General features: G+C 38.2%; 1 protein-coding gene and 1 long non-coding RNA gene across 2 annotated transcripts; one reads left to right on the top strand and one right to left on the bottom strand.

Moving 5' to 3' along the window:
* The first annotated feature begins 8213 nt into the window (after window positions 1–8213).
* On the top strand, window positions 8214–9115 carry LOC149217363 (uncharacterized). The gene is made up of 3 exons (XR_016250663.1): window positions 8214–8557; window positions 8702–8801; window positions 8936–9115. It is a non-coding gene; the product is annotated as an uncharacterized LOC149217363 (long non-coding RNA).
* A 35938-nt stretch (window positions 9116–45053) lies between these two features.
* On the bottom strand, window positions 45054–46860 carry LOC149217362 (myb-related protein 308-like). The gene is made up of 3 exons (XM_089391350.1): window positions 46637–46860; window positions 46142–46271; window positions 45054–45991 (listed from the first exon to the last, which is right to left on the bottom strand). The coding sequence occupies exons 1-3, from the start codon at window positions 46767–46769 to the stop codon at window positions 45517–45519; spliced, it is 738 nt and encodes a 245-aa protein (XP_089247476.1). The 5' UTR covers window positions 46770–46860; the 3' UTR covers window positions 45054–45516.
* Between the last annotated feature and the right edge of the window lie 25229 nt (window positions 46861–72089).

Below are 72089 nucleotides of genomic sequence, written 5' to 3'. Positions count from 1 at the left end.
GTTTTCTTTTGGGTCAGCATTTGTAGATGAGGTTGAGTTAGACATAATTCCTCTAGATATATGTGGAATTGTTTTAGGAAGTCCTTACTTGTATGATAGAAAAGCTATTTTCTATAGAGCTGAGAACAAGTATCTACTTGTTAAAGATGGAATCGAATATTTTGTAAGAGCTCATAAGCTCAAGAATAATTATACTCTCATAAACTCAGGGTGGATGAAAAGAATGATAAATTCATGCCAAAAATTCTTACTGATGGTTGTAAAGGAAAAGAAACCTGATAAAACCAATGTATTTGAGGGCTGTAATGCTAAATAGCAAGCTGATATAAAAAAGGTTGTTTTAGAGTATGATGTCTTGTTTCAAGAACCTAAAAGTTTGCCACCCAAAAAGGAAATAGTACATGATATTATTTTGTAGCAAGATGCTCCATTGCCTAACATTGGAATGTACAGGTTGTCTGCTTTAGAGAATGCTGAAATCAAGAAGCAAGTGCAGGAGTTGCTTGAGAAGGGGTTCATCAGGCCTAGCACATTACCATGTGGGTCACCAATCATTTTGGTGAGAAAGAAAGATGGCTTGTGGAGAATGTGCATTGACTACTGAGCACTAAATAAGATAACAATAAAAAATTGTTATCCCCTTCCTCGCATAGATGATCTTTTAGATCAATTGAAGGAAGTTGTTTATTTCACCAAGCTAGACTTTCACAGTGGATACCATCAGGTCAGAGTTGTAGAACAAGATGCATGGAAGACTTCTTTCAAAACAAAGCAGGGATTGTATGAGTGGTTGGTTATGCCTTTTGGCTTAACTAATGCTCCTGCTACTTTCATGAGATTAATGAATGATGTACTCAGACCTTTTCTTGATGATTTTGTTATTGTGTATCTGGATGACATTCTGATTTTTAGTAAAACATGGGAAGAGAACTTAAAGCATGTTAAGCAGACATTAGATGTTTTGAAAAGAGAAAAACTTCATGTTAAACTCTCAAAATGTGAATTTGGCAAAACCTCTCTGAATTATTTGGGTCATGTAGTAGGGGGTGGTGAATTGAAAATAGATCCCTCTAAAGTGGTAGTCATTGTAAACTGGCCTAAACCCAAGTCAGCTACAGCGGTGAGAAGCTTCTTAGGAGTAGCACAATATTGGAGGAAGTTCATTTCTAACTTTTCCTCAATTGTAGCTCCTTTACATGGTTTAACAGGATTGAACAAGGTGTTTCAGTGGGGAGGCAAACATCAGAAAGACTTCAACACCTTGAAAGAAAAGATTAGTACAGCACCTGTATTAGCACTGCCTGATCTGCAAAGACCATTTGAGATCCAAATAGATGCCAGTGACTATGCCATGGGAGCAATGTTGACCCATCACGGTAAACCCATATGTTATCATTCTGAGACTTTTAATCTTGCAGTAGTTAACTATCCTACATACGATAAAGAATTGTATGCATTAGTTCAGAGTGTGAAAAAGTGGAAGCATTACTTAATCAGCAAAGAGACAGTAATACATACTGACCATCAACCACGTCAATATCTACACTCCCAAACTAAGTTGCAGCAATCAAGACATTACATATGGATGGGTTTTCTACAATATTTTCATTTAGTCATCAGATATAAAAAGGGCATACATAACAAAGTTGCAGACATGTTATCTAGACCCATTATAAATGCATCTACTATACTTAAGCATAATTCTGTGCTACATGAAAGCTACATTGAACAATATGCTTAAGATATAGACTTTAAAGATGTATATGCAACTTTGAGTCAAGGAAAAAGAGTAGAAGAATTGGATTATCATGTGAGAGACCGACTCTTATACCATTGTGGGAAACTCTGCATTCCACAAACTAAGAGAGTAAAGATAATTAGAGAAGCACACACTTCTCTGATATCAGGTCACTTTGGGGTAAGTAAAATAGTTGCATAGCTGCAAAGATTTTGTTATTGGCCAAAAATGAATGAGACAGATTCTAAATATGTAAGAGGGTGTACTATGTGTGCTAGAAGCAAGCCCAACAATAGAAAACTAGGCTTGTACACTCCACTGCCAGTTCCTTCTCACCCTTGGGAAAGTGTTTCCATGGATTTCATTGGGGGACTACCTAAATCTAGAAAAGGCCATGATTATCTATATGTTGTTGTGGATAGGTTTAGAAAAATGTGTATTTTGATACCTTGTAATAAACAGACTACAATTGAACAAACTGTAAAACTGTTCTTTGAACATGTATGGGTTCATTTTGGATTACCCACTTCTATTGTATCTTATCGAGACACTCGATTTGTGGGGAAGTTTTGGTCAAGTCTGTGGGAACTTATGGACACCAAACTAAAGAAAAGCATAACTTTTCATCCACAAATAGATGGCCAGACAGAAGTAGTTAACAGGACAGTGATCCAGTTACTAAGAGGATATTGCAACAAACATCCTAAGCTTTGGGATGAACATTTGTGTTATGTGCAGCATGCTTACAATAGAGAAAAACATTCTTCTACATAGAGATCTCCTTTTGAGACCTGTTTTGGTTTCACACCAAGGTCTCCTTTGGATTTTGTCTTTGGTAAAGATACCACAGTTGAGGGACACAGCGATGTGGACAGGGCAACTAGGTTCATTGAACAAATCCAGGAGATCCACCAGGAAATACAGGAACTGCTAGAAAAGAGCCAAGCCAAATACAAGGCTAGGCATGACAAGCATCGGATGGAGCATAGTTTCCAAGTTGGTGACCAGGTCTGGCTATACATCAGCAAGGACAGGATGCAAGGTGAAGGTAAAAAGCTAAAGACCATCAGGTATGGACCCTTCAAGATACTTGAGAAGATTGGTGAGAATGCCTTTCGCCTTGATCTACCTGCTTACATGCACATCTACTCAGTCGTAAATGTAGATTGCTTGAGATTGTTTGAACCTTCAATGATTGAGGATCCTGAAGAGCAGAGTCAATTTCCTTCTATTGATGACCTGCTACCTGAATATCTTAATGAATTTTAGGAAGACACAGTCTTGATAGGAAGGTGAGGACGATGCACAGGGGAGATGTTGAGTACCTCAGGATTGGGCTCAAGGGTTCAAATTCGAGCAATGAAAAGTGGATTGAGATTGGGCAAGTGAGACAATAGTACCCTCACTTAGTCAATGCTTGAAAACCAACTTTTGGTGGTCCAAAATCTTTTTCAGTGGGAAGGCCGTGATCCGAATTGGATCCAAGAAGAGTTATCAGAGAATCATGATTGTACCAGGTCGAGACAGACTTCAAAGAATTAAGAGTAGCGATCATAAACACCTCTAAATAGTGGCAGTTAGCAACTAGCATGGAACGACGAGGACCTCGATCAAAGCACTGAACAAGGCCCATGGAGACTACGCAGGAGACGAAACTAGCCCCTGGGAAGCCCGGATTGGGAAAAGGAGGCAGTTTTTGATGCAATCGCGCATCGCTGGGCAAAACCCCTCGAGAAGGAGAGGCTCCGAGCACTCGATCACATGGGAGCCAGAAAACCATGTGGAAAAGGCTAAAGGCTAAGGCAAGACCCACGCTCCAAAAACTGGCGGTATTTGTCGGGGGCACCCTTGGGCAGTAAGCAGATTTTGCAAAAACAGAGCGATTCCACTCAGCACCCAACGCGTGGCAAGCGGAAGAGAGAGAAAACTGCCACTCATCGTGTGCTAACGGTCGAGCAAGTCAACTGCATGAAATGAGCAAATGGCGTCAGATCTGGGGGATCCAGATCTAATAGCTGAGATCGCGCCCGATGGGAAAGCCGGAATCGACAGGGGATTAAGCCGTGATCTATAAGAATTTTACGTCCGATTTGACCACCAAGGTGGTAGATGACTCATTCCATGACGTAACTAAAAAACCGAACCGATGAAGCAAGATGGCGTAGTCGTAGGAGGACAAGTGGCCACTCCCTGTGAGCCTGATGATGACGTCGAGATAGGGAACTCCAAGCGAAGCTGTAGCAGGCGATCCGATGGAGGTGGAAGGGGAATCGAACAGCCATGAGAACGAATGGCTTTAAAGCCATGCACAGACAAAGTGAAAGACACCAAACCCCGAGAGGAAGATGGAGAAGAAAAGGAAGAAGACAGAGAAAATGAAGAAAAGACAGTGAAGCAAAAAGCAGGAAGAAGACAAAGGGCCGAGCTAACCAAAGGTAGCATCGAGCGCCAGAGAGCTTGAGAGATTCAAGCCATCCCTGAGAGGATCTGTCAGGACTGAGCACCACATTGGGCTCCTTCCATTAAAGACCAGAGAGGTCAAAGAGCTGGTAAGGAAAAGAGTCTGTGCACTCTAGTGGCTTGGGCATCCAAGAACCACCCTGCCAAGCAATTCTGTTTCAGGAGACTCATATTGAGCTCCTTCATTGTAATTCTCTGCTTCAAGACACAATAAAAGAAGGCCACCATTGAGAGTTGGACCAGAGATGTAGCCCGGGAGGATAGGGTGAACTCCTTATTAATTTCTTGTGTTCTTGTATTTGCTTACTGTGTTTCTCTGCTGTTTTCCATTTCAAGTTTCTATGTATTTGCAATTTGATCAATCCGTTGCCTAAATAACATAGACACACACCAGCATATGAGTATGTAATACCTTCAATTAATAATTCTTAACTGAGATCACTCATAGGGTGATTTTCAGATCACTTAGTAGGAGATGACAATCATGTCCTTGATATTGTATATTATCTATACATGAGGATGGATGGGAGAGGATTCCTAAACATCTTATTTACTCAAGACAAGCCACTAGATGATCAAAGTAATATCATTGTTATGTTATGATAAATCTAGTTGCACATGTTTTCTCTTATTTAATGGAGATAAATTTATTGTAACATTTTGTTTCAATCATCTAATTATATTGTCTAATATTTTTCATATATTGGCACATATGTTGGTGGCAATCCTTCCCAACAAGATCATGTGATGGAATAACCTCTAATACATAGACCTAGCATACCATGTAGGCTAGATCATGTATTCTAAAACAAGGTGGTGGATTGCATATACAATGTAATTGCTAGGTAGGGAGTGATACTTGAACGTGCGTGATAGATATTATAGGACCAAGGGTTGTTTGATATATGGGAAAACCCTCATCGTGACATGACATCATTTATGTGTCATATTATTAATTCCCTCAACCTCATCCAAAGTTTGATCTATGGCACTCATTTCATTTCATCAGACTCATCTTCTTGGGATGATGCTCCTAATCCTTGACCGCATGAGTCTCCACCACCTAGTCCTCCACAAAAATGACCAACATCCCCTCATCATCCTCCCCATGTGTCACTAGTTGGACAATCCATCAATCCACTTGCTCCTAATCCTTCACTTCCTCCTCTGTATGTGTCAACAATTGGACCATCCACCAATTCACCTCCTCCTCCACATGCATCACTAGTTGTACCATCCAACAATGTACATCCTCCTCCTCCTCCACATACATCACCAGTTGTACCATTCAATGATGCACCTCCTCCTCCATAGATGCCAACAATTGCATCATATTCCATCAATCCAACCACTACCCCCCCTTCCTCCTCTATATCTACTACACCTCCAACACTAAATATTCATGAAGGTTTACACAATATGGTAATATTGGATGATATACTTCTAGACAGAGAGATATATCATACTCTATGTTTTTCATTTTTATCTAACATGAGTACTAATAAATCCTCTACGTCTAGTAGTGAAGCCATTGATACCCTTGGCTCTCAGTGGTGGACCCAGCGAGAAATGGTACTTGACATGCATATTGATCCTTGCATATTTGACTTTATATGTATATGTGAAATGTTTATCAATTTTGATGAGACGTATATTTAACATGTATGTTGATATGTATATTGATCATTCTGATTATGTTTTTCATATCATGTTTATGTTGTTTTGTTAGAGTTATAAAATATACTATGAGGACATTGATAATTATTTTAATTAATAATTTAAAATATTTTATATCAAATTTGAGGTGCATCATTTATTAAAATTTTGAAGTGTCATGTAGTGTTTAACTTTAGTTTTTTGAAATCATATAACTTTAGTTAGTGTCATGTAATGTTTAACTCTTCTTGAAGGTGAATTGGTTGTTGTCCCTCAAGATACAATATGCTGATTAAACATGTTTACCAACTTAATTAGATATTTAAGTCGACAATTGCCCAATTGGATTAGTTTTTTAAATCAAATTATTTTATTAAATGATATTTCATAAAAAGTTCTTAGGTATTTTTACTATTGTTTTCTTAATATCAATAAAATTGAATCGTTTGATAGTTAAATCTAAGAATAAAATTATTCTTCCAAATTCATATAAACATAACATCTAGCGTATTAAATCATAAACGTCGTCCTAAAATATTATGAATGCATAAAGAGAACCAATATGTCATGGAGAATAATGGACACAATTGACATTAGGAAAAGAGCCTAGTAAAAGATAAATTCCTCTAGTTGTAGCATTAAAACATGAAAATAATATGATGACGAGATAAAGACAAACTTAACCATAATAAAATTTTTGAATGGAGAACTGGTTTAGTAAACTATTTTCCAAACCAAGTGCAAATCCAAAGGTAAATATTGTAATTTTTCATAGTATTAGTAGCATAAAGAACATGATAGTTTTAGAAGTAGTGGAGGAACTATAGTTAATACAAAAAAAAAAAAGCATCGAAGCAATTGAAATTAGATAGTTATATATGTGAAATTGTTTACATATTTGGAAATGCAATCGCTAAATGATTTAACAATGCAAATCTAGAATAGTTAACCCATGAACAAAATAGATCAACCTTTAATAGGATATGGGTAATGCTCAAACACTTTATCATTCTTCATCCACACAACTTTGGCAAATATTTTGTATGGAAGAGTGAAACAACTTTAATGTTTGATAATATAACATGCTACTTGCTTTCTTATGGATTTATTTTTTTAACATCGCCATCAGTTATAATGTGGTAAGTTGCATCATTACACCTACGACTTATCTCAATCATTTCATCTTGAAGCCTAAAATGCTTCTTGCAAATTAGTTTTCCTAAAGTGTCTATTAATTATAGTTTTCATTCTATTATTCATTAGAGGAAATTTCAGCCTAAAAGTGGCCTCCTAAAGAAAAATAATAAAATAAGAGATAAGTTTTAGAGGGAAAATAAGAAAACTATTTTTTTAATTGTATTTTTTGCTTATCTTCTTATAGATTTACTGAAATTTCAAGCATAGATACTCATTGGATGTGGAATCAAATTCCACATCCAATGAGTACCCATTATACATACTTCTGAGAAGACCCACACTATTAAAAATTGAAGATACATTAAAAAGAAAAAAAAGAAAAAAAACATGTTCAACACACTTTTTTAATATATCTTCAATTTTTAACAATGTGGGCCTTCTCAGAAGTATACATAATGTGTACTCGTTAGATGTGGAATTCAATTCTGCATCCAATGAGTTTCTACACTTGAAATTTGAGTAAACTTATAAGGAGATAAGCCAAAAATACAATTAAAAAAAAGTAACTTTTCCTCTTTTCCTTCCAAAATATTTGCATGTACCTCTTTTTAAATTTAAAGGATTTTGATTGGTTTACATATTATGACATGGAAATTACATGAAATTTTAATGGGCACTTTTAGGCTAAAATTTCCTCTAATATATCTTTCTTGATTCCATATATCTCTAGTGTTGTAAACCAATGGTTATGGTACAAATGTAATGTACCTCTTGCACTTATCATACAAGGTCTCATGGTCTAATATGGATTGAAAGGCAACAACATTTCTAGGCTTTTATAATTGACTGGTAAAGAAAAAAAAATTCTCATATCATAATTATTTTAAATTCAAGTCAACACAAATTTCATGAATCTATTATATGTTGCAATGTCATCTTATATCATAGGTAAGATTAAAGTCAAAAATTGAGATGTAAACTACACATCATTTCTTTGCAAGGTAATTTTTTCACGATATTTGCAATAACAACAAACAACCCAAAGTTGTTCACTAATTTACATATGCTTGCGCATGAAATAACTAAGACAACATTTTATTGTGATTTTCGAAACCAACTCAAACATAAGCTTAAGGAAAACTTATTTTTATTATTAACTATATTCTTGTAGCCTTGATTTTATCCCTTGCAAAATGGAATGAATTATCAAATTTAATTACGCCGTAAGGCGTTTCCCACTGAAATGAACTCCCCAAACTGCTTTCGTGTCAAAATATATGCCATTGGATTTTGTTGTTAGACGATTGGGTAATCAATATCTGTTGATTTGAATTGAGCAAGGCCAGCCGCGACGGTTCGTTGGATCCTGCAATAACTGTCCACTATCTTCCTTACGAACCGTCAACCGACTTAATTTATTATATCGATAATATTTTGCTCCATGAACAAGGGTTTTCTTCATATTTTCAGGTTATGCAGCTGGTATTTCGAAGCCAGAGGCGCATCTATTGCAGATCATTAATCCCATGCAGCGGATCAGTGGTTTTCCGGGCTCAAATTTGTAAGGTAGATATCGTATTATTGTACTCTTACCCCCTTGCATGTGCATTACTTGCTAATGCCTGAGAGAGGATTTCGATGGAATTCATTCAATTTAAAGCGATTTAAACGTTCAGAAGGCTAACTATATATTTATGGCACTATTTTCAGCCGGTTCGTTGTAGCAGAAGTGCCGGAGAAACTATCCACATCTCAATTCACTATTTTCTATAACGGAGTGGTGAATGTTTACGATATTCCTGCTGAGAAGGTCTTATTTTGATCCGAGCAACTCATATAATACATCAAGAAAATTTGTGTAAATTTTCATAAAACGATATGATTCTCTCATCTTTCTGCCTTTTACTTTATTTCCGACTGAGTACATTGCCATTCTCTGGGCAGGTTGAAGACATTATGAAGCTTGCCAGCTCCAATAGCTCGAGCAACAAAAGAACCTCTAAGATTACCAGCCGCAAAATTGAAGAGATATAGGGACAGCAGCCTTCCAAATCTGCATTGAACGCTGTCAATGAAAATCAACCTCAAAAAGTGGCAGCAGGTAAGACATGTATGACACATATGTCAAAGGGGTTGGATACATAGAATGTCAAAGGGTAAATGAAGGTTTTTTTTTGGTATAAATTGTTTTAACATGGTTTCTTGTTCCGCGTGCAGGTTTGGAAATAGTGAAGAAATTATCTCTGCAACGCTTCCTCCAAAAGCGAAAGGAGAGGTAATCAAACTCTAGCTCGTCTACAATTTCCCCTCTGTGTATTTAGATGATTCAATAGGAAATGAAACGAATAGATCGTTTATCGATTATTGTTAGTTTAAATTGAGAGGATTGAATACGCAAATTTGTATTGAAGCGGTGGTTTTTTTTTTTGGGAGCTCAGATTGAACAACGTGGCTCCTTACAGCACGGTGGAGACGGCGACATTGCCTTCGAAAGCAGCGAAGGATTCCGATGAGAAGATCATACTGTCGTTGGGTTGTCGGTGACAGCAAATTTAAAATGTGGGTGGATGCTATTGACCTTTAATTGCATCCAGTGGGAAATATTTTACCTTAAACGATCTGTTATTTTTGCCCTTTTAATCGATGGAAGGAACGTGCATTTGTACGGCCGATGACGGCAATGCGTTTTCCGTATTGGGGACCGTGAGTAGAGTGTGACAGGTGAAGCTCACCGGGCATGGGCGTAACTTGCAACGAACGTCAAGGTAGCTTCGTTGCAAGTGGCATGAAATTGCAGAGCACTAGACAACAGGCATGCGTATATTAATTTTGTACAAATCCTATCCTCCACCACCACTAGAGATGTATTATATTCTATATTGGAATATGTTTAAATCTTTCTAAAGTTAAAATATTTACTAAGGTTATTTCCGCGACTATTTCTATCATCACAGGATTCCACTTCACGCTACATCACAAAAGAGATATTATTTCACAATTTTGTTGATTTTATTTTTATTATTAAACCCACATATTCTTGGAATTATGGGGTGCACACATTGATGATGTAATATAATTTGATAATCCTTCGAATGGCTTGTGTTACTGGCAAACAAGAAACAATCTAGGGAAGAACATGTAATAATTAATTTTAAACTTAATAACATAAAATTCATAACAAGAAATACTTCGCGGTCGATGTTTATTAATGGGCTTTGTTACCAGGTTGTTATAAAGAAATATAAAGGAATATCTCATATTATTATCCTCACTATTATATCCAATGGGAGGCCATTTAATTGATTGCTGAATAAATTATAAAACAGACATATTGGGTGTTCATTTTTCCTAGTGGGCGATTCACCGTAAAATAAGTTCACACATCTTTTTTTGGAAATGAAATCTTAGAAAATGTTTCACTAGAATATAGATGAGATGAATAGATTTAACGAAACCTGTTAATTATAAAACAGATATATTGGGTTTTGTTTTTATTTATTTATTAAATATTGAAAATGTTTTATTAGAATAGAGATGATAGGATTGGTGAATTTTATTATAATTGGTATAATTATATTTATAAATATGGTTGATATATTTTTATAAGTATATATTATTAATATTTTATATTACAGCCGATTGAATTTTTAATATTATAATATTAAGGTTATTTAATTATTTTTTAGTCAACTTTATTTTAAATTTTATATAAATTTTTTAAAATCATAATTATGAAATTTGGAAAATTTTATTACTTTTAAATTTTCTAAAATACTTTTAAATCACCATCCATATCTAATGAAATAAAAAAAAATATACTATCAACTAAATAAAATATATTAAGTGAATTTCCAAATTTAATAAGCTTGCAATGTTTCATTCTCTAATAGGCGCGTGCCTTCATTCCCTTTTCATTTTTTTTTTGGGTTATTTATTGTGTCTAAATATTTAAAATAGCCTTCATTCCCTTTTCATTTTTTTTTGGGTTATTTATTGTGTCTAAATATTTAAAATTGCCTTGCTAGGATTCATATAATTGTGGTTAGTGCCTCCATTCCATTTTCATTTTATTTTTGGGTTATTTATTGTGTGTAAATATTTAAAATTGCCTTGCTAGGGTTCATATAATTGTGGTCAGTGCCTCCATTCCATTTTCATTTTATTTTTGGGTTATTTATTGTGTGTAAATATTTAAAATTGCCTTGCTAGGGTTCATAATTCCAATAAGCTTACAGAAGTTATTTATTTTTTGGTTATTTATTGTGTGTTCTGACAATACTTTATTATGGTTTACCATGTACCAATAGCCTTCTTTCTTTTTGAATTAAAAAATATTAGCGATATAAAAAAACAAATAAGATAAGCATACAAGTAATTTAATTGTATACATATTTATTCACTAAGCAAGAAACAGAGAAATAGGGTATTACAAAAATGGAATATGGTGGCATCTTCTTCTGTTCTTCTCACAACTATCATCGAGATTCTTGCCATAGGGTTTACCAAAATGTCATGGCACAACATGGCCTCTATGAGAATACGGGAAAAATACTCTACATTATTCTGTCCAACAACCATTTTGTCATCCAAGAGGTGGCCATCAAGAAATTCTTTATGATGGGTTCTTGAAGCTACCTATTTCGTTGCATATCATGGTATCACTTGTCGAGCTCAAAATAAGAAGAATGGCGAGGATTGTGGGATTCCCTTCTCTTCTCTGCACCACCATTCTTTGCTCTATACAAATACATATTCATATTCAAGGCCATAGGGCCTTCACTCTCTGCTCCCACGTTCTGATGGAATGATAAAATAAAAGAGAATAAATGTGATTATGCAACCCACTCCCCGAAATAGAAATGGAACATCATAAAATAAAAGAGAATAAATGCGATCATGCAACCCACTCCCCGAAATAGAAATGGAACTGGTGACCTCAATGTTGAAGGTACAATCACATTGAAAGTCATTGCAATATTTCCCATATCTATGTATTCTCCCACAAACCTAATTTATTTTGGTTCAATTTCGTGTCAAGTCGATACTTGCATGTCATTGTTCGGCAAGAAAAATGAAACTTGCATGTCATTGTTCGGCAAGAAAAATGAAATTCCTCTATCGATATAATAGGAAATGCCTATACTAATGAATTCAAAACACAAAACATTATTCAAATTTCTAACATGGCTAGGATGGGTGATGGAGGACGTGAGTTGATGGAGATGGAAAACACACAATTGTTATGAATTTTGTAACTGAGAAACCTTTTAGAAATCCCTAATTACATCTGTCCAATTATATACAAGACAGAAGAATATTCTCAAGAGAGGAAATCTTAGCGATTCATTTAATAGAAAAAATAAAATTCTTCAACCTTAATTCCAATATAGACTACATCTATCAGCTTAATAAGTCCACATGATTTTTCATTAAAATATTGAAAATGCTCCTTTGAAATAGAGATGATCGTACAATTTGTGACTTCAATTGTAAATCACATCATCGTCTTCAACATCAAAACAAGACTATTTATCCACTGAACATTTACTTTCTTTTCTATCTATGCATTAGTACAATATTTATGTGTATGGCATTATTTAATTAGGTGTTTTGATTTGGAAATTTATATCGAGCTCTTGTAAAAAAATGAAATGGTTTATCATGAGCATCAGTTGGCTTCAACATCTCTGGCTTAAAGTCTTACCACTGCTGAGATCTCTCCTACAATAGAATTAGAAGAAAAGGGTTTGAGGGTCCTTCAATTTTCTTTTCTTTTTTTGTAGAGCCAACAAGGAAGACATGGAGCACCTCCTTAACTCTTGCAACTTTTTAGAGAACATATGGGATTGATTTTTGCTGCTATTTAGGCATTTTGATAGAAAATATGCAGGCCTCATAACTATTTTTTATCAATATTATCATGGAATCTTCAATAATTTTATCTTTCACAGAGCTTGGGTTATGATGCCAGAATTCCTCCTATGACTCATAAGGGAAGATCATAACCTCAAGCTCACTCTATAAATTTTGTGGTTTGGCAAATCATCCTCGTTCGGGAAACAATTTTATCCTCTCACTAGAATCAACAAGATTGGGAAGCAAGCCTAAATGAGTAGCTCTTTTACCTAGACTTGAGCTCTCCCCTACTATCTCTCCCCATTTGGACCCTGTTTCCTTACATCTTGGAGTTGGTTCACCTGAAATATTTATCCCCTAAGTAGGGATTATCAAATTAAATTTTGATGGTGCTTCAAAAGGAAATCATGGCATCAAAGGTATCTATAGCAACTATGCTGGTAAAAACTTTTTGTTTACTAGTAGTTGTGAAGTAAAAAACAATAATGTAATGGAATTCTTTTCTTTGGAATCATGCATTTGCTTAGCTATTATCAATGGCTTTATAAAGCTTCAAGTCGAAGGAGACTTACAAATGGCTACTAATACTTAGAATACTCTTATTAATAGATCTTCTCCGTCAAATATCTAGCAAATCCAAATGCTTGAAAACTTCATCTCTCACATTAATTCTTTGATTCCCTGATTTCATGTCCTCCTTCCCTCACACTCTTGTCAATATGGAAATAAAGTGGTTGACTATCTTGCAAACCTGGGATGTAAGAACCAAAGTATTAATCTTGACTCCCCTCAAAGCAATGAAGTATGCAAAGAGAGGTGTGACCATTTAAACATCCTCATCACCTCTGATCAATAATCCTCGATGTATATGTTGAATTTCATGCTAAGGGATGGGAGAAGTTGGCAAGCCCATCACCACCTCGTACATTAAATAGGGGGTGTCGTAGCCAAAAAACCCCATGCATTCAAATAATACTAAGAGTAATGACACCCCAAAGCAATAAACTTAGAGACTTATCTTCCACTTCATCTTCTTGCTTTAGCTAGTGGCTCTTTGTAGTTATATCGAGTCTTTGTTATGTATTCAAACCACTTGTAGGATGTTTCCTCCCCTTGCACTCAAAATTGTTGCAAGTCGATTGAGGAAGGTCTAGGCCCTTTCGGCATGGCCTTCCATTTTCATTCTCTCTTGTTGATTTTACGTTATAACTCTCAATTCTCATTTATGGAGAAAGTGGATTTTTTTTCCTTTGAAGGCATAATGGCATGCCCCAAGTTTCTTCTGGGTTTCGTTAGAATTTGTCTCTTCGAATCTTGTTGGTAAATTTTCTTCCCTACTACCTTTGTAATTAGTGTTTTAGTTTCATTGTTGTGCCTCTTATTATTAGGTTCAGGTGGTCGGTTTTGTTCCTATGGTCGGTTTTATCATGTGTGGAGGCTTCACGACCTCTCCGCCTCTCAAGGAGGGTTCTCTATTTTATGGTTTTGGTTCCTATTCCTCTCTATGCTTCACTTGGCTCTATTCTCCAACCCTATTTCTAAATTCCATAACCGTGCTCACTCTGTATTGATTTTCCTTTGTCCTCTAGTCTCCTTCCCTTCTCCTACCTCTCATGTCTACTCCTATTGCAACCCTTCTTCTCCCCATCACCATGTCATGAAAATGTATCCACTCATGATGGGGATTTGATGGTTGTGGCCCCCATAGCAAATCTCAAAACCAGTCTTAGGCTTAGTCTGCAGTGTCTATCATTCATTCATCCATCCCTTGAGAAGTTCAATATGAAATCCATATACTTCAGGCTTAGGCAGTTCACGACAAGAGTGCTCACTCTGATTCATGAATTCATGTTATTTTAGGCTACATTCTAGACCCTATACACATCATGGGTTATAGTAATCAATACTTGCAGTCCATAACCTTGTATCAATAGATGAAGGCCATTGTGTGTCATTGCATTTGGGAGAAGCAAGAAGAAAAAAATGAAATTGTTTCTCACCTCAACAACATCTAATTGATCCAAAAGCATATGTGTTCTTGTTTAGTTTTCCTACATGCTTCGCTAGCCCAAATATATATGCATTTATGTTGTGAGAGGTAGTCCACACTAAGTCCAAGAAAGCGGGATCCACCCCCTTCAACTTCTTCTAAGGAAGGATGCTAGCCCATGTAACGCCCTCCTCCCATATCTACCCAAGCAACCGGCCAGCTGGGGATAAACATGCGATTAGGGGCCTCTATGGATAAGATTCAACCTCCTTGGTGACTTTAAGGAAATGGAATCAGAAAAGAAATAAATTGAACAAGATCATAACCAAAGCCCCATTAGCCATGACAAACGTTTCGTCAAACATATCATCGATATGTAATCTAGAGGTGTAAATAACAGAATTAAGTGTAGGGATCTCATACTTATCTGAGAATTGCTATGAACCATTGTTCCCTCATGTCATTTTCTGCATTATCCTCCATTAAGTCATAGACACATTATACATTCACATACAAGTAAAAACATGCTGGGAGCCATACATAGTTGCTATCATAAAATGTGCATATAACCAGCATAATAGGAACATGAATACAATGAACATATCAGCCATCAAATCCATAAATACATCAATACCTTTACACATGAAAATAAAGGGAATGGATTTATCATTAATGAAAGCAATTAACGAACCGGAGATGGGACTACCACGTTCCACATGACCGTAGAATGGCTAGGCCAAATCTCTCTTCATCCATTCACCCTCGCTCCATATTCCAAGCATGAATGTGGGATATCATAGAACACATAAATCAAAACTCATCCAGGGCTTCCAGAGGCCGTCCACCTAAAGCCATCAAATAATGGTTCCACCTCACGATCGGACATCACCAAAAAAACCATCATCAGATTGGTTTCCATCCAAGCCTTCCATGGCTTCCATAGCATTTGTCCAACCAAGGCTTCCAGAACTAGTAACTCAACCCACAACTTATACATGGCTTCCAGGGCATTTTTCCAACCAAGGCTTCTAGGACTAGTAACTCAACCCACCAAGGGCTTCCAGAGTGTTTTTCCAACCAGGGTTTCTAGGACTAGTAACTCAACCCACACCTTAGGAAACATGGGAACCAGCCAAAACAAAAAAATGAAAGTAGATCCACAATCACCATGGCTATCCCAGAAATGGCAAGGCTAGGCAATCCATTGTCGATCCAGGCAATCCTCCATGCCAATGACAGATCACAACCAAGAAACCACATGCATATGCCATGCATGCCCAAAACTAGTGAAGAAATAATACATGCAACTCAGTACCTGCAAGCGAATCTGATGTAGCTGTTGATGTCGATGCCTTCTTGCACTTTCCTGCTCTCCCTTTTTCTTCTTGCTCCACGAATCCAAGTATGCCACACCCACCAAGAGTGCTCCAAGAAAACTCGAACTCTCCAAGAGTATGAGAGAGAGAGAGAGAATAAAGAGAGAGCTCCAAAACTGAACTGACAACAGGTTCACTCTGAAATGAAGAAGCTTTCCAACTCATCCTTAGAAGCCTTTTTATTAATGAGGCCTCTATTTTCTTCATTTTCCATTATTTTCCTTCATTTTCCTCCTCACATGCAACCTATGACCTTTCAAATCCTTTTTCTCCTAATTTCCATTATTTTCCTTAATTTTCCTCCTCACATGCACCTTGTGACCTTTCAATTCCTTTTTCTCCTAATTTCCATTATTTTCATAAATACATGTGCCAAAATACCTTTTTGCCTCTTTAATGCCTTAGCCATTTCCTTAACCATAAACAACCAAATGAACACCCACTAGGATGTCCTGCCCACCATTAATCTTGGAATACGTGTCCCATCATCCGTGGTATTTAGATATTTTTACATGGAATTTTCACCAGGGCTATTACAGAACCCTCCCCCTTGGGGGAACAGAGTCCTCGGTGTTCAATGACACCTATAACCAACATGACTACTGAAAACAAAACATACAACCGATGGAGCTTTATAACACAGTTCATTGCAATATTTACAGTGAATGACCTGCTCAAAAGCAAAACATCATGACAACATGACTAGATAAAAACCATACCGCATATTGGATCTTTATAACACAGCTCATTACGTATTTACAATGATATACACATATGCACATTTTATTAACCAACAAATAAAGGATACGAGGCCCATATCAATCAACAAGGGAATCCATAGGCTCACACCTCCACCATCAATGTAATATTAAGGTTCGCCTCCTTCCGAAGAAGTCTAGAATCGACTACAAAGTCAAATCTGCATTTGATATCCAGCTCTGAAATCCTGCACCACTTTTCCTCTCAATGAACAGTTACTAGCTCATTGTTCCAAGGTGCACTCCTAATGTGCATATGATTCCATATGGAAATGATAATGACCAAAGAAAATCCATCCGTGACCTTCCCTTCTCTACTACACAGTCCCTCGGGAATCCAGCCACCCCTTCCGTGCAGTCACTCACCTTCCAAGTTTCGCAGGCACCCCCATCCTAGAAAGTCCATCCCTTAGCAAGGCTTCCTCGCATCAGAAGATACAACAACCAAGGCATATCCCTACCTTAAAACCATCATACCAATCATAGCATGCTCATGGCAATCAATGGATGCTATTGGGTAGCACTGTCCCACAATGGACCTGCTCCTGAATACTTTACCAGCATGCTGCTGCATGTTCCAATTTCTTTGTTGTTGCTGCCAATTCTTGTAGTTGATTTTAACCACCCAACCAGGGATTTCCGTGCTTCCCGTACTAAGCACATAACTTCCACTAGATTCAAAATAAATTGAAATAACTTCAAATCATATGTCATTGGTTGCTCATCAATAAGGTACATTTGCAATCAAGTTTACTTCATGTCACAACAAGTCAAACTAACTATTTGATCAAAACATCATGTATAAACATATCACATATGGTTAGCTCAAAACACAACCATCATAGATCAACATCATAAATCACATGTAACCATCATAAACTAGAATCAGGCGTTTCCCTCTGAAATGAACTCCCCAAACTGCTTTCGTGTCAAAATATGTGCCATTCGATTTTGTTGTTAGACAATTGGGTAATCATTACTTGTTGATTTGAATTGAGCAATTCCAGCCGCGACGGTTGTTACTGGGTCATTGGATCCTGCAATAACTGTCAACTATCTTCCTTACGAATCGTCAACCGACTTAACTTATTATATCGATAATATTTTGCTCCATGAACAAGGTTTTTCTTCAGATTTTCAGGTTAGGCAGCTGGTATTTCGAAGGCAGAGGTGCATCTATTGCAGATCATTAATTCCCTTGCAGTGGATCAGTAGTTTTCCGGGCTCAAATTTGTAAGGTAGGTATCGCATTATTGTACTCTTACCCCCTTGCATGTGCATTACTTGCTAATGCCTGAGAGAGGATTTCGATGGTGATTTTCACGCCGGTAATGAGAGTTTTGTTTTCTTGAGCGTTTTCCGTTTGCTCGAAAGTGCCTCTCTGAGATGGCTGAGGTTTTGTTTTGGGTTTGGTAGATATCACTGGATTTTTTTGTTTCTGGGTGTCGCAGTAGTCCAGCTTTTGTTTGGGGTATGACAACTCTTTTTATCATAAATCAACTAGGGTTTATATTCTTGTAGTTGCTTTTATTAATAGTAAATACTACAATAGTTATAGAATGTAATCTCCTTGGGTATTTTTTTGAGAGGGATCTGGCATCGCATGGTAACTATGTTATTACATGACAGCATTTCTTTGGAGAAGGAAAAATGCCAAGCAGTGGGTTTCGTGTGCTGCATCTTGTGAAACCATTTCTTTCAATCTTACTAGAAGTCCAGACAGCTGAAGGAAAAGTACCCTTTAGGGAGAAGGTTCTTTAAATTGTAATCTCCCTTTTAATCTTTCTCGTATGCAGTTAGTTGCCTCTATATGGAATACATTCAGCAACCAGTGCGGATCCATTCTATTGGATGCGTGTAATTCTGGCATAAATGTGTGCATCAATCAGTTTGATAAAAACGGAAAGAAGAAAAGAGGAGTTGGAGGTTATATTTAAGAGTGGATCAACACTAATAAATTCGTTAGCGATTTTGGGATAGTGGCAGACGTAAGGAATAATTTAATGACTTTCGAGATACACGTAGTCTTGTATTACATCACGATTGATGTGGGGAGAGGTCATGTTGTCGGAGAGCAATGGCATTCATGGGAGCAGTTTATTTCAATACCAGAACTGTGTATGCGATAATCTTATCTTGGCGTCTTGTTTGTCAAGTTTCACAATTACGTGTGTGGACAGTATGTTAAAAATTAACGTAATAAAAGCGAGCACTGGTTAAATATTGTCCAAGCGTGACAAGATGCCCTGCATTACATTCCGTATATTCTGTATCTTTGAAGTCTGGACAACTATCACAATTTGCATGTTGCAACTAAGGTGCATTGAATATGCTTCGATGTACTTTTATGGTCATTATCATTAATAAAACAAAACAATTACATGAGATATCATTGACATCCATGTGGGATAATTTAAAATATAATTGAAAGTGCAAAATGGTGTTTTTAGAAGTTGTTTATTTCGATTTCTATTTAATTAATAATATTTCATCTATATTAAATGTATTATAATTATTAATAATTAAAAAATAAAATAACAATTATTATAATTTCCAAAGTTATGAGAAACGCCATTCAATTACTTTTTATTACACTTAATATCTCATAGTACCCACTCATACATAACTTACTCTATATAATTTGGCACATTATTGCATACGTTTTTTTGTTAGTTTACTACATTTTTTAAAAATAATTATTTTAAATATTAAAATACAACTTATTATAAATTGAAATTTAAGAAAAATGATCTTAGCATGCATTATTTGAACAAAATATTGCAGCTTGAAGACTCTTGTATGTGATATGTCTCAGCCCTATTCAAAGTTGTAAAGTGTGTTTTCTGATGATCTCCTTGTTACTAGTGGTAATGCTTCGAAGGACAAGGGCAGTCCTTTGATAGACAAGAAGATGGGGCAAATGAATGGAGCAAACATGATGGGAATTGAATAAAATCAAGTGGTCAACTGAAGAAGAATGGGGTTCATCTGAGGATGGGAATGCTCTTTTTGATGGCAGGTCACATCCATTGCAACAATTTGGATATAACGAACACCCACTCTAGGATTTCGTGTTTCTTGGCTCCGTGATGAAAATAATGAAGACAAAATACATGTTAATCTGTTACTTGTGTTATTTGATGGAAGTTTTGTAATGAATGACTGAAAAATACATGGTGAGAGAAAAATGCATATTATGCTAATTAAGGAATGTTTTTCACTTGTTGAACTTGTAGTATTGAATTTAACACACTAACACTTTACAACAATGAACTAACAATCTTCATGATGAAAATAGTAATATGGAAGATTTATTTACATAATGAAAAAGGCAATATGGGATATTCCAATCACGTTCCAAGGCATTTTTTAAAATGTGGATTTGAGAAAAGGTTGTTGTGGAAGGTGTTGTTTGTATATGGGAAAGATTTATCTACATAATGAAAAAGGCAATATGGGATATTCCAATCACGTTCCAAGGCATTTTTTAAAATGTGGATGTGAGAAAAGGTTGTTGTGGAAGGTGTTGTTTGTATATGGGAAATTTCCTGATCATGGTATGTAATCCTAATGTTGATAGATATGTCTACTTTAAAATGTGGATGTGAGAAAAGGTTGTTGTGGAAGGTGTTGTTTGTATATGAGAAATTTCCTGATCATTGTGTGTAATTCTAATGTTCATAGATATGTCTACTAAGTGGTTCCAGGTAATGGGACATTGATGTGAGAATTAAATATATTTTTATTCTTTATCAAAGTATTTTTTTTTGTTATTTGCATAATTCAATTTATGCCTTACGGCGTTCCCTTTGCAACATTTGGTGCAAATGCTAGTTATGATTTCAATTGGAAGACACAAAGAAGTTTAGTCTTACACCCAAGAAAGAAGAAGTTGAATAGCATGATACAAACCCTTGAGTTGATTCAATTTCTCATTGTAAAGTTCAAGAACAAGGGACAAACTGATATGACCCAAAGGGAGACATATATGTGGTTAAATGTATATGTAATAGTGGTCAACCTAAACATGGGGTCACATGTGCAATTTGTGAATATGAATATATAGAGATCATGTAGTCGTTATTAATGAAACATGTGAATTGTATGTATAAAAGTATTACGATATTTGGAGGATGTTCTCCTATTCTTTAAGGAGTTGTTATGTAACTAATCTCTCTTGAGTCTTATCTAGAGGTCGTGTAGTCATTATTGAGGAAACATGTGAATTGGGTGTATGTTATAGCACCATTTACCACTCTTGGTATATGTGATGCTTTGTTTATGGCCTAGGGCAACCCCTCCTTCCAAACTTGGTCCAAATATATAAAAAACAGTGTTTTATTCCCTGTACGCTACTTTGCCCTGAGCTAAAAGCGTGTACATGTGGGTCAGTCAATACCCAACCCACATATATGTATTAAAACACTTAAAAAAATAAATTTCCTTAATTTTGGGTGGAGTTCATGGGTTTTACCTGTTGATTACCTCCTATTGCCCATGGCCCAACTGTTTCCCAACTAAAAAACTAATTGGGAGAGGTATAAATAGACCTCTATGGGAAGGCCTTAAGGAGGAGAAGAGATAGAGTTATTATACTGAGATTATCCCTGACTGAGTCTAATGAATCCCTGTGCCTCATGCACTTCCCCAAGCTTCAGAAAAACCTTGTTTCCTTGATTATAGATATCCTTCCTTTTTCTTGAGATATCATGGTGTTGGTGATGGAAGAAGATTGTTGAAGGCTGGGATAGGACAAATCCGGAGGACGGTTCTGCTTGGAGCCAGAGAAAGACTCGGGTGAATTCTCTCCATGTTATTTATAACTTACTGCAATAAAAGAAATGATGTCTTGTTTCCGAAATTAACTATGTCTATGCATCAAATTATGTTTTAATTCATATATGAATGTCGTTTTGATGTATGATCAATCATTTGTTTATATGATATAAAGTCAATTTCATGAGTATGCTTTACTTTTATACTGCTATGTATGTTCTAATTGAATGATTTTCAAGTTTGAAGAACATCGGGAGTTGTAGAGGGTCTGAACCCTGCGGGACCTCCTCGAATGAAGGAAACTTGGGTACAGTCACTCTTATGTAGTTTGATCATATAAGCATCTTCCCTAAGATGTTTGAGTATTTCTTGTTGTAGTCTGATTTTTCTCTGTTGGAGTTCTAACCCAAAGCCCTAGGGTGCTTTCACCCGAAACAGAATTGGCGACTCCACTGGGGATAACAATCTTGTTATTCCTGGTTTGGGTTGTTCATTCTCAATCAGGGCTCAGTCTTTGGTTTTCTTGTAGTTACAGTCTTATTTGGTCTACTAGAGTCCCAGGCCTCAAGTCTGATCTTTTGGATCAGACTTTGTTTTTATTTTTTCTTGCAAAGCTTTGTATACGCTCTTTACTTTGTTTACAGTAGCGTATACACACTTGTTTTTGTAAAGTGAACTTGTGTATACACGAGTTTCCTGTGTCAAGAGCGCGTGTGCATGCCTCTGTGTTTGAACACAGATGTGTATGCAAATTTTTTCATTGTTTTTTCAAATCTTTCAGCCTAGATAGATTTGTTTCCTAGTATTTTCAATCTCTTTGTGGTCTGTTAGCGCTCGAATTTGCCTCAGGCTGAGGAAGGCAAAACTCAAGGCAACATCAAACCACGCTCAGCCTCGTAGCTAGCCCTACGAGGACAGGAGAGGGCTCTCTCCGGTCAATCTCGGCAAAAGGTAATCAAAGAGGCTCGAGATGACTGAATTGCTGACTAATTTTAGGCTAGGTATGAAGTACAAGCACTATGGAATTGATTTTTTGAAGTTTTTTTGAATTCAAGGGAAAGGCAATTTTGGGTGCGGGGATGAGGCACAGCTTTTGCAGAGGTCTACTTGGGGCAAGATAGGCGATTGTTTTGATGCCTTTAAAGTGATTGAATGAATAGACCTGACAGGTGAGGAGCTAAGGAGAGCAAGGAAGTCTCAAGGATTCTCCTTAAACTGAAGAAAACATGGAAAATTAAACAGACTTAAAGGCAGAGCATAGCAAATTTATGGATTCTACCTTAACACTTCATTTGTTTAATTGCAGAAGATTAAATAAGGAAAGTGGTACACATAAACAACTTACAAGTACTGAGAGAAACACACCATCAACACATAAGGCCACATGAATCCCAAATAGTGCTGCAAAACCCTGGTCTATCCTTTGCCAAAAATGCAGATAAAATATGTACAATAGTGTATCAAGCTATTCCCAAGAGTCCAACCCTGAAAATGACTAAGAAAATACATAATATATGCAAGCCAACCCATTCCCTTGCCTCTAGGGGTCGAGCTCATCATCCTAGGAGCTGTTTCAACCAATTCTAAACAAAGCACTACAATCTAGGCAGTCAAAACAACTTGCCTCTATAAGGTAGGAAACTGATTCATTCATTTAATTTTCACTTTTTAGTGAATGAATCTTCTAGAACAAGTAATAAAGTGTCAAAATTACATCATGTTTCATTAATTACATCAAGAGGAGTGAAAAAAATCACATCACAAGTCAAAACTGGTCAAACTGGCTACGTTTCCTAAGCTGAAGATGAAAATTGTGCCAAAAAACCCTGATGCGCCGCGTGCCTGAGCCCTATGCACCGCGCGCCTTTCCAACTGATTTTGGGGCACTTCCCGGCATCCAAATTGAGCTCAGATTGGCTTGTTGGAAAGCCCTGGATGTCTACTTTCCAACCCAAGTGGAATTTTCCAATTTGGTGTCCATTTGCCCCTCCAAAAGTTCATTCTCCCAAGACTGCTTCCTGTGTGTCCAAAAAGGGGCAGTGAGGTCATTTTTTGCATGTTTTTTGACCTTTTGGGGACCCAAACCTTGATGAAATGTCTTGGCCATAGCTGAGCATGTATATTTCATCAAGAAAAATCCAAAAATGCAAACCATTTGTGATTTGGACCTCCCAATCGTATGGGTCGCGCGCGGCGCGCTACGCGTTGAGCCCAAAAACCTGTTTTTTAACCAAAAATTTCAAAATTGACAAAATTTTCTCCAAATTTCTTGAAATTTGGGCTGGGAGTCCCCAATCAAGTACCATGCTCAGCCAAAGAGGCTTCGGCCAAGATTTGGAGTCGATCATGCACTTTTTTCCCTTTTTGATTTTTGATTGCCTTCTTCAATTTTGCCTTTAGATTCCTTATCCGTGCCTCGCAGACCTTGTTCCGCGCCATGTAGTGGAAAGCCATGTGTCTCAGCAATGCTTTGTCCCTATCGACCCTGTTTAGTAGTCTCTTTGACCTCATATTACTCATCTCACTTTGTAGAGTGCCTAGCAAACTTTTCTGCCCCCTTCGATTCAAGGAGCTTGACTGAGATATCACTTTGATTTGAAGGCTGATAATTAATCTGTTTTGGAATACCTGGCCTAAAGGCTGTCCTTGAAAGATGAGTGTGCATGTTGTGTGAATTGAGTAAGAAATTGGTTATTACTTTGTGACTGCCCCTGATTAGCTAACTCTACATGTGAACTAGATGGAGATTGCATTTGATTGCCTGATTGTGTTTGCATCAAGCTTTGATTTTGTGCCTCAAACTGATTTCTTAGCTGTACATGCAACTGATTCGTAGCTGAAGGTGCCTTTGTCAACAATGGATCATTGCTTTGAAGAACAGAGGATGGTGTTTGATTAAAATTGATTTCCTTGCTTCATTGGCAAAGACAGCCTTGATGTCATTTTTGGATATGGGGAATAAGGGGTTTAAAGAATAGGATTTAGATTTTGGGATAATGATTAGGGTCTAGGAATGTGTAGCTAGGGTTTGGGAATTCAAGAGAAAAATGGAATAAGGGAGTGGTGAGGGAATAAAGGATGGACTTGGTAACAAAACAACAATTTGAAACCCTAGGCAGCAATTTGCTTTGAGAAATTTCAAAGGTAGGGTTTGCTTTCGTTTGAACACTCACCATACACAAACACCATCAAACCACCATCAAATTTGAATGAAAAGCAATAATCAGAGGGTTAACCTACTTGAACAAGTGATGATCCACAGGTTTCGGACGATTTGGAGCAAGTTTTTGAAGTTGTTGATGGTTCAGCGCATTGAACTAGGCGCGCAGCGCATCAGGGGCGCACGGCGCATCAGACAGCAAAACACAGTGCAAAAATACACTGGCGCGGCGCATCAGGAAGGCGCGGCGCATATAGCCCTATGCGTAGCGCCTTTTTACAGGAGACCTTTGGAGGCCTTCCGGTGTCAAAATCAGGCGCAGGATAGCTCGTTGGAAAGGTATTTGAGTCTGTTTTCCAACCAAACTAGAATTTTTTAATTTGGAGTTCATTTACCCTATCAAAAATCAAATCTCCCAAGACTGGTCAAAATGTGCCAAATGAGGTTGCCTCAAGGCAGAGTGCTGTTGCAGTCAACTTTTGAATGCCTTCCTCAACTCCAAACTGAGCTCATGATAGCTCATTGGAAAGATCTTTGTGTCTAGTTATCATTTGACTCATCAAGAAAGTCATCTGGCCAACCAAGCTAGGAGGAACACTTGATTTTACCAAGGTCACTTCAGAGGTGCATTCGATTCTCCTGAGGCAACGGTATTTTTGACATTTCTCTAAAACCATGACACCTGTGTAAAAAGTGAAGGAGGTTTTTCTTTCTTGGCCTGTTTTGAACAAAAACCTCTATCAGTTTTTCCAAATTCATCTTTCCTTGCTCAGAAACATCTTTGGAGTGAAACTTATCCCGATGTGTGAAACAAGGAATTTTGTGGAAATGAAGCGAAATGAAGGGGATGAGGGGCTTGTAAATTCTTGGGGAAATTTTGGGGAGTAGGGAGGGATGTTAGGAAGCAGGGGAAAGTGGAATCTCAGATATTGAGTGAGGGGAAGGGGTCCAAAAGGGCAAAACACAGGCCCAACCTAGAAAATTGCCAGGTTGTAGCAAGAAACTAGGGTTTGTGGAAAAATGAGGAATTTGGGGAATCTCAGTGATGGGAAGTGTTTAATAAGGTACATTAAGGATAGGGGAAGGTGTATGAACATCAGGATACAAATTTTTTCGATGATTTGACCATCCAAGAGAAATTACCTCCAAAACCCTAGGAGAGGGAAATGAACCTTGCCTAGGCGCAACTGAAGCATGAACAAGGTGTAAAATGACCCAATGGAACCTGACATGATGAGGACAACCCTATGAATGATGATAGACTCAGCTGAATGATGACATGGACCGACATTTGGACAACTTTAGAAGGAGTGAAAGCAAACCCTAGATCTAATGCCTAGTGACCAAATTTTGCTTGAAGACTCTTTGAAATGACAAAATTTGACCTTAACACTCAGGGACCACTTTGTAAGAGCATATTTGATCACTGGAGGAAGGCTGGAAAGACTGAAACTAACATGGTCTATTGTTGTCTAAAGAATTTAATTATTCTGCAAGCTTACTGTTTCGAAGTCTCTTCCTCATTGAAAAGATTTGGCCTAGGTTTGCTTCTTTAGTGATTTGGCCTAGGTTTGCTTCTTTAGCACACAAGACTTCGTTCTGAAGTTCTTGATTATTCTGGTCCTCCAGAACACGAGATCATTTTCAGTTTTAGTGTCAAGCACGGATTTTAAATCTACTTGCTTTGCTCTCCTTTGTTTTGTGGCCTCATAGCTTTTCTTGCTTTTTAAAAGTCTTTTTGACGAAATTGGAAGTATTTCTTTCCTGGTTTCTTGGTGAGTTTGTCAAACTCTTTGCTGCTATTTGGATCATTTTGTACAAGTTGAAGTCTTTTTTCTCAAGCTTTCGTTCATTTTCGAGTTTGTAACTTGCAAAGGCTCCTTGTGCTCTTTTTTCGATCTTTTGAGTTTTAGTAGCATTTTGGTGATTTCAAAAAGTTGTTTTGGTTGCTTCTTTAAAAAGGAAAAGATCTCAAAAAAATTTGTTTTTGTTTTTCTTTTGCCAAGTTTGGTTTATGGTTTCTTTTTGTTGTTGAAAGTGAATTGCAATCTTTTACAATTTGTCCTTCTTGTTTGAAGAGAATTTTGTGTTCAAAATTTGTATCCTCTTCAGTACTTAAGTTGGCTCATTATTAGTTATAAACAATTGCTTTTTCTTTTTGAGTGTTATTTAGGATCTTGCATCTCCATTATATCTTGCATTAGGGTAGTTTGCATTGTTAAAGCATTCATAGTCTTTTAGTTTTTGGGTGTGTGAAATGTGTTTCAAGAAAAGAAGAGAAAAAGTACTTTGCTTTGTAGAAGTTTCATAGAACCCCTATAGAGCTCTCTTTTCATTGACGAAAAAATGACTGCATTCATGTAGTTAGTTTTTCATTGATTTATGTTGCATCATACAAACGTCATTGGTTTCATTCCCATCTTTACCCTTGACTTAAAGAATAGCCATTAAAATCAAGCGATTAATTAAAATAAACTATAACTTTTATGTTGTCATTAGAATACACCAACAAGTTTAGGTTTATTAGGGCCTTGGATTAGGCGAGAGGAGAGTTAACTCTCCAAGGCCACTCAAAATTACAAAACATAGAAGTTTGATTAATGAGCCAAATCCAATAGTGTTAGGGGGAGCGGGAAAGCTCTGTAACTGGGATTAAATCACGAGGGAGAGTGAAGATAAGGATGAGAGATACCCCCTCTCTTACTTGTCGAATCCCGCCTCACGACTGTTCTGCCCAGCTTCTGATACGAGTTGGTGACCATAGTTGCCTATCCTAGGGATCACACAGGTGGCTGTGGAGCGAAATCTTGTGGCACCTGAAGCTGAAGTTGTCACGTTCAACAATACTTCTGGAGGGTACCCTTGTGAAGCTTGGGTGCTTGCACTAACAAAGGCCGTTGTCTGGAGGTCAGCGTAACTGCCTTTGATACCTTCGCTAGTAGTCCTGGGGCATAATTACCCCAGTCTATTTTCAAAAGGTGCTTGTTATTAACTTTCTTGTATTTTGGTTTCTGGTCCTTATCACCCAGAGCGAAAATACTCAAGGGTTTTTTGATTGCTGATGTCTTTAGGGAATTTTTAGTGAGTGTTATTTGCTCCTACTCAGCCTAGAATTATAATTTTTTGAGTCTTTAAGTAGATATTTTAAATAATTCAAAGTGGTTGATTGACCATCTCGACGGTCTAAGATAATTTATGGGCTATCACCTATGATTTCTGAGCCTTCTCCTAGAAGGTGTAGGAGTGATTCTACTAGTGGTTTTCAACCAGTGGCAGCAGGTGCATCGGAGATTGATCCTCTGCTTGGGGTCATTAATTCACAAGATAGACCTAGCACCAATAGAGAGTTAGAGAGAAACACACCAGTTCTTTCTCGAGTACTCTTTCAGTCAGATGATAATATCAAAGTTTAAGAGCTTTTAGAGTTAGATGCAGCTCTGAATTCTCCTCTTCCTCCTAATCATCGAGATTGTACGTCGGAACCCCGACTCATAGGCCTTCGAGCCTAGGTTTACACCCATCTATTCCTTCGATGACCACTGTTGGAAGCATGGCATCTATGATGAGTGTTGAGAGTGTGCAGACTCTCATATCTATACAAGGAGGAAGAACTATTTCCATCCCTTCTATTACTTCCAGCACGGCTATATTTGGGTTTTCTTCCATTCTGCCAATGAGTGGAATTTCTCAGCCTACTACATCCGATTTTTTATTTATCCCTTATGGAATGTCATCTCACAGGATTCCTTCAGTTCCTTTGAACATACCATCGATCGCCTCCACATCCATGATGAGTGGATCGGCTTATTTTCAAGGTTTCCCATTTGTAAGTGGTCATATACCACACTCCAATCCAACAATAGGATCGATGCCTTTTTCGTTTACAGGTCAAGGTAATAACCCATTCCAAAGTTGGACAAACCCTGCGGTTAGTGGGATAGGAGCTGGGAATCAATTTTATTCCAGCCAACTAGGTAATATGCCGTATTCTTCAGTTAATTTGTTTTAGAATTTTCCACCCTTTGCTAACACATGGAATCCTTTTCAGGGGCTATCAGCTCCTTTTAACACTTCATTAGGGGGTAACTTCACTAGTTACAGAGGATTTTTGGCAGGAGTTGGTCAAACTTCAAATTTTGCTGGACCACAAGGAGCACCTTTTGGTTTGGTAGGCTCTATGAGTTGCTTCAGGCAACCTAGTGTTTTTCAAAATCTAGGTCATTCTTTTCAGACCTTTGGGAACCCCGCCTGCACTCGATGGAATTCCCAAGGTCCGCTACGACTCCCTTTTTGGCCACGCTGAACTTGCCATACTTAACTAAATTGACAAATGATCTGATTCGGTACAATCTGGATTGGCCTCCGATCTCAACTAAACTTCCCTCGGATATCCCAAAACTCGAAGGAAAGAGTGGTGAAGATCTGGGAGACCACGTAACCACATTTGACGTATGGTTCTCATCCAACTCCCTGATAGATGATTCGATTAGGTTGATATTATTTTAGCACACCCTAACTGGGAATGCAGCCAAATGGTATATAGAGTTGTCAGGGGGCACCTATACTTCTTTTTGTGATTTGGCTACTGTCTTTTTGAACCATTTTCAATTGTTTGTTCTATATGAAGCCGAAACTGAACTTCTGGCTGACTTTTAGCAAGACACCGCAACTCACATTTCGGACCACATCCAGGAATTGAGGAGGAGGAAAAGGATTATCAATGCTGAAATCCCGCTAGAGTTCCTTCTCGAATGGCTTCTCAAATCATTACAACCTGAGATCTCAAAGGATGTATCTCTTTCCGGTGTTTATATGGAAGAGCAGGCCATTTTTAGAGCCCAACATTTGGAACTAATATATTCTTAGTCTGGGGTTCTGCAGAAAATTCTACCTGATGCTCCTAGATCTAAGGTCGATTTAGCCAAAACTGAAACCAGGTCCCCATGCCGATGGTAAAGTCGAATCGATTGATGTTAATGTGGTGAATCTATTGAATCAATTACAATAGTTGTCTCTACAAACTGCTTCTTCTACCCAGGCACCACTGTTTGTGCCTACACCTTCCCAACCTACCTCTATAAATGTAATCCATACCACTAACCCCAAAGGAAATCAAAAATCTAATGGGAAGAAGAAGGGACAAGGTAAGAAGAAGAACCAGAAAGGAAAAGGCAATGCAAACAAACCCGACAATAATACCGGAGAGGGTAGGAAAGAGTCCAAGAAAAAGGTAATTTTTCCATGCAAGTTATGAAATGGAGATCATCTGACTCACCTCTGCCCAAAAATGCAAGATGCTCAATGCTTATTAGTATAGCAAGGGTCCTCTAGCTCCCAAGATGTTCTGACTAACCCTTTTCCCTAAGGGCAGCAATTACTTGGCATGAATTCTAATGTTGGTACCTCCGCTGGGGGCAACCAGGAAGGGGAAAATTCGTCAAATGTTTATATGATGAGCTCTCATATCGACATCGCTACGCGAGCATGTGATTATGGTGAATCGAAAACATCTAAGGCTAAATATGTTCCCGAAGCCACAAAACCACTTCATATTGAGAAACCCTATGTTGAGTTTATACCTCAGATACCAAAAGGTTCCGCAAAGCACTCAACTATTAACCCTAATGCTAAGGCAGCCCAGAACTACTCAATTGTAGAATATTTGGCTCAAATTCATTGTGTTATGTCAACATTGGAGGTACTCCAGCCATGCCCTGCTCAGAGAAGTGCTTTGCTTTCGGTAATCAGTGCAGTGGACCCAAAGAATTCTTTAGTGCTCACTTTTGATATGTTGAATGTCAAAAAGAGACATTCTCACCATATGGCTTTCCAAATAAAGTCCACATACCAAAAGACCAATATTTTTCAGAATATTATAGATGATGGAGCTTCCACATGCGTGATGTCTATGTCATGTTGGAAGGCCATTGGATCACCTTCAATTGTTCCTTCACCGACTCTTTTGATGGCATTTGATGGACATTCTCATAGGCCGCATGGGATTATCCCGGCCTTTCCTATCTATGTTGGGGGAAAGGTAGTGAATATTGAGGTAGAAATCGTCGATGCGAACCTAGATTATAACCTCCTCTTAGGTAGGAATTGGATTTACGAGATGGATTCCATAGTTTCATCATTATTTTGCATCCTCTATTTTCCTCATGAGGGGAGGATTGTTAGAGTTGATCAGTTAGATTATTCTCCAGGTGACTCTCACGCAACTTCGGATTCTACCATTCCATTAGTGGAAAATCCCCGTCAACCTATTGAGAATTTAGGAGTTGGGATGTACTCTTCGTTAATGGGTATATTTGACCTCCCTGCTCCTACAACTAGAATTAATGCGATTTCATCCTCTAGGGGACCTTCTCGGAAAGAGTTCTTTCGAACTCGTTATTTTTCAGACCCTTGGCCCTTACCTTCATCTACCACCACATTAGATGGAGGGCAGGTAGGTGGAATGGCATTTCCCATGTCTTTAGCAAAACTCGTTTATCAATCTATCATTAACTCTGCAGACAACCGTCCTACTCCTTTTTCACCAGAGGAGTTAGATGGTGATGTGGCTCCGGCTTGGACCCTCGATTCTACTTCAGCTTTGGATTTCTTGGATACAGTCTTACCATCTAAAGAAGCAATTTTGGAATCAATGATGGGTGTGGATCAACCATGGGAGGATTTACATCATCGTTCATATTTTCTCCCTCCATTGCGCGAAGTTGAATCTAGTGTGTCCAATCTATCTACTAGTGATGTTTAGACAGTTTCAAACACTTTGGCTCCAGCACAGTTTTTTGTCAAAGGTAACATGTTGATTATCTCATGAACTGTACCTGTGAACATCTCTAGGAATCCTAACGTAATCGAAAATGTCTTCATTAGAGCTAACTATTCCCCTGAAGAAATTCAAATCTACACCGATCTCTTCAAATAATTTCAAGATGTGTTCGCTTGGTCTTATGAGGAAGTGCCTGGAATTGGTCCATCTATAGTCTAGCATGAGATCAAGACATATGAAAACACCAAACCTATTCATCAAAAAATTCAACCAATCAATCCTCGAAAAGCAGCGGCTATTAAAGCTGAAGTTGAAAAGCTGCATAAGGTGGGTTTCATAGACCCCGTTCCTCTAATTGAGTGGATTTCCAACCCAGTCCTGGTAGATAAGAAGCAAGGAACAATCCGAGTATGTATCGACTTTAGGGATTTAAATAAAGCTTGTCCAAAAGACAATCACCCCACACCTTTTATTGATCAAATTGTTGATGAATGTGTGGGTAATGAAATTTTTTCGTTCATGGACGGATTCTCTGGTTACAATCAAATTACTATCCGTCCAGAGGATCAACACAAGATAGCCTTTATTTGTCCTTGGGGCATGTTTGCATACAAGAAGATGCCTTTTGGCCTTAAAAATGTTAGAGCTACTTTTTAGCAGGCCATGTCTTATGCTTTCCACAACATCAAACATGTTATCAAAGCATACTTGGATGACTTAGCTGCTTGTTCTTGCAAGAGAATTGATCATCCCAAGCACCTTCGATTAGTCTTTGAGAGATGTCATTTTTATAAAATCCGATTGAATCCGAATAAGTGTGTTTTTGTAGTCACATCCGGTCGGCTGTTAGGATTCATTGTATTGACTAAAGGGATTCGAGTTGATCCTTTCAAGGTTGAGGCAATAATTTAGTTGCCTCCCCCGTCTTCCATTCGTCAACTTCAAAGTCTCCAAGGAAAGGCAAATTTCTTGAGGAGATTTATAGCAAATTACGCCAAGATTACCAAAGGATTTATGTGTTTGCTTAAGAAAGGAGTTCCATTTTTATGGGACGATTTCGTGCAATGATCTTTTGATGCTTTGAAAAAAGAATTAACCTCTGCTCCATTATTGAGTCCACCAGATTATGGCAGAGATTTCCTTTTGTATCTCGCTGCGGCAGAATCAACCATTGGTATGGTTCTGGTTCAGGAGGATGATGCTCTTAGTGAGCATGTAATCTACTACTTGAGTCGAGGCTTAGTAGGACCTGAGCTACGTTATTCTCCCATTGATAAATTGGCCTTTGCGACTGTCCATGCTGTTCAGCGGCTTCATCATTACATTCTGCTTCGCAAAACGTTTGTCTTAGCGGCTGTCAATCCTTTTCAGTTTGTCCTCAGTAGGCGAGTGATTGGGGGCAAGTATAATCGATGGATTGTTATTTTGCAAGAGTTCAATCTCGAATTCTTGTCAGCTAAATCTAAGAAGTCATTAGTTTTTGTGGAATTGATTTCGGAGTTGCCTTGTGAGGAAGCTATTGTTTATGAGGAAAATTTTCCTGATGAACATTTATTCCTCATTTCTTCACAGGATCCCTAGTACAGAGATATCATTATATATCTCCAGACTTTGAAGTTTCCACCTGCTTTCTCCAAATATGAGCATTGAAAGTTACATCACCTTTCCAAAAACTATGTTATTATTGGTGATACATTATATCGTAAAGGGGTTGACTCAATCCTTAGGCCTTGCTTAACTTTGGAAGAAGCCGAGTCAATACTTAATGAGTGCCATAGTGGAGCTTGTGGCAGTGATCCATCAGGGCTTGCAACAGCCCAGAAAATTTTGTGAGTAGGCTACTTTTGGCCTTCAATTTTCAAAGACTGTATTGAAGCGGTCAAACGTTGCCATCCTTGTCAATTTTATACTCAGAAAATGCACGCGCATCCAGCTCCACTTTTTCCTGTTATCACTGTTGTTCCATTTACGAAGTGGGGAATTGACTTTACTACTTGTAATCCACCTTCAGCAAGGAATCACAAGTACATCATCGTGGTCATAGACTATTTTATGAAGTGGATTGAGGCCATGCCTACTTTCAAAAACGATGGTGAGACAGCAACCTTGTTTCTCTTCAACCAGGTTATTTCACGATTTGGTATCCCAAGAGAGATTGTCACTGACCATGGCAGTCACAGCCAAAATAAACTAATGACCGAACTGTCTCTCAAGTTGGGCTTCCGATAGGAGCATTCATCTCCATATTATCCTCAGGCCAATGGGCAGGTTGAAGTCGTGAATAAGTCCCTTATGACCATCCTGCAAAGAACAATTGATAAAACTCGATCCAATTGGCACATCATGTTGTATCCGACACTTTGGGCATACCGAACCTTAATTAAGACTACCACTGGTTTTACTCCATTTTAACTAGTTTACGTGTTGGAATATATCTTCCCTATCGAATGTGAAATTCCGTCCCTTAAGCTAGTTGTAGAACTTCTTCCAGAGACATCTAGTCTTGAAGAATGCCTCATTCATTTGGAACATCTTGATGAGCAGCGTCGAGATGTAGCCATAATAAACGAAGCACATAAGAAGAGGATTAAAACTCGATATGATAAAGCTGTCCATCCTCGGGTTTTTTCTGAAGGCGACCTTGTCTTAGTCTATGACTAAGACAAAGATGCCCTAGGGGTAGGAAAGTTCAAATCTATGTGGTATGGTCTCTTTATAGTCAAGCGTGTTTTGAAAAAAGGGGCTTATGAATTAATTGATTTTGAAGGGAACAAGCTGGTGGAGCCCAGAAATGGGCTCTACCTTAAGAAGTATTTTGCTTATGCTTCGGCCGAGCAGTTGCTTGTTTGTATATATTGTATATTTGTACATATCTGTCTGGCATTTTGTGATATCGATATTTTTTTATATGCTTTGGCAAGTATTGATGGACAATTGGATATATTTCAGATTCACTGATGGTGCAAGTAGGCACACTTCGAATCTTGCTTCCGTGGCTTGGGTGATTTATTATCCATTTGGCCAATTGATGGCATTGAGGGGAGTATGTATTGGCCCTGGTTCGTACAACATTACCGAATATACTGTCGTTCTTAATTTACTATCCGAAGCAATATCTTATGGGATTAATTCATTGGTAGTTTATCTAGACTCACAACTGGTGGTGTCATAGTTAAATAACACTTATCAGGTTCGTGATCCTTATTTATATCGCCAATTTTTTAAAGTGAGAGTGTTGCAACAATCATTTATTTATATCACATATGTTCACATTCCACGATCTAAGAATTCATTAGCAGATTCTATTGCTAATCAAGCATTAGATTGGCACATTAATCATTCATCAAATTAAATAACATCAAAAAAAAATCGAATTTGTATATATATCATAAAATCCCTTGTATATAAATAGAGTGTTCAAAAATAATATACAAAATTGGGACAGGATGCCCTCAAAATTTGGGCTTATGCCCATAAACATGTCCAGTCATACATAGATCTATCTATGGAGCTGGCTCAGGATGAGTCGCTAAAAAGTTAACCACAGCGTTGGCTACACGTCGAAGTATCCGGACCCAGTCCCATGGTACCCCTACCACACGGTGTTGCATCTCCTCAGGCAGATCCTCTATAGCTATCATAGGTACCTAGTGAGTTAGTATCACCAAGTTTCTCTAAATAGCATAAAGGACTCTCTCTATCTTGGTTGCTGCCTCTTTGGCCCCTCTTCTGTGATGCCTATGCCTCGGAAATCCATCAGGTCTCACTTGACCCACATCTGGAACATGGTCATTATATTTTGTCTCATCAAAAATATTTTTTAAGTTCATTTCATATTAAAAAATCCAAAAAAACTTTAAAAACTCACAAAAACTTAAAAATTGTTACCTATGTCTCCCCATGCCACATTTTGTGGTAACACTAAGTCTGGATCTCCTCATAAATCCATGCTGGCATATGGGTAGTCATCGATAGCGATGATCTTTTGATCCCACCACGTGAAAAGCTCATGATCAAAGGTTGACCTAGGCACGTCACCGCCTCCAAGGTGCTTCATCAAGTCTGCCCATCTACCCATTCGTGGATCTCTAGGGCTGCTAATGGATGTTGATACTTTGGGACGTAGCCCAGGTACCTTCTCAAAGAAGAATGAACACAAGATGGTTCCATAACCAAAATTCTTCGATTGACCCTTCTGTATAGAGGTAAATTGACTCTTCATGTTAGTCAGAAGAGGCGTGCACCAGTCAAATACTGTAGTAAGACATTAAACTACTAGGCTCATAAATACTCGTGACGCCTGATGCAAGGAAGCTAACCCATTTACCCGTGCAATGGTAAATAGAAAAATCCTCAAGGATAGACTTTCCACATGTTTGATTGGAATTTGACTTCCAATCTTCTCTGGATGTCCAGGACAATATATATGGACATAGTCTTCCACCGAAAGACTACCTCTCATCCTGCCTGTCGAGTGCATGACCTCCCCTCTTCGGGAGAGACCGGTAATGAAATAGATATCTTCGACCTCAATCCATAGAGGCATATGGTTGATCATGAAAGCGTCATCCTTTGCGCTCCAGTAGTGGATCAAAAGTTCTAGCAAGCGCGTATTGGCTTTCATATTTGGCATTTTGAAGAATTTGAGTAAGCCACAGCCTCTCAGAGCATCCAATGCATTTTGATCATTCATTACCTCATTATCTATGGTGGTATGCTCTCTTTCCCTTCAAGTGATTGTCATCCTGCAGGATAGCTCACATCACAGAGTTGAATTTTTGGGCATAGTTTCCCACAGTCCAAACTTTGAAAAAACTTTTAAAAACTAACATAAAAATTTACAAGTAGGATTTGAGGATTACCTGGAGACTTTGGGGTGATTCAAACGGTCCAATTGTTCAGAGGAAAGCTTGCTTAGTTTTTCTCCACAGCTCTTTGCTCCAAACAAAAATGAAAAAACTATGAGTCCAAAAGTCATTATATAACTTTGAAATTGCAAAATATTTTTTCAAAAATTGATTTTTGTCTCATGGATTTTTTTAATGGGTGGGCTTGGATTGTTGAGAGTGGGTTGTTTTTACAGGAAATTTTGGAGACTTCTTTGAGATGTTGTTTTGGTCCCATGACCGCTGACCCATCATGGCAAGTATCGTTCTCTCACTGGCATTTAGGTTAGGGAAAACCATTTTCTGCTGCATCTTGCATACTAGCCTCCATTCAGTGATACATTAGCCATAGGGTCGACCCCATCGTATCTTGGTTAGCAAACCATTTTCACTCGTCGATTTTTAAATCATGATGCGATGGTAGAGCCATCCTTTACATGGGAATCTTAGTTAGAACCTCACTGACATTGGTTGCCCATGCTACTATACTGAGTAGGCTCGGGAGTCCTCTTTAGTCCTACCATGACTGATGCATTGAAGACACATTCTCCTTTCTTCCGCACTAATTTATGGCCTTATACCCTAGAGGCTCCTTTGTGTTGAGTTGTATTGTTGCATTGAATTTTGGCTATTTGCACCTTTTGGCCTTGAGCCGGCGTCACTTGGACTCATGTTTAAGCCGCTTATTTGACCATGTCTTTTGCAAAGTAAACCATGCAATCACTTAGCTTCTTAAACTTGACACATCCTTTTACCCATGGAAAGAGCATTCCTTTAAGTTTCCTTGACCAGTTTCGCCTCCCTGCATTGAGCATAGGAATGTTCCCCTCCCAGGAACTAGATCATCTATTTCTCTAACACTCGTTCTTTCCACTGTACAATAGCATTCTCTTATTCTTTTTCCAGCTTAAAGAAAAAGATAGAAAAAAATTATATATTTCAAAAAGAGTGAGAATAGGATGACATTTCCATATTTTGTTGGCAGCGAGAGTCAATCATGTCACCCTTGAACAAAGCACTCAAAGGAAAGTTTCTCCTCCATTGGGGTGGGATTTAGTTTGACTTAGGAGCGCCTTAACCTTGTTATTCAGTCAGTACTTCTTCGATTTGTTACCTCTTCCAATCATATGGAGAGTTTTCTTATGCCTCTTGCATGACAAACATATACAGAGTTATCATATGCTGCCATATAGTCATCATTGAGTCGTGCTTTTGTTCAAGGGAAGTAAACCTGAGTCGACCTCTCTAGGGTGTCTCTTGACCTATTTTTCAGTCGGTCATCCCTGGTTGTCAGTGTCATGTTTGTCATCACATCAGCTATATTGGTCCTTTGCTCATACCGGTTTGAGAAGGTCTCCATTGACTTCTTACTAGCGGGTCTTTTCCTTATCGACTACAACAAATTGCTCTGATGGCAGATCTAGAGTTGCACCCTGGCCCTATTTTCATTATTGATAGGTCACCTTGTGCTTAGCATCGATTAATATCATGGGTCTTTGATTGAGTGGTATATGTGATGTTTTGTTTATGGCCTAGGGCAACCCCTCCTTCCAGACTTGGTCCAAATATATAAAAAATAGTGTTTTATTCCATGTACACTACTTTGCCCTAAGCTAAAAGCGTGTACACGCAGGTCAGTCAATACCCAACTCGCGTATATGTATTAAAACACTTAAAAAATTAAATTTCCTTAATTTTGGGCAGAGTTCACAGGTTTTACTTGTTGATTACCTCCTATTACCCATGGCCCAACTGTTTCCCAACTAAAAAACTAATTGGGAGAGGTATAAATAGACCTCTATGAGAAGGCCTTAAGGAGGAGAAGAGATAGAGTTATTATACTGAGATTATCCTTGACTGAGTCTGATGAATCCTTGTGCCTCATGTACTTCCCCAATCTTCAGGAAACCCTTGTTTCCTTTATTATAGATACCCTTCCTTTTTCTTGAGATATCATGGTGTTGGTGATGGAAGAAGATTGTTGAAGGCTAGGATAGGATGAATCTAGAGGACGGTTCCGCTTGGAGCCAGAGAAAGACTCAGGTGAATTCTCTCCATGTTATTTATAACTTATTGCAATAAAAGAAATGATGTCTTGTTTCCAAAATTAACTATGTCTATGCATCAAATTATGTTTTAATTCATATATGAATGTCGTTTTGATGTATGATCAATCATTTTTTTATATGATATAAAGTCAATTTCATGAATATTCTTTACTTCTATACTACTATGTATGTTCGAATTGAATGATTTTCAGGTTTGAAGAACATCGGGAGTTGCAAAGGGTCTGAACCCTGCAGGACCTCCTCGAACGAAGGAAACCCCGGTACGGTCACTCTTATGTAGTTTGATTATATAAGCATCTTGCCTGAGCTATTTGAGTATTTCTTGTTGTATTCTACTTCCACTCTATTGGGGTTCTAACCCAAAGCCCTAGGGTGCTTTCACCCGAAATAGTGTATGAATGTATCGGGATATTTGGAGGATGTTGTCCTATTCTGTAAGGAGTTATTATGTAACTCATCTCTCTTATCTATTTTAGAGTTGCGCTCTACCCTCTCATTTGTTATACATGGTGTATTATCTAGTTTATTGTGCTACCCTAAGAATTTGGTTCATAACAAAATATTCATTAGTAGTTAGGACCATCCCTCAATTCATGTTACTGATGCATTGACAAATATGATTGATTCAATTTTGAAGGGAATGTATCCCATTAAACACCTCACGTGCTTTATTGGTATCATTTCCTTTTGCATTTAGATACAATTTAATTTTTTTAAATGAATACCTAAAGTATAATCAATATTCATAAATATTAATTTGTATTTGTGAGTTACTCAAGGAACTAAATAGTATAGCCATAGGAAACATAAGTTTTATCAAATGTTGTTTGGTGCGGCAACTTTAACTAGATTTTCATCCTTTGTCTAAAATTTTGCAAGCATTGGTTCATGTGATACATCAAGTTGGCCTCAATAAGAGAAAGAAGAAGATGGTACTACAAACCATGATCCTTTTGATTCTTATATACTTTGATATTATTTTTCTTGTACTCTAGAAGGAAATCAATCTTATGGGACCTCTATTGGAATTTCCACAAAATTTGTTTTTTTTGTAGCTTCTAACAATGGTTCTTCTTTTGTATCTACGCCAAACATGGAACTCCCTATAGTGCCCCATACAATAGAATAAAACACTCCCTTCTCTATTCTACAACACCCTAAGAATCCTCTTCTTCTTAATGCAAAAGGAGCACAATTCATTGATTACATTTAAATTAAATTCCACTAAGAGTTTGTGAACAACCATTCTACAAGGTTATAACCATGATTTACTACTCATCCCAATCTCTTGCTACACTACAATATGATTTCCTTATCTTTGGTTTTCCACCATTTCTTCTACAATTCTTCTCAAATATTTACTCATTTTCTTCCAAGTAGATCAAATGGTAATGATTTTTGTTTTCTTTTTACCATAGCTTCCAACAATAGTTCTTCTTTTGTGTCTTCTTCCAACATGCTAAAAACTAGTGGTGATATTAGAGAGGGAGATACATTCAAATTTTTATTTTGCATGCACACATGAAAATAAGAGCTAGTTGTATTTCCCAATAAGATGGAGTCTTCCCACTCCTTTCCATCACACACTCATGTCTTCATTAAAATGAAAGTTGTCATTTTAACCAACCACTAGTGGCATTACATAAAGGAAGTTGGAATAAGCCACATCATAAATAACCTCAAGGATTAGGTCAAGTAGGCATGAGCCATACATGAAATCTCTTCCCCAAAGTTGGGGAGTTCACAAGCTCAACTCTCTTGATCGCCTCAAGGTTAGTCTCCATAATAAATGTTGATTGTTTACCCTATTTACCATCCATGGAGAAGTTCCCATAGGGTTTTCCATGAAGTGTTTTCATTGAAAAAATGCACACTGTAAATCAAGAGACATGAGTAACTCAAATTATAGTCATTCCCCATGCACCCCCTTACCTATTTCACTCTAATGGATTCATAGTCCCTTAGGTGCTCTTTCTTTGTTAACCTTGGACCTTATATATTATGTTTGAACATGAATGATAAAATATTTTATGCCTACCATGACAAGCCTACCACATAATTCTTATAGATACATTTACATATTCACACTGGGAATCCATACTAGCAAACTTAGCATATTTTACATATGGATTATTTATATGACTTGGTTCCGGTCATTACAACACGTGTTCACATGTGGCGCATAATTGGGTCCAATACAATCTTCCACATTATAATTTTCCAGTAACATCACATACCAATTATATCCATATGCAACCATCCTATCTTTATTGGATATATCATTTGAACACAAAGTTCTAGGTTCAAAGAATAGAGTAGTACCTATAACACTCACAACAAACCATCCTTGTAAACTTTAGGATCCATAATCAATAATGAGAGATGGGAAGTTCTTGGATATACAACTGAAACTCCTATGTTCAATGTAATAATGTGATCATACCACCAATTTTCTTATTTGTAATAAAATACTTGCATTAGTGATAATCTATAATATTCTTCTTTGGTATTCATATTGCACATCATTCATTTTAATAATTGCTTAACACAAACATGGACTTGTGTCATAAAATACTGATTTAAGCCCTTTGTTTTCTCATAACAATACAATCCCCTACCTTACCTAAAACATCATCTAAAAAGACAAATACAGTAAATGCATCTAACAATAACACTACCTTGTTGTTATGAAGTAATCAACACCATGATGAGCATAAATACAATGTGCATCTAACCATAACATTACCTTGTTAGTTACCACGTGACTAACACCATAATAGTACCTTGTTAGTTACCGAGTGACTAACACCATGATAAGTTGAGTATAGATACATTTACTTTATAAATTTTTCAAATACCAAATTTATGTGTTACTGTAAAAATATGTGGATATGTTCTATATTTAATTCAATAAATACATTTTATTCTACTCATTTTTTAATAATTATTTGTATATTATAACTTTACATGCCTATATGTTCCAAAAAGCAATACAAAGGAAGGAACATATTTAATTCAATAAATACATTTTATTCTACTCATTTTTTAATAATTATTTGTATATTATAACTTTACATGCCTATATGTTCCAAAAAGCAATACAAAGGAAAATGGTAGCAATATTTTAAGGCAACTTGCATATTCTCATTGTATGGCCATTATGTCTAAAAAAATGGTAGCAACTTACATATTTCATTATTTTAAGAATATCCTTCATCAATATGTAAGTTGCTACCATTTATTTAAACACAGTCAAGAAGTTGTTATCAAGATTTAGGCTTATTCATCCCAAATAGGCTATTTGTGTTTTCACATGAATGACATTTTAGAATTATTGTAGCCATTCAAATACAAGGGGAAAGAGTAATAATAAAACAAAGCTCGCACCCACTCACACATCTCATATCAAGGTTGTGATTGACTTGTGGTTGGTCCAATACTTTTTGTTCTTCATTGGTAGGTACCTCGAGCCCAGACAACTTTGATGACTCATTATTCAAATAGAGGTTTCTGTTGTGTTTTATTAAAATCACTTTTAAGTTGTAATATATCCCTTTTAATTGTTGGTGGCTAACCTAACTACTAACAACTTTTTTAATATTTATAAAGTGCTTACCTCACAAAAGCCAAAAATCATATTGTCGTTGGCTTGTCCGAAAAAATTTCCCATAAGAGGACAAAAATAACATTATGATAATGATTATCCTATGGTGGCGAGTAGGTAGAACGCAAGATATTTTTTAACCTTCTTATGAGTTTGACATTTTACTACGCTTTTTAAAAATTAAAAGGGATGAAGCTGAAGGTCTGGATTTAAAAATTTATTATTATTATTTTTAATTAGAAAGGACGAGTGTCAATATATGTTTATTATGGCATTACTCCCCGATCTTAGTTCTGACTTTATTTATGATCTTTTATGTTAAATTTTTTCATCAAATATATTAGAAAAAATATATGAATTTTGTTGTATCTTAATTATGGTGCAAAGTGGATGGTTCACGGTATATTCTAGCGCATTTTTTCTTATGAATAGTTTATATATGAATTTTTCCATTTAGAAAATTTTGGCTAGATTTAAAAAAAATAAATGATAATAATAATAATTTTTGAGACAGGTTTTCGGCGATAATCATATCAAAATTAATCAAAATTAAATTTATTTGTCGAAGCATTTCGAACCAAGTGTGGTTCATCACACTTGAACCAACAAGTATAGTTTATCGTTTATCACACTTGTTGGTTCGAAACACATTTTCAAATCAACAAGTGTGGTTCATCACACTTCAAAATTGAATTTATTTGTCAAAGCGTTTCGAACCAAGTGTGGTTCATCAAACTTGAACCAACAAGTATGGTTCATCACATTTGTTGGTTTATCACACTCGTTGGTTTGAAACACATTTTCGAATCAACAAGTGTGGTTCATCACACTTATTGGTTCATCACACTTGTTGGTTCAAAACCGTAAGTGTGGTTCCTCACACTTGAACCAACAAGTATGGTTCATCACATTTGTTGTTTTATCACACGTGTTGGTTCGAAACACATTTTCGAATCAACAAGTGTGGTTCATCACACTTACTGGTTCATCACACTTGAACAAACAAAACTCAGTGTGGTTCATCACACTTGAACCAACAAAGCGTATTTTTTTATGTGATTATCGCCAAAAACCTGTCTCAAAAATTAAATATAAATCATAAAAACCTCAATTCAATAATAATAATTTCATAATTATCAAAACAATTTATCTAATTTTTAACATTTCTTATAATATATTTAATCTAATTTTTAACATTTCTTATAATATATTTAACTAGATGTATGGAAATATATAAATTAAAAAATAGTTGACCTAATTTTTATGATTAAATGTTTGTTATAATATATTTAACCAGATGTATGGAAATATATAAAATAAAATATCAAAGCCGTACATATTTCTCGTTAGTGAGTGACCTAGGACAGCTTTCGCTTTATAACTTTATGGCCTATAAGATTACACTATAGTGTTAAATATTCATATTCATGGCGTCAATAGAAAGTCGAATCGTGAATTTGAAACATTATAAATTGAAATTTTATAAACAGTACCTACCTTAACCTTCACATCAAAATAATTTTCTCTTAAAATATACACGCAATCGCAAAATAACCCACTTGTTTTAACGAAAATTTATTTTAATGACGTAAATCCTACCTCCCAGATCTTACTCTCTTACAATCTTACAGACCGCAAGTTGGATAATTTCAAGTGGAAGAGTTTTCCACAGTTTTCTTTAAGAATTTCTCACTGCTAATTTGATAACGGTAAAAGGTTTTTTTTATTGTAAATTAAAAATTTGGAAAATATAAATTCCGTAAATTTAACCAAATTAATATATAACTTTAATTTAAAATATTAATGTAAAAATAGATAAATATGTATTGGTTAATTTTTTCCTTAATTTTTTTTTTAAATAATCATTTCAAATTATATAATTTTATTTATTTATATATATAAATTTGGAGTATATTCAAAAATTGAGTTTGTTTAGTTAAGAGTTTGGATTAGTTTTCTTTTTAAGAAAGGCCATGTGTCTGTCTGCATTCATTTGCTAGTAAGTTTTTTTTGAATAAAACTGATGTGTCAGCCTGCATTCAAGTAGGTTTTCTTTGAATAAAAGTGATGTGTCAACCTGCATTTACATGTAGGTTTTCTTTGAATAAGGGTGATGTGTCAGCCTGCATTCATTCACAAGTAAGTTTTCTTTGAATAAAAGTGATGTGTCAGCCTGCGTTCATATATAGGTTTTCTTTGAATAAGGGTGATGTGTCAGCCTGCATTCACAGATAGATTTCCTTTGAATAAAAGTGATGTGTCCACCTATAAGCAGCTAGTAATAATCATCCTCAATACTAATTTGATAATTAAATTATTACAAGTTTTCCTACCATATTTATATATATATATTTGAGATTTGAATAAATGATAATAATGCATTTATACAAAAAGTCAATATAAAGTTCGATCAAATTAAAACATAATATATATATATATATATATATATATATATAAATATAAATATAAATATGCATGATTGAATATTTCATCTCATCCAACCTTGCTTTTACCTTTATAAATAATTGAAAAAATGGAAAATTCAAGAAAAAACTTTGATTATTTCTAATTTTCTGATTGAGATTTTGTTTTAATTAACATAATTTCCCAAAATACTGAATGTTAATATTTTCGAATTTTCAAACAACTGTATAAATTCTACTTCAATTTCATGGCAGAAACGGACACAAATCCAAGTCCACCGCTTCAAGGTTTCCAAAGAGGGCAAAACACGAGAGCAATATTGATATGAATAGAATAAATACAATAAGCCATAATGGTCCTGAGTTTATAATCCGCTTACAAACAATGAAGATCATGCTTTATAATTAATACAGACATAAGCATACCAAAAATATCATATTATCATTAATACAAGGGATATACCACCAATAAATATACCATCAATAAAGTCCAGAACAACGCATTGCAGCCTCTTACCTGACCAGAAGGTTGTATGCATTTCAGTTCAAATATTACAGCTTAGCCAGAGTGATTAGTAGTTCAAAAGGCAAATCTTTATGTACAATGATAGGTTACGTGAACTCCTAAGCACTAATTTCCGTGAACTCCTAAGCACTAATTTCCGGTACCTGCAATTCTCAGAGAACTGCCCATATGTGACCCTGTCTTTGCGCGTTTCTAGTGACCACAAACTACGGGCTGCCAAAGCTACAGTAAGGATGTAATTTGAACATGTTGCGCTTACATGAATCTTTTGCGGTGGACTCTCAGATCAATTAAGAAGCAATTCATCCATCTTCCCCGCTTCTTTAAAGGAGGCGGGATTGATAGAAATCGCCAGCATTTCGTTCACAATACCTGATCTCGCAGTATCCGCCATAGTTTACTTGCAGCCCTTTGTTACAGCTGATTGAACTAGGTTTTGTATCTACAGTTCTATCGGCGCTCGAATGAGACGGCAAGCTGATACACAAATCGAGATTGAGGTCGGGATGATCTTTCTCCTTATAAACCGCCGGCTCGATAGGCGAGCTTTCAAAGCGGTCATATTGAAAGAAGTCCGCTATCTCCGGCGTTTTAGGATTCTCGAATGCTGGAATTTCGTAGTCGGGAGCAGGCCGAGAAACGTTGCCATTGTTGCAGCCATTGTAGGGCTCGCCGAGCGGACGATGCGTCTGGGGATCGAGTCCCTTGCTTAGCAATTTTCTCTTTATATGAGTGTTCCAGTAGTTCTTTATCTCGTTGTCCGTACGCCCGGGCAATCTCCCTGCAATAAGAGACCACCTGCACAGTTTCACAGACTAATTAATATCAAATCAGTTGCGTCCACAAATGAAAGTCCCGCTCAGATTTGAGATTTGCCTCTTCAAGAGGGATTACTATAAATATCAGTCCTGAACCGATTTACGCAAAAGAACCACTGCAATTGCATACTTGTTGCCGAGAAGAGAGTGGAGTTTGATGATAAGCTCGTCTTCTTCTTCAGAGAAGTTTCCACGCTTCAGATCGGGACGCAAGTAGTTTATCCATCGGAGCCTGCAGCTCTTCCCGCATCGCATCAGCCCTGCAATCGGAAAATCAAGAAAAGTTCATATAATCTCTTCAATCGGAGAATCAAGAAATTTTTTTAGACCGGAAATCAAGAAAATCTTTGCGACCGGAAAATCAAGAAAATCTTTTCAAACGGAAAATCAAGAAAAGTTCATAAAATCTCTTCAACCGGAAAATCAAGAAAATATCTTCTTCAGTCGGAAAATCAAGAAAAGTTCATATAATCTCTTCAATCGGAAAATCAATAAAACATATAATATCTTCAATCAAGAAATCAAGAAAACGATATGTACAATATCTTCAATTTGGAAGTTCATATATAATCTGATTCAGAAGCAGATATTAAGTCCACTGAAGAACAGAGGTCGGGCAAGAAACCTGCGGCCTTGGGAAGCGAACGCCAGCCGCCTTCGCCGTGGGCTCGAATGTGAGCGATAAGGCGCTCGTCTTCTTCTTTGGTCCACGCCCCTTTGTTAGTATTAACTTTTTCACAGCAGGGAGATCTCCCCATCTTGACAGACAGACAGACAGACACGAGATAAAAAAAAAAAAAAAGATCTGTTCGCAGGACTTGAACCCGTGACCAAGCCTGAATGAAATGAGTTGAGGGGAAATATATGAAGAGGCAGTTATAGCATGTACCAGATTTTATTTCATTGCTTTTGACTTGGTTGGTTGGTGAGAATGAATAAATTAGCGGGGGTGACAGGTGGTTTGGTCCGTAAAGAGGGGAATGCATCCGTATGTTAGGTAAGTGATGTGGTAGTTGTTATTATTAAAGCGGCGTCTTTTCAATCTCAAACCCTACTCTATGCCTGCCACCTTTTCCTTGAGTTTTAATCGTGACCACTTACCAACTCGTCCCCAGCATCTAGAAGAATGGCCCTCCAACTGACCATTCAATTATGACGCCAATCCTATCAAATCTGTGCTCCTTGTTCCCCCTTTTTTTACGTTGAAAATGTGTTTTCATCCAATGATAAATAGGAGCGAGTCTTTAAAAGTTAATATTAAAACATAAATATCGTTTAGCTTAGGCATATAATATGTTTAGAGAATTTATCATGAGAAATAATAATTTAATGTAGATTTCTCGAATAGCACTGTGTAATATGTGTGATTCTTTGCCGTTAGTTGATGTATGTCAAGAGTCAATGCCGGTACTCAATGTTGATGATCGATACAGGTGTAGATGCCGCTAGTCAATGCCTGTTGTCAATCCCAGGATTCTTTGCCAATCATAGCTGGGCTGGGATCATGGGATCATGGGCTGCTGGGCTGGGATACTCGGCTTGGCTTGGCTACTCGGGCTGGGCTACCTGGATCGGAGCAGGCAAATAGGTCGCTTGGAACTGAATTCACCAAACCGCCTAATTCGCCATTATTGATTACGAAAATTGGTTGATGTATGTCAAGAGTTGATGTCGGTACTCAACGCTGGCAGTCGATACAGGTGTAGATGCATCTAGTCAATGCCTTTTGTCAGTCCCAGGAGTCTTTGCCAATCATAGCTAGGATGGGATCATGGGATCATGCGCTGCTAGGTTGGGATACTCGGCTTGGATTAGCTACTTGGGTTGGGCTAAGCACGCAAATAGGTCGCTTGGAACTGAATTCACCAAACCGCCTAATTCGCCATTATTGATTAATCAATTTGCTTTGCGGGGCCGAGGAATCAATCATTCTCATCGGAACACTTAAGTGGATTTTCTTCTTACTGACTGAAATAGGCCCTTTCAATTTGTTTATCTATGTTTGGTGGATTGATTCAATTGCTTCTTGAATAGGCCCTTATTCTCGCTAATAGCTTTTTCCTTTGACTTTCGGTCTTGAATATCAGTACGGCACAAGGATCACACATATTACACAGTGTTATTCCATAAATCTCTGACAATATGATTAACTATGGAAGTATCTAATCACTCTAATGGTTTAATGGTATTGCTAAAAGAGTTTTATATATTGGTCGTTGGTAAATCTATTTTAGCTTAATGGTATTGCTAAAGGAGTTTTATATATTGGCCACTAGTAAATCTATTTTATTTTAAAATTTATCATGCATTAAGTAGGATTACCTTTTTTGAGATGTCAATCTTTTTTTAATTAGTGTAATTAGAAAAAAATTTCGTAACTAAGTAAGTCTTGACTTTTTTTGGTGCAACTGGGCTAACTTTAGATTGAGTTTGGACACCTGGTGAGATAGTTTAATTCCCCCAAAAGTGGCTTTCATTCTCGACCCCTCCCCATGAGGTTTGAACCAAAGAAGTCTGCACCTCATGGGTTTTTTTTATCTTCAATTAAAACAAACTTTTCACTTCAATGAATCGCATTCGTCTTAATTCATGATAGATTCAAAGTTAAAATGGATTTATATTGATTCTTTATATATACATACATATAGATAGATAAATAGATATATCATGTGTCAACTCCATGTTGAGTATATAAGAAATTACGCATTTCTCTCATTAAAAAAAAAAACATATTTTTGAAATGATGTTTTCACTATGAAATTCTTTCCACTCGCAATTGGGAGATGTATATAAAGTTGATATTGAAATATTTTTCTTAAGTCACTGAAATATTTTATTAATGGTCAACATTGAAATATTTTTTTGGTTATTAATTTTAATTTTTTTAATTACCATGTGTCTAACTCCATGATGAGTGTGGAAGAAACTACACATTTCTTTCGTATTGAGCTGTAAAACTGTCTCTCGACACAATCACAAAAGGTAACAAGATTGAATTCCAACATTAATAGCCAAGATGACTTCTAAAGTGTAGGCACGGACATGCGCACACACACACAAAAGAAGTTTTATAAATAGTAAACCATTTGAAATGGAGCCTTATGGCTACTTTTTGGAAACTAGGGATGAAGCTCTAAAAGTGGTATTTCATTATGGAAAAGTATATCAAGGAAATAATTAAATGTTAGATCTCATATACATATGTGTGTGTTATAGTTATTTATCTTCTCTTTATTTGTGTGGCTTATATGTTTTTCTAATACACAAGTAGTTATAACCAATGACCATATAAATAACTATAAATTAAAGCTCTAAGATGTCATTTTAAGGCTAACCAAGACTATCCCCTATGTGATCTATTAATTTTCCCTGTAATATAAGCAACGCTTAGTCTCTCTCGATTTTATAACGAAATTTACATCATCTCTTTCATAGTTAAACAATGCCATTTTTTTATAATGATATTTTTTACTCTCTTTCCAACATAGCTAAATGATGTAAATTTTTCTATAGTTAAAACATCTCTTTACCCTATACCATGAAAAAGTATGCATGTTAATATTTAGAGAAAAAAGCTCAATTTGAAAAATATTTCAAGGACTAGCTACCTTTCAATCATGCAAGTAAGACAACTAGAAATAGATAAGGGCATGCCCATGCCCATCTCTTAATTTGACTTGCGATGACACCGTAGTGGCATAAAAGGAAATGTTAATGGTGAATGAATTACTATCAAGATTAACATTTCATGATTTGGTTGGTCCATGGAGTCACCAAATGCTTGGAAGCTAGCTAAATTTCTACATGGTATTCAAATTTCTTACTTCACACAAAATCAAAGTCATAGTAATGAATTTTCTAAATTAGATATTTTGTAAACTATCTCAACATCTTGTCCAACAAAATTTTATTTTCAAAATAAATATAAATAACATGACCAACTAGGAACGCATTTGGATTTAAGGCTCCAAAACTTAATTGGACAAAACAAAAATATTCACACTACATATAATAGATGGAAATTTGGCTCTTATGATTGATGAAAATTTGGGCATGCTGCAATTTTAAGATGCACTAGGGATATATAGATCTACAAAATTAGGTCAAAATATTTGAAGACATCTAGATTCCTCTAGCAACCAAAACTCTCAAGGTTAACACAAATGAACGATTGGGAGGCAAAAATCAATGCTACTTGATGAGGGAGCATAATTTAGGAGAAAATCCATCATCTATTTGCAATTTCTCGTCACTACCTTTTACAATAAATTACTTTCAAGCAAGATTCTAGATGATTATTGAGTTAAAGCTTCCTTTTGAGTTTAGTCTCAGAGTATCCACAGTAATAACCATATTTGTCAACGTTTCAAATCCCAACAGGGATCCATCATTAGGACAATTCATTTCATTTCATATCTGAAAGCTTATTCAGAAGAGAACACATGTCTGTTATTATAGCATATATTGAAAGAAACATGAAACAATCAAACGGAAATTCAATAAAAGAAGGTTCCTTAGCAATGTTTAGCCCTAGTTGCCTCCTGCTACTCTGTTGAAAGAACCATCCTAACTCATTTAAGAAATTGATAACTTCATCCATCACTAGATCACTCCATTGTAACCTTGAAAATATCTTGTAAACATTCAACTTTTAGGGAACCTGTTTTTTCCTTCAAGAATTCATTTTCAATCTTAGGTTGAAGGCTTTGTAGCAATCTACATATCATAGGGTCCATAACAATAATAGGAAAGAAATTGCCTTGAAATCATGCTCCACCTAAATAATGCCATGACAAACAAGCATGGTGTCAAAACAATTATAGCAACATCATGTTAAGGACACACCCAAAATAATTCCCAAGTAAAAAACATGGTTGAAAGAGTTTCTTCAGGCTTAATCTACCTCTATAAAATAACATCCCAAAATGTTAGTGTAGAAATTCCCATTATAGATCAACAGATTATGCAATATACTAAAGCAAAATACAAGATCTACTTCTACAACAAACTTTGTGGGACCTTAATCGAATATGAGCAAGATGAATGAGAACACATATAATTGAGAATGAGAAATCAATCACACATAACACAGAAGAAATAACCCGACGAAATCCTCAGCCTAAAACCCCAATCTCTATATTATCATACAAGTGGAAATATGTTCAAGTTACAAAAAGAATCAGCTCTCAAGCTATCATGCTCTCTTTGCAAACAAACAATACAGCTCACAGACTGAGTAAACACTAGATATGCCTTCCCTCAACCCTCCAAGCCTCCTATTTCCTTGCGCAGTTTTTCTTGGGGTCCAATGATCTCACATGTGTGAATTGGCCTCATCATACTCACTAAACTGAAGAAGTAACTGCGCAATCTCCAAGGAATGAATTCCTTCTGCATGCAAGAGATATTCACAATGGAATATTCTTGCAACTGATAGTACATTGTCCCTCCATCTGATCTCAACTGGGTCTCTGTCTAAACTGACATGCATGAGTTATTTATGAGAGAATATTCAGTTATCTGAAGTGCAGCAATTACATGCATGCATGCATTAACTAACTGAACTCACAATTAATTCAACAAACTATTTGAATTAATCTAACTGGACTTGACTTAGTTAACTAAGCCAACTAATTACAACTCAATATTACAACTCATCCTTATCTCTTTAACTGATGGATAAATTCCTCAATCAATGGAGAAACTGTTGCATGTCCCCACATAGACTTCATGTTTGATTTTCTACAACTAATTAACTCATGGTGAATTAATTAATTATTTTACAAACAACTGCTAAGATCAAATTCGAATTTTTACTTCTCTATTTTAGTTCAGGGACTAACTAAAATAGGAAGGTATCTCGAAATGCTATTTATAGCAGTACTAAATTTAGCACTTCTATATTTAGCATTTCTTGTTGCTATTTTCAACACTCCCTCTCAACAAGAAAGGGATTATTAGTAACCCCAATCCTGTCTCTGTGGAATTCGAACTTGCATTTTGACAAAGCCTTAGTCAAAATATCTGCATCTTGTTCCTCGGTCGAAACATACAGCAACAACCTGATACTCTTAACCACACAGTCTCGAAGATGGTGATACCGGATATCAATGTGCTTGGACCTGTCATGAAAAATTGGATTCTCAGAGAGTTTGATATAACTCTGATTATCACAGTAGATCATGGTTGGATCCATCCTCTGACCAAACAATCCAACTAGAATCTTCCGCATCCAGATGGCCTCACATGCAGCCTGACTAGCAGCCATGTATTCAGCCTCTGCTAAGCTAAGTGCAACTGATCTCTGTTTCCTACTGTACCAGGAAACTGCAGCTGAACCAAGGTTGAAGATTCCTTTAGAAGTGCTCTTCCGGTCTGATGGATTCCCTGCCCAATTTGCATTTGTGAAGCCCTGAAGCTTCACTCCCTCTGTCTGTCTATACCACAATTCGAACTGAGATGTGCCTCTAAGGTATCTCAGCACATGCTTCGCTGCCTTCCAAAACAGCTTGGTAGGTTGAACCATAGCTTGACTCAGCTGGTTCACTGCAAAGCATAAGTTGGGTTGTGTGTTCACTAGATACATAAGTGAACCCACCAGCTACCGATAAACAATAGTAGCTACTACCTCACCTGAAGTAGCATCCTCCTTCCTCGAGTTCCCAACTAGAAGAGTTTGCATGGGCTTGCACTTCTCCATGTGAAAGAACCTAAGTATCTCATTGGCATACTTGCCTTGAGACACAAATAATTCACCATCTTTCTGCCACACCTCCATGCCTAGAAAGTAGCGCATAAGACCCATGTCTTTCATTTCGAACTCTCTTGCAAGGTCCTCCTTGCAAGACTGTATCAGTTGATCATCACCTATCAAAATTAGATCATCGACATAAAGAACAATGATCAATGGTTTACCTTCTACCATGATGTGGTAAAGGTTCGCATCTGCTTCACTCTTGGTGAAGCCCAACCCAGTGAAATAGTTGTTGATCCTGGTGTACCAAGCACGAGGTGCTTGCTTCAGCCCATACAAAGCCCTCTTGAGTCGGCACACATGTGACTCATGATCGAAGGTCTCAAAACCCTCTGATTGCTCAATGTACACCTCCTCCTCAATCTTCCCATTGAGGAATGTTGTCTTCATGTCCATCTGATTGATCTTCTAACCCATCTGAGCTAATAGTGCCAACATCGATATGATAGATGAGTACCTTGCTACAGGAGCAAAGGTCTCATCGTAGTCAATCCCCTCGACCTGTGAGAAACCTTGGGCAACAAACCTTGCCTTATGTTTCTCAACACTACCATCAGCTGCCTGCTTTACTTTGTAAAGCCATATGGAACTCACCACTGACTTGCCCTGAGGTCTTGGGACAACATCCCACATACTGTTCTAAATGATAGAGTCATACTCTTTTATCATTGCATCAACCCAAACTAGTTTCTACACTGCCTCCTCGAATGAAGAAGGTTTGGTATCTACACACTCCCTAACCAGGGCCATGTACCCAGTGTATCGCTCGGGCGACCTCCTCTGTCTGCATTGAGAAGATGGTTGTCCCACATTCTCTCACGCATCCAACATCAACCTGTCAGCTTCCCTTGAGCATTTTCGCCTATCTCTAGAAGTCTCAGCATGAGTGGATGTCTCCACTCCCGGATCCTTTGCATGTGGTTGCTCTGCATCAATCTGAGGCTCCTCCTCCTTAGGAACTAAAAGTTCCTCCTCTGCATGCAACTTGATCTCCCTCTCAAGTGATAATCGCATGGATTTTTGCTCGTCGAACTTCAGATCCCTACATACCACTGTCCTCTGATTGGTAGGCAGGTACACCCGATAGTTGTGGGGTGTATCCGTGTACCCCACAAGTATTCCCAACTCAACTATTGGATCTAGCTTCTTCCAAGCATCTTTGGTCACATGAAAGTAAATTGATGATCCAAAGATTCAGAAGTGACTCACATCTAGTTGCTTCCCAGAAAAGGCCTCCATAGGTGTCTTCATTCCCAGTATACGGTGTGGGCTTCTGTTATGCAAGTATAGTGCTATATTGCATGCCTCAGCCCACAAATGCAATGGTAGGCTTTGGTCATGCAACATCGCTCAAGCTGCTCCCATAATCAATCTATTCTTCCTTTCGGCCACCCCATTCTGTTGTGGGTTATGGGGTGCCGTCAATTCCTGTTTAATTCCTTCTGCAGTGCAGAAGTCTTTAAACTGTTGGGAGACATACTCTCCACCATTGTCACTACACAAGGCTTTTATTTTCTTTCCAGATTCTTTCTCTGCCAAGGCTTTAAACTCACAAAACCTCAAGAAGGTCTGATCCTTCTTTTGCATAAAGTAGATCCAGCATCTACGAGAAAAATCATCAATAAAAATAACATAGTACCTTTGTTTAGCGGTGGAGGCTATAGAGAAGGGTCCACAAACATCTGAGTGAACTCACTCTAGGATTGCTCTAGCTCTACTGTCTCGATCCGGAAAGGAATATTTTGCATACTTACCCAAGGTACAACCTTTGCATGTATTCGTCTGCTCCAGTTTTCCCTTGGGTAGTCCAGTAGAAATATGCTGCATGATCTTCAGGGCTCCATGGTGCAAGTGGCCTAGTCTTCTATGCCATAGCTCGCCAACATCTTGGCTCTGCACCATCTCAGCTTTGGAACTCAATGCAGCACAATCATCTACCTCCAGCTTGTAGAGATTCTTTACTCGAATCCCAATTCACTTGGTCTGTCCAGTACCGATATGCCTTAGGAATACCTTTCCTTTACTAAAGACTACATCATAGCCTTTATCTTCTAGCATAGTGATAGACACAAGATTCTTCTTCAGACCTGGTACATACTTTACATTAGTCAGGGTGAGGGGAGCTCCATGCTCCCTCTGAAACACAACCGTACCTTCACCTGAAACATGGTACTTTCCATCATCGCCCATCTCGATCCGCATCTGGAGATCCTTCTCCTCCAAGGTACTGAAAAGATTCTTGTCACCTGACATGTGGAATGAAGCTCCACTGTCCAAGTACCACACACATCCCACCATGGATGAAACCATGCATGCGATAAGAGAGAAATCCAACTCAAACTGTGAGGCCAGTGCCTCACCATCAGATCCCTTCAAGGATCCCTTCTTTGATTTCTTCTGTGGACAATTCGTAGCATAATGGCCCACTTCATGAAAATGAAAGCATTGCACTTTCGATTTGTCAAACTTCTTCCCACCATGGGAAGAACCAGATTTGGGATGGGACACCTTCCCTTTCCCTTTCCTCACCTTATTCGCTAAGGCTATATTTTACTCATCATCTTGCTTTTATGAGGATCCACCTCTGGTGCTTCTTCTTATTTCCTCTTGCATCAGATCCGATCAAAGTTGCTCCCAATCTTGTAGTCTTTCTCTTCCATTAACCTAGTCTTGGTAGCTATGCCAGCTCTTAGGAAGACCGAGGAGTGCAAGACTCACCATGTCATCATCAGCGGTCGTGATCCATACACTTCTAAGCTCATCCCTGCAGGTGGTGAGCTTGTTCAGATATGTAGAGATCGTGTCGCCCTTTTCACACTTGATTTTCCGAAGCTTGTCTTTCAGCGCCAACTTCCTCTGATCACTGCTATTCTGATATAGATCTTTCAATGTTTTCCACATCGAAAATGGTGTCTCCTTCCCATGGAGACTCGAGACTATGTGGTCTCGAACTCCCTCCAAAAGGATTCTCCTTGCTCTAGCCACACATTTCTTCCATTCCGCCAATTCAGTAGCATCAGTCAGCTTGGGGAATTCTTGATCAATGAAGTCCTTTAGACCGTTATCCTCTAATACTGCTTCCATGTGATCCTTCCAGGCTATATAATTTGAGCTGCCATCAAGGGCATACTCGAGTCTTAAACCATTGAACGCCATTGGTGAAATTGAGATGTGATAAGAAATCGATTTCTATATTCAGGAACCTCAAACTTCGAACTTCTCCTTCTTGTATATTGTTCTTCGCCTTTGATCACCTTTGCTCCGATACCATGTAGAAATTCCCACTGTAGATCAACAAATTATGCAATATACTAAAGCAAAATACAAGATCTACTTCTACAACAAACTTCGAGGAAGATTAATCGAATATGAGCAAAATCAATGAGAACACATATAACTGAGAATGAAAAATCAATCACACATAACACAGAAGAAATACCCTGGGGAAAGCCTCAGCCTAAAACCCTAATCTCTGTATTATCATACAAGTGGAAATATGTTCAAGTTACAAAAAGAATCAGTGCTCAAGCTATCCTGCTCTCTTTGCAATCAAACAATATAGCTCACAAACTGAGTAGACACTAGATATGCCTTCCCTCAGCCCTCCAAGCCTCCTATTTCCTTGCGCAGTTTTTCTTGGGGTCCAATGATGTCACACGTATGAATTGGCCTCATCACACTCACTAAATTGAAGAAGTAACTACGCAATCTCCAAGGAATGAATTCCTTCTACATGCAAGAGATATTCACAATGGAATATTCCTGCAACTAATAGTGTCCCTCCATCTGATCTCAACTGGGTCTCTGTTTGAACTGACATGCATAAGTTATTTATGAGAGAATATTCAATTATCTGAAGTGCAGCAGTTAAATGCATGCATGCATTAACTAACTGAACTCACAATTAATTCAACAAACTGTTTGAATTAATCTAATTGGACTTGACTCAGTTAATTGAGCCAACTAATTACAACTCAATATTACAACTCATCCTTATCTCTTTAACTGATGGATAAATTCCTCAATCAATGGAGAAACTTTTGCATGTCCCCACATAGACTTCATGTTTGATTTTCTACAACTAATTAACTCATGGTGAATTAATTAATTATTTTACAAATAGCTGCTAAGATCAAATTGGAATTTTTACTTCTCTACTTTAGTTCAGGGACTCACTAAAATAGGAAGGTATCCCAAAATGCTATATATAGCAGTACTAAATTTAGCACTTCTATATTTAGCATTTCTTGCTGTTATTTTCAACAGTTAGGTGGTGTTGTGGTGCAAAATTCTCATAGACCCAAGATTTGAAATGTAGTGGCCAACAAAGACCTACTTAGCATTGGCCCTTTCAGAAACACCCACAAAGTGAGTGAAGTCTCACTCGAGACACTAATGGGTGACTTTCGGAACTAGTTTTCTACGATCTGACAGGACTATCTTATGACTCATGTTGCACAACCTCTAGCTCACACATGCTTCACTATCAACCTATACTATGCACCATGCAGGGCGTTAAGCCTTCCAACCCATCAAACAACATAAGAGCCTGACACAAGCATGCATGGAAAATAACAACAGGTGATAGATCCAGACATTAAGGGTTAACTCAACACCAGACTGAGATTCATCTGCTTACAAATAGACTACATCAGTTATTATTTTACCCCTCCCCTGAAAGTTATTTCGCTCTCCAGACATACTCATATTTGTTTAGAACATGAAACCATTACTTTTGCATGCAATGGTACCATTAAACGTGGTTATTGTGAGTAATCATATCATTAAACACAATAAGAAACATTCAACTTAAGAACCACATAGGAATTCAATACATTCTCATCAGGATACAACATACAGAAAAACACAAAAAATAGATTAAACAATGCATCTGACCACTGGATTATATTCACATTGCTATAAGAGGCATTATGCCCAGAGTTACATCCATGAAATAAACAGGCTCATCGACCCTACATAATAACACTTTGCATTGATAGGAAACAAACCATGAACCTAATCCATAATGACCAAACTCATATGAAAGTAAACATGTTGATTATAGTAAGGTTTCCTAGTAGCGATAGACTCAAACATATACCCTAGACTAAAAAAGAAACAAATAAAAACATCTGACAGAAATTTTACAGCTTGGTCTCTCCTTTCTGTGTTCGTCCTACACTCAACATCCTGCAACTAGTATCAACAGTCCAATGACCAACAACCAACCCTCACTCTATCCTCAGTGGCCCTTCTTATCTTCATCTAGAAACCTCTCGAACCCTCTCAGTCTCTCACTTTATCACTCCAGTTGTCCTGAAATCCATCAGGATATTTTATCATCCCTATTGAGTTGTCCCATGCGTATCCTTAGTCATTCAAAATATCCTTCCTACTAGTCGACTCCACTCTGCCCTTTCTCCTCCTTCTGCAAAATATCTCCATCTTCCTACTTGCCATGATCTCCTTGGTCGGATCCACCCTCTGCCAAATAGTAACTGCCAATATTCCTTTACACATGCCTTCCATCCTTGGGTGCCACTATCATCCTCCTATGTGACATCCATCTACGGCATGCTCTGCCTACTATGTAAACCCTATTATGTGCCCCACCTCAACCTTTTGCACTCCTTATCCCTTCTACATGGTCCTGAACTTACAAAAAAATTTCAAAAACTTTCTAGGCTCCAATAGGCCCCCAACACAAAAATGTGGCTCTTCCTCGAGCCACTCAGTCCTTCTCCTATCCACATGGATTCAAAACCTCAATCATTACCGAGTTTGATTTCTTGCTTCTGGTACAATTATTGTGGTTGTAATGAGGGACACTTGTCATCCTGAAGCTCCTCCAACAAGCTAAGAAGCGAGTGCTACACAAGGGGGCTTCACTCAATGAACCTCTGACATATCATGTGCGTTCATGGCATATTAAACAATACCCTTAATTTGACTACATATTGGAAAATACCTCTAAAATCACATTATTTAATCCCCTACAAATACAAACACAATATGCCTTCCCAATTTAAAAGACCCCTACTTTCTCTAGATATTGTAGGTATCCATTTTTTCATTAACATTTTTTATACCCCTTTATATTTTTTCATTAACTTTGATCTCCATTTTTTATACTTGCCAATATAAAAACCCTTTACCCACTATATATCCCCCAATATATTATGTCATTTTTTCCTCAATATATATCCTCCAATATGAACCCACGTAGTATGGTATTACTCCTCCAGTGAAGCCCCCGTGGTGCTACATCCCTCTTCCCTTCAACGGTGCTCTCAGAAAGAGAAACATGATCACCATTGTTTCTCTAGGGCCAAATCCAACATCTATCCCTGAAATTTGTCTCCTTCCTGCAGTTGTACCTTCTCTTCTCTTGGGTGGGTATTAGTAGGATTCTAATTTACTAGTTTTCTCTAATTTTCTTTGAGGGTTACTGGGATGGGGTGATTCATCCTTTTTTACCCAACCATCCTATTTCCTCAAAGCAATTCCAACCCCTTTTACCCACCAAAACAAGGATTTTGTCTGATTTTAGGTAATAGTTAGGGGTGAGATTCCCCTATCCTACCGTCATGTGTGGGGATATAATCTTGACACACTGTTACAACTCCCCGAGTTAGAACTATCATGACACCTCTCTATCATATGGACTTGCAAATCCATCCTTCAAACGACGTCAAGATAAACTAACTAGTATGATTGTAGCCTTACGTGAGAACCATCTCTCTAAGTGGCGGGACCCTTAGTCTCTTAGATCACCCGATACAACTTAACCACCTATTTTAGCCTATACTTCCCATTCTTGTTCCCTTCATCCAGGATTTCTTGTCACAGCCTCCTTTTCCATAATCACATCCTCTTGTCGTTGATAAAGCCTAGGGTGGTCCCTTCCTCCATTCCCTTAACCTTTCTCCTTCTTCCTTTCATGCCTCTATTATCATCCTCTCTTCGCTACATTACTCTTAAGTGGTCCCATCTCCCTTATTCCCAAGTGATCCTTATTCTCTCTGCTTTCTTGTTGGCCTCAAAATCCTTAAAAATTTCTCAATTCTTCATAGGGATTTTGGGTGGTATTTTATAACATTCCCCTCTCCCGCTCCTTCATCATGCCTGCTGGTGATTTTGACCTGGTTATCATGATTTTCTTATCTAAATCACCTCGAGTTTACATCGACCTATTTCATACTATTCTCTATAATCAAACCAATATGATGGTTCACACGAGTGACCTGCCTCGACCCAGTCAATCTTAGTAGATTTTAATTTCTTCACCTCAATATTAACTCTTCTCGACCCCTTGTCCTAATAATCCATGGTTTGATTGACAACTTGCGGGCTTCCTTTTGTCACTGAACGAGATTTGGCAATCCACTCAGCCTATTTGTTCTATTTCCACGAAGATTTGCCTCAAAGGAATAGTTATTTAGGTGCAATTTTTATCAAGCAGTCCTAACCTTCGCCTACATCCCTGAACCATCACATGTTAAGATACATCGTTACTGGTGTGCCTGGTCTGCCAAATCAAGACTCTCATCTTTCCCATGAATTCTTCACATGAGGACCCCTGGGCGACACATCCCCCAACACAACGTGTTAGCTATTCTTAACCATACTCATGTACAAATTTGATTTCAGCTCGGCCTTTTCCCTGCCAACACTTTGGATGATTTTGGACCTCTTCACCATCCTAATTACTATTCCTACATAATCCACACTTATTTACATCAACTTTACACATATATACATAGGGGATGACATTCCCTTCTCATTATCACTTGGTTAACTAACCCGCTTCTTTAAAGGTGGTGTAGTCATTCCTCTGGCCCCTACATTTTAGATCTTGGCTTCATTAATGCTCCCTTATTCCTTAGCAATGTCAAGAGCTTGGTCTTAGTACTCATTCAATAATTTTGCAACCTTTTCAATGATATCATTGTCCCAATAATCTCGAATAGCTTCCATATTGGGGCTTTCGTTGGTTCCAATGTTCACCTTCCTAGCCTTGATCAGTTGCACATATTTATGGAATTGCAATGGTGGTCCTTCTACTGCATGTTAGCCTTCAACTTATAGGATTTGAATTCTTTGAGGATCATCATCGTCCTCTCCCATATTTTTCCAAATTGTAGCACTCCAGAAACTCCCATACTTGTTGTAGAAGTTGATGTGTGGAACATAATTGGTTGCTCCTGGAAATTGTCGGTTCATTAGTAGCGAATACCTTCTTTTGCAACACCTTCAAAGCTTCATCTAGGGTTGTTTGCTCTCCCTAGAAACTCAAGGCGGATCTAAAGTTATGCACCATCTCATTCCAATTATTGTCATTTACTATTGACTCACTGCTTTGCAAACAATCAGTGGTCTAGGAGGCATGAGAACAGTGAAGTTGAAGTCATTTCTTGAGTCACAGAAGTTATTAGAGCTTGATAAGATCCTCTCCATTGTATAATTCTCAGAAAAATATTCCCGGTGGTATATAGAAGTCCAAAAAAGGGTTCTCGAATCAAAATTTAGGGCATGTAGAATATTTCCCTTGAAAAGCCTAGTTGATTGAGGAAAATGGCTAAGTATGGAAAAATATTCGCAATCGAGACCTAGGAGGCTCATCACATATCACATATCGACGTTCAGATGGGTATGGAGCACTCACGGAATGAGAAACAACAATCCACCAATCGTCGATATCGCATATCAGCAGTCAGTAGGTACGAACGTAGCATTTATCGCAGTCGACCATCGGTAGGATCCTTGGGGCACACATCTAAGGCTATTCACATGTCGCAGTCTTGAATGCCGATTTCGCATCCCGCATCTCACAGATCCAGCAGTCCATCTGTTATGCCATACTCCAAAACATGTGGGGGTGCCGATTTGTGATATATTGTTGCACCACCGAGGAAAAGTTGGAAATAGTTAACAAAGAAAATCATGAAAAAAACCAAGGGCAAGGCCTCCCCTTTCTCTCTCTTCCAAGGAGGATCGTTGATTGATAATCAAGGATTCAATGGGGTTTCAACTTAAAAAGACCTGCAAAACCACCGATTTGTGATGCATATGTCAAAATTCCAGGGGAGAACTGAGTTTCAAATACAAAGGAAATGGCCGACAAAACAAGGGTCAGGTCTCCCCTTTCTCTCTCCTCCACGTGGCATTGGCGATCGACGATTGGCGAGGGTTGCAGCTCCAAAACAATGGAAACTATCGATTCCACGATTTAATACAAAATCATCGGGGAGGCCGAAAATTCGCTAACAAAGGCACTCATGAAAAAAGCAAGGCCCAGCGGGACACTTTGTCTCTCCTCTCAGAGGCCACATGACGGCGTACGATTGGTCTTCAGGGTTGACAGGGCAGCTGGCATCAGTAGTGATGTGGCAATACGGTTGATGACGTGGCATAGGACACATGTCACTCGGTTTCAGTGTTTTCAAGGGGTGACATGGGACCATTTTCGGGTGCCACATGTCACCATTCACAAGGTGACATGTGTCAGTAATGACATCACCCAATAGATCGACGATCATAGTAGTTAAGGTGTAAAGGCTTAAGATAATGGTGTAATGTGATTGTGATATGCGGGACTCCTCCCCCGGATGCGATAAGTTATGAGTTGTGATTTATAAATAGTTCAGGTCCAGGAAATTGGCCGATGAGGGACTTCTGTAATATAAAGAAAAAGGCCCCTCACGCAATTATTGAGAGATTTAGCGCCAAACACATAGGCCTTTGGTTCCAGCCCCGATTGTATAAGGAATTTCAATAAAGGGGCTATAATAAAGAGAGGCTAAGGGGGAAATCCAAAGGTGCCCTTTTTCCCATTCCAGAGGTATAAGCCTGTGCCCTTTCGCCTGTATGAAGAGGTGAATGCTCGTTCCCCTTGAGACTTCTATCATTAAACCGAGAACACACCCATCAGGCCGAATCAAGGTGCCGTCTATGCTCAGAAGGTTTTTATGGCAGAAATCGACGAGGTCGGCACTGAAAGTAGCTGCAGAGGAAGATATAGGAGATCAAGCCTTTGAGACCATGCAAAGTAGAGTGCCAAGGGATTCAGTAGAACATTTAAGGCCGAAGTGATAGAGTCGGTCCTGGAGGTGGCTGTAGCAGTGAATTAGGAGAGGGAGCTTTTAAAACCAAGTATGGGCACCCCCCAGAAGTGGCTCTTCGTAACCTGTTCTCAAGTTCAGTGCCGAAGGTCTTAAAGATGGAATGATGAGAGTTAGCTGAGCAGCGCAGAAGCATATGTTGTGAACTAAATGCAACCATGAAACAAAAGTGATTACAGGGATGGGGCGCTGGGATTTTGCATTAATGTCTCACATGTTCCACGATTCTGTGATGTTCCTTCCTCTGTGAGGCCATTATTATTGTTCTTAATGTTATTTTGGATACATAAACTCCTCTGGCTGAGAGAGCAAGCTAACTTGACAACTGAAAACTTGGCCCAGGATTTTATGTATGAAACCATGATTGAAAGCACCCCCTCTTCTTATAAATAGGGGGTCGCAGCACTGAAAAAGGGTTCTGAAATCTAAAAGAAAGTTGGGTATTTTTGTGAAAAATACATCACTTAGTCACATATATCTTGCAGAATATACAGGAATAGTGGTGATTCCTCCTTTGATGTATTACATTATGTTACTCTATTTCTTTCATCTTGTATGTTTTCCTCTTTGAATTCACGCGATAATAGATACTTTGATATTTTAGACTTGTCTACAGATTCAGATTCTGTATTAAAGTGTTAATGCATATGCCTGTGTGAGGGGTTGAAATTATATTTCCAAAACTGTATTGCATGAAGCATATCGTTTATTTATTCTCTGTCCATTACATCTTCCTGTCACTCAGATAGTTATAATAAATCTTATGGTTTCAGGCTCTATAATTTATATATAGAATTCTTGGTACTCTGAGCTCTATATCCTGAGTTGTCCCTTTTCTTTATCTCCTCTCATATATCTTATAAGGCTGATTAAACTATAAGTCTTTGAAGTTCTTTGCCTTCACTATTTCCGTTATATTTCTGGGAACTATGTGTGTATAAATGCTGAAACATACGGCTTGTATCTTTGAATGAAAGAACCAACTCTCTGATATTTATGTATAGAATACGGGTAGTGTCTCCTCTTTCTCGAGAATCATTTCAGGCACAACATCTTCTGGTGCCATTGCCAGGGATTGAATTGAAGGATTTTTACCCTGGGATACAACAAATTGAGCACCCTTCATGTAGGTGAGCGAAGTCTATTCTGATTGCATTCACATCACCTTGGTGACTCCACACCCCCCTCATTATCATTCATCACCCTAGCTTTTAGAAGGCCTCATACTCACTCAAACACCTCACAGCAAAAAGCCCCATTTGTTTCTAACCCTAAAAAATTAATTTTCGGAAAAGTCTGGAGAGAGAAAACTCCCCCTGCCTCTGCTACCATCTCACCAGCCTTTGTCACTTCCTCCTCCAGTTCTCAGCCCACTATTGCTCACAATTCAGGACTTGCTCCTAAGACCCTGACATACCCTCCTTCCCCTTCAACCCCTGCAGTCTTGACCTCAGTTCCTCAAGAAAATTTTAATCCTCCTCCACCAATCCAGATGGCTCTTCCAAGATTTTTACTAAACAAGTATGTGCCTCTTGACTTACCTCAGCCCTTAAGTGCTATGCCCCAAGACTACTTGAAGCTTTTGCCTAGGTTTAATGGGGAAGATGATAATTCTGCTCAGAGACACATTCAAGCCTTTTGTGCTTTTGCTGAGAACCTAAATGTAGAACAATTGGATGTGGTCCTGAGACTTTTGTACAACCCCTTGGTGGAGAAGCTAGAAAATGGTTTAAAGCCCTCCCTGATGCCTCCATAACCACCTGGGAGGAATTGGAAACCTCCTTCACACAAAAATGGGATGAGAAGAGAGATCATGAGTGCCTCCTCACAAAGTTCAATGCCATCAGGAAGAAGCCGAAGGAGAATATCTCAAATTCTAATAAGAGATTCAATAAGTAGTATAACCACTTACCTGCTGAGATAAAACCTCCTCCAGCTTCTGCTCGGGTAGTTTACTTGGGAGCCACTGAATCTGACTTTGGCTTCATATTAAGAGAAAGGAAATCTCCTACCTTAGATCAAGTCCAGGTCAAAGCTCTGGAAGTAGAAGCAAATTTTTCCTCCACAGGGAAGTCAAGTGGAAAGTAGGAAACTAGTGGGAATAAAAGAGGTAAAGAAGAAGCTTCCTCCTCTAGTCAAATCAAAGAATCACCAGAACAAAAGATGGAGGAGATGGATAAACTCATCAAGAGTTTGTCACATAAGGTTGGAAAACTCGAATTCAGAACAAGAGTCCCTCCAAATAGAATGTTGAAGGCAACAATCGAGGATATAACCCACAATATAGAAGGCCTCCATTACAAATATTGCCAAGGGAAAGAAAGGAACAGCCAGATCAGATCCCTCATCCTCTATATTTAGAATATGATCCCGATGAGCAATGGTTAGATACACAGGAGATGCAAGGAGACTTATATTCTTCTTTCTCTGAAGAAGAACAGGATAATATGGTTCACCAAGAGGTCAGTCATGATGGAGAAGCAGTAGATAAGAAAGATATGGATTATTATTGCAAACAGTTTGCAGAGTTCATGTTGGCACAACCACAACGTAAATATAACCTAAGATCTTCAAAGAAGAGGTTAAGAGAACCAGAGCAACAGGAGGAAAATGCTCCCCAAGTTACTCCTCCAATATCAGACAAAGGGAAAGGCAAGTTGAATCCTGACCCTGTCCAGATAAAAGTCCCCTTGAATAAGGAAAGAAATCTCTCAGAGGAGCACATAGTAAAGGAAGCACCTGTTTTGCAGAAAAAACACCGGAGGTAGTGAAGGGGAAGCTGAGCTAGGAGGTGTAGAGAAGACCCAATCTACATTCAACCTTCAAAGGGAGCTTGAAAAGGTAAATATTTTTGTTCCACTGACTGAGTTTTTGAAGCAGCCTACCTATAAATCTCAAGTATCTCAATTCATGCTCCCATCAGTTTCATCACCCACCTAGGATTCTCTAAATCTTCAAGAAGAGAGGCCAATGGTGGTCTTTGGGCCACATGTGGAAGAACTTGATCCTTCTACTACACCTTTCTATGTAACTCTGGGAATTCATGATCTTATTTTACATAATTGCATGTTGGACTCTAGAGCCTCCCACAACCTCATGCCATTGGAAGTAATGGAACAACTTGGCTTGCAGATCATGAGACCCTACAAGGATATTTACTCTTTCGACTCTAAGAGGGTCAAATGTTTGGGCATGATAAAGGATCTAGTGGTGAACCTAGCTCAGGTCCCTGAGAAGAGTGTGGTAATGGACATAGTAGTGGCAGATATACCCCCTCATTTTGGCATGTTGCTATCTAGATCTTGGGGTTCCAAGGTAGGGGGCTCTATCAAGTTGGATCTAACTTACGCCACCATTCCCACCTTTGGAGGAGAGAAAAGGAGGCTATATAGAGAATCCAAGTTTGTAAAAACTGTGACCTCAGCTAAAGGCTCAAAGAACTCCCTAGTCTATGGAAAAGAAAGTGACCTCTCCTGACTATTTATAGAAGAAGATGAGGCTATCATAGAAGAAACATCAGTCCACCTAACATGTCCATCAAAACATCAGCATGCAAGTGAAAGCAAAGTATGGAAATTATATTTTGATGGAGCTAATTCAAAAGAGGGATATGGGGCAGGAGTATTGTTGGTATCTCTTGAAGGCTGCCTGATACCCCTCTCATTCAAGCTAGAGTTCGAAGCAACCAATAACGTGGCAGAGTATGAAGCACTGCTCCTTGGGTTACAGACTGCAAAAAATCTAAATATTGAATGTCTAATAGTTTATGGAGACTCTGAGTTGGTCGTAAGGCAAAATCAGGAACCAGTGCCAGGCTAAACACCCCAGACTGAGGACGTATTGAAATGAAGTGTGGGACTTAATTGATAATTTCTTCCTAGCCTTCAACATCTAGTTTCTGCCTAGGGAAGAAAACAGGATGGATGACTCTCTTACTATAGCTGCAAGTACTTTCAGGCCCCCTCAAAATCCTCTCCTCAGATATGAAGTGGAAGTCAAGTACAGACCCTCTGTACCAGATAAATTTAAGCACTATTAAGTGTTTGAAGATGATGAACAAGTGAAACAACTCATAGAGGTCATTGGGGAGTTTTCTAACTCCACCATCGCTCATGAAGAGGAAGAAGAAGAAGCAGATCAAGAAGTCGCCACATGGAAAGATGCAATGGCTGGGCACAAAATTTTGCAACTGAAAGGGAACACTATCCCTCGTAGACGATTCCCACTAGAAAGGATTTTTAATAAAGACAACATAGATGCCAAATAAATAGCTCCTAAGATGGATGATCAAGTACAAGATTGCAACATTGGATCAGAGGAGGAACCTCAAATGATCAAGCTGTCAAAAGGAATCCCCTTGCATTATAAACAAAGGTATTTAGATATTTTCAAAGCCTACAAAGATGTTTTTTCTTGGTCTTATGATGATTTGAAAACATTTGATACTAACATCATACAACATAAGATTCCTTTGAAAAGCGGAGTGAAACCCTGCAAGCAGAAACTCAGACAAATAAATCCACTCTTACTCCCCTCCATTGAAAGGGAGATAAGGAAGCTGCTACAGGAAAAGATTATAGTACCTTTAAGATACTTTGAGTGGGTAGTGAATCTGGTCCCAGTTCGTAAGAAGAATGAAGAGATAAGGCTATGTGTAGACTTCCGAAACCTAAACAGGGCGTCTTTGAAAGACAACTACCCACTGCCCAAGATGGATAATATATTGCAGAAGGTGGTTGGTTTAGCTAGAATGTCTATGGTGGATGGGTTCTCTGGATATAATCAAGTGGCTGTTCATCCCAAGGATCAGGAAAAGACTGCTTTCACCACCCCGAACATTTATGTATGCTCGCATGCCTTTTGGGCTGATAAATGCAGGGGCCACATTTCAGAGAGCCATGGACATAGCTTTCGTGGGGGAGCGAGACAAATTTGTGGTGGTTTACTTGGATGACATCACAATCTTTTCCAAGACTGAGGAGGAATACATCCTCCACTTAGAACTCACCTTTGAGAAGTGCAGGAGATATGGTATCTCCTTCAATCCTAAGAAATCCCAATTCTCCCTAAGTGAGGGGAAGTTTCTAGGACATGTAGTATTGCATGAGGGTGTGAAGATTGATTCAAAATGGCTTGAAGCCATCAGCCACATTCCTTTGCCCAAGAATAAGAAAGAAGTCCAAGCCTTCTTGGGGAGAATAGATTTCTTGAGGCAGTTTATACCCAACTACGCAGAGACTATCAAAGACATTATAGACATGCTCAAGAAGGGAATCAAAGTCAAGTGGAGCCTCGTACCCCATGATTCTTTTAGCAGAATCAAAGAAGATTTGGTTGAAGCCCCAGTGTTAGCCAGTCACAACTATGTAGCATCATTCTACCTCTTTTCTTTCGCCTCTCCACATATCATTGTCGCAATGCTACTACAGAAAAATAAAATGGGACATGAGCAACCCATCACCTTCTTCAGCCAAGTACTAAGGGACATTGAACTAAGATATAATATATTGGAGAAACAAGCTTATGCACTGGTCAAGGCTCTAAAGGCGTTTCATGCATATGTGTTGCAATCGAAGATCACAACATTTGTCCCAACAACAGCAGTCAAGGACATCCTGGTGCAAGGAGACAGCGAGGGAAAGAGGGGTAGGTGGATAGCGAAAATACAAGAATACGAGTTAGAAATAAAGCCTACCAAGCTCATTAAAGGCCAAGGGTTGGCCAAGGTTTTGTTTGAATCCAACTGCCAAGCACTAGGGATAAATCTAACCACAGAGGAAGACAGACCAGAGGAGCACCAAAGTAGTATTAAAACATATGAGTAGAAAATCTATGACAAGTACGAGGGATCACCATGGTACAAGAATATCATTCATTACCTTTTATTCTTGAGGTGCCTGTTGGGGTTAGATGCCTCAAAATATTGAAGCCTGAGGTTGCAAGCCCATAAATATATCATATCCAATGGCCTACTCTACTGGAAGGACCCTATGGGGTTATTGTTGCTATGTTTGGTGGAAGGATAGACCCATAAGGTGATTGGGGAGTTTCATGAAGGAGTTTGTGGAGGGAATTACAGATGGAAGAGCACTGCACACAAAATCCTTAAGGCTAGATTTTACTGGTCTATGTCATACCAGGATGTCTATAACAAAGTCATAAGGTGCTAGAAATGACAGGTGTTTGCCTAAAGGCAATAGTTTTCTCCTCTCCCCCTGATTCTTGTGCATGTGGAGGAGCCTTTTAGATAGTGGGGACTAGACTTCATAGGAGAGATCAACCCACCATCCAATGGCTAGCACAAATGGATATTGACATCCATTGGCTACTTCACCAAGTGGGTGGAGGCCATCCCAGCTAGAAATGCTACAGATTCAATGGTGATAAAGTTCATGGAGGAGAACATATTGTCCCACTTTGGTTTCCCTTTTAAAATCATCACTGATAATGCTCTGTTTTTCAAATCTGCCAAGCTCACTAGCTTCTGCCATAAATACAATATCATTATTGGGCACTCCACTACATACTACCCTCAAGGAAATGGTTTTTCTAAGTCCTCAAACAAAGCTGTGGTGAGGGTGCTAAAGAAGAATATCATTGAAAACCAAAGGAACTAGGATTCCCAACTAAAGTTTGCTCTATGGGCCAACCGAGTAACGCCTAAATGATCCACTGGGAAATCACCTTTTGAGTTAGTGTATGGCAAAGTTGCTACCTTCACATCAACTAGCAATGCCAGTAGTAAGGTTGTTACAAGAAGCTAAAGAGGAGCCAGGTCCCTTGACAAGGAGGATTAATCAGTTGGTTGAGCTTCAAGAGAATAGAGAATAGGTGGAGGCCAAACTGTCCAATTATCAACAAAAAATGAAATCTCTGTTTGACAAGAAGGCCAAGGACAAACCTCTTCAGCCAGGAGTTTTAGTTCTCAGGTGGGATCTTCGACGGGAGGACAAAGGCAAACATGGAAAATTTTATCCATTGTGGTTTGGCCCCTTCAGGATTGTAGAAGAGAGAGGGAACAACACATTTCTACTTGAAAACTTGGATGGTGAATTGTTGGAACTACCAGTGAATGGTCAGTTCCTCAAGTTATATTTTCAAAATTAAGAATTAGTTGTCTTACACTCATTGTAAATATCTAGTTTGTTTACTACAATTGTCATTTGAATTTTCTTTTATTGTAAAAAAATCCACTTTTGTGAAAGTTATCTTTTGATTGAGAAGTGACTCCATGCCCAATTGAGTAGTTCGCAGTGTGCAAGTTCTCAGCACCTTGTTGGCAAGGCACTGTCCCTAGATGGAGCCAATGTTGTCATTTACTACTCACTCACTGCTTTGCAAATGATCAGTGGTCCAGGATGCATGAGAATAGTGAAGTTGAAGCCATTTCTTGAGCCACAAAAGTTATCAAAGCTTGATGAGATCCTCTCCATTGCATAATTCTTGGAAAAATCTTTTCGGTGGTATATAGAAGTCCAAAAAAGGGTTCCCGGATCAAAAGTTAGAGCCTGTAGAAGATTTCCCCTGAAAAGCCTAGCTGATTGAGGAAAATGGCTAAGTATGGAGAAAAAATCGTAATTGGGACCCAGGAGGCTCATCGCATATCGTATATCGGCATCCAAATGGGTATGGAGCACTGACATAATGAGAAACAACGATCTACCGATCACCGATATCACATATCGATAGTTAGCGGGTCCGGGTGGAGCATTTATCGCAATCAGCCATCGACAGGATCCTTGGGGCTGTTGGCTTATTAGGGCCTGACTCAGGTTCAGAAGTGTTTTAGCCAAACAAATCTCGAAACTACTGGCCCTTTCGGCAATAGTCTGTGGAGCGCGGACTGAGGTCTCACCCGAGGTAGTATGGGAGGGTGCTGGAACTAGGTTTTTGCACCCTAGGGATGTCTTGATGAGGTTTAGAAAGGTCGCGAACCAATCTTGCACACTTGCGCTACTCCGCGCAGCTGTCTGACCTCCGCGTAGCTCTGTACAAAGAGTGAAGAGGTGTTGCCTAGATCCTTTACCCTTATGGTATTATTATTATAGTTATGACTTAATTTTGTGGGCCCAGTATTCTTATTTACTCATTTAACATTTATAACCAGTGCGCACAATCATAAACTGTAAAGAGATGCAAGGATATAACCGAAACATAAACACACAGATCAGATGGACACTATTTCAAAATCAACTTATCTTTTATTAACCTTCTATTCCAATACAATCTAATTCCATCCTGCACACTCAGCTACAAGGGTCCGCGCACACAGCTGCAAACTCTACCAGGCCTCTGCGCACATAGCTGTAGAGCCTCTTCCTACTTCTACAACCCAAGACTCGGACTTACAGACTCAGAGCGGATATCACATTCAAAAACCCATATCACTTTGAGATCAAGACTAAAAAACTGCCTTCTACACTTAGAGCCTCGTTCTATTTATACATTCCCATGGTCCACGGACCATGGGTAGGCCGACTTATTCTATATTAAATTACAACATTTGAGGGCGGAAAACCCTTTGACTTGACTCATTACAATTCACACTTTGCGCACTTCGCGGAGCCTTTACAATACCATTACCCAACATTGTGGGCTTTAAGCCCCAAAACCGTTACACGGGGGATCCGTTGCCCAACAGTCCCCCAACACAATCATCATGAATCGTCTCAAGTCACTCCGCTGGTGCAGTGAGTTGCGTTGCCAAGGCTTCGCGGTCTGCCATCCTTGTGAGTGACGCACTTCAATCTGTTGCTCTATCATTGCCTCCTACAACGATTCTTCAAGATCCTGCTCGATTGCCCCTACTAATTCGCTTAACTGGTGCTGCTCATTATGCTTTGCTAGGTTAACAAAAAGCGACCACTAATAGGATTTTAGCTCTAGTTGAGATGTCAAATGCGTGAAATTTTTGTTGCAAGAGCAGCAAGCTTGTGATCTCTAGTTCAGTATACTCAGTGTTTGTTGAAGCTTGTGTTGCATTTTGCAAGAGAGTTGTTGTTGTCTGCAAGGTCCCAATCTTCAAGTTTCATCTTGGGCACACGACCCAGAGATGAACTGTTAAACAGAATTCCATCTTTTGTCTCAAGATTCACCGTCTTGCCCTTATCTTACATAGAGCGCTTACCAGACTGCGGTTCCGTGGCAACATCCGGATCGGTCCTGCTACCTATTTGGGAATTTCTGGTACATCTCCCATCATT

This window comes from Pinus tabuliformis, chromosome 1_1, assembly GCF_031772625.1.
Source record: "Pinus tabuliformis cultivar Carrire ecotype Pingquan chromosome 1_1, CPIR1, whole genome shotgun sequence".
NCBI lineage: Eukaryota > Viridiplantae > Streptophyta > Pinopsida > Pinales > Pinaceae > Pinus > Pinus tabuliformis.
This window is presented reverse-complemented; position numbering and strand designations above follow the sequence as displayed.

Excerpts from the sequence above, each read along its gene's own strand:
- LOC149217362 (XM_089391350.1), bottom strand. The coding sequence starts at position 46,769 with ATGGGGAGATCTCCCTGCTGTGAAAAAGTTAATACTAACAAAGGGGCG. Across the intron at positions 46,272-46,636 it reads TTCGCTTCCCAAGGCCGCAG|GGCTGATGCGATGCGGGAAG; the intron begins GTTTCTTGCCCG and ends TTCCGATTGCAG. Across the intron at positions 45,992-46,141 it reads CACTCTCTTCTCGGCAACAA|GTGGTCTCTTATTGCAGGGA; the intron begins GTATGCAATTGC and ends GAAACTGTGCAG.